This window comes from Triticum aestivum, chromosome 5B, assembly GCF_018294505.1.
Source record: "Triticum aestivum cultivar Chinese Spring chromosome 5B, IWGSC CS RefSeq v2.1, whole genome shotgun sequence".
NCBI lineage: Eukaryota > Viridiplantae > Streptophyta > Magnoliopsida > Poales > Poaceae > Triticum > Triticum aestivum.
Genome location: NC_057807.1, coordinates 281292213 through 281364301, shown reverse-complemented (window position 1 = coordinate 281364301; position 72089 = coordinate 281292213). Strand labels below are relative to the sequence as shown.

Here is a 72089-nt window from a genome sequence, read left to right as displayed (position 1 = left end):
AGGCACTTCCTTGTGTGCGAAGATGTAGCTGGTGGGTCCTAGCAATCAGGGGGCTTATCATTTTTTTTGCCCATAATATGGACGCACTTCCTTGCGTGCGAAGATGTAGCTGGTGGGTCCCAGAAGTCAGGGGGAAATGTTTTTTTCGCGAAATACGGTGGCCCATCCGGTGGGTCCCTGCTGTCAGGTGGAGGAATAATTATTTTGCACGTACTAAGGAGGCACTGCCATGGACCCAGCTGTCAGCCTCTCCGCATACAGTACTCTTCCGATGGAAGTCAGTCGTTGACCACATTGACCACACCGCGCCGAGAGCACCACGGCGGTGGACGACAGCGAGGCCTAGGAAGGGGAAGACGCGGTAGTGGATGCCCACGCAGAGAGGAGTACGAGGGTTCACTGGTTCGGCTGCCGTATGAGGCTGCTATAGCCGCAGAATAACATGGGGTGTGGGTGAGTGTAGGGATGGTCTGGCCAGCGGTGGGAGTAGTAGGGGGCGGTGAGGCCTCCGCGGCAGCACAGCCGACCATGGGAGGCAGGAGCAGGCGGCACGACCGGCACTGCTTTGGGCAGTTGGAGCAAGAAGACCAGAGGTTGAAGAAGCACGACGGCCGTTGGATGGACATCGTATAGTCACTGCAGCTAGAATTGTTTATATTAACTAAGTTGACAAAGCCCTTGGTACGCGTCAACTTAGTAGGCCCACAGGCTAGCTTCTGAAACGGTGCGCCCCAGATGTCAGGGGGAGGAATCATTTTTTGGGCGGGTGAAGCTAGAATATCCGAGTTTAAAGAAGGAGCACGGCATTCGTTGGATGGACATCCAACGGGCACTGCTGCTAGACCCGTGTGTTGACAATAAGTTGACAAAGCCTTGCAGACGCATCAACTCTTTTTTTAGGGACGCGTCAACTTAGTAAGGCCACAAGTGTGTGGCAGAGAACTTATAGCCCATTTGAGATTTGTAAGAATGTGCAACCCATTCAAAATGGAATTTACTACAGCCCATTTACAGTTTGTTAAAAGTACATCCCATTTCAACCAACCGTTCAAAATAGAATTCAATAAAATTTCTCACATTTTGATGGGATCCGAAATATTTTTATCCCGAAATTTCTAGTCAGATTAAATACAATTTAAATATAAATTTATATTACGTAAAAATCCAACGAAACATTACGCTCGCAACAATTAATGAAATTAAAATTTTCAATATCCAAAAATAATATTTTATAAAGTAATTACATGTTTGGTGTATTTTTTTATAGTTACTCCCAGTTTTTATAGTTACATCCCATTTATTATTTGTTAAAGCCCATTTTCTTGTTAAGCCTAATGCATCCCTCCTAGGAAAGATTTGCAACCCAGCAGGGTGGAGAATAACAACTTGACCTTGCATGGGTATTCCTAAAAAAAGTATAGCTGGGCTAGCCATTTTCAGCTTGAAAAAAATTAATATCTGGGCTAAACGGGCCACAGCCCGCCCAGTTAATACCTACAGCAATGTTTTTGTTGTTGTTCAGAGGAGAAAAATTAATATCTGGGCTAAACATCGCTCAAGAAAAACTCTGCAGTGCTCACACCTCAAAAACACAAATACTGCTTGAGCTACTTTGTCCCAGCTGTCAGCCGCTTCTTGTGCAATTCTCTTGTTTATTGACTACATAGGATGACAATAGTGTGGGACCGTGATGTCAGGAAACCAGGAGGAAGCAAAAAAATTATAGTTTTATATAATAAGGAGGCACTTGCGTACGTGAGGCTATGGCCCCGGTGGGTCCCCACTATCATCCTCTCCAAGTAAAGTCATCTCCTCGCCCACGCGCGCTTTCTGCCCAAAACGGTCAGCGCCGCCCGCCCCGCTTCCCGGTGCAGGCGATTGCTCTGCCTTCAAACGACACAAGTGCCATCCGTCCGTCCGTCTGCCGCCCACATTAATGATAAGCGGTTGCCGAGGCGGCTACTCCGGCGCCACACGTCCGTCCCTCCGCCGCCCTATATAAACTGTTGCGCCGGCCATAGCCATAGTCATCCGCATCTGTTCCCTTTCTCCCGTCCACACCACTACTGCCCACCATGGCTTCCTCGCACTCCAGTGTTCTTCGGGACGTGCAGATGATTGACCACAAGGAGTTGGCAACCATTGCTGCCGACTAGCTGGCCGGCAGGCAGCCAGAGGACGACGATGTCCCAATGGAGAACATGGTAGTCGATGATCTGGCGCCAACCCCCTCCACCGCGCCATCCTCGCCTGTGCATTGCACCATGACCATCGATGAGGCATGTGCCCAATATATGGACACGGTGAGGCAGAAGCATGAGGAGCAGTTCCGGGAGGCGCGGGCCGACGCCACCTACAACCACCATCTCCTCGAGGAACACCTGCAGGCAGAGGAGCAGATCGTCGTGGAGCGGGTGGAGCAGGAAGCACTACTCGACTCGTACCACTCCGCCCGCGAGGGACGCCTCGAGCGCTGGCGGTACCGCATGCGGGTGGCGGAGGCTGCGGCCGCCTACAAAGAGGGCGATGAAGCGGGCGAGGCACTTTTTGGCGAGACCGAGGACGAGGCAAAGGATAAGGCCGGCTCCTACGAGTCCTCGCTTCGCTGGCGTCGACGAGGCCCTGCTTCGCCGAGGCCCCGTGGTGCCAACAACGAGGCAGAGGACACCGCCCGCTCAGCCGAGGCCCCGCCCCGCCAACAACAAGGCAGAGGACATCGCCGGCTCAGCCGAGGCCCCACCCTGCCGGCAACGAGGGGGAGGATTTACCCCACTCCGCCGAGGCGCCGCCCATCGGCAACAAGACAGAAGACATCGCCGACTCCGCCGAGGCCCCGCCCCGCTGCCAACGAGGCTGTGCTACACAGAAAACGAGGAAGAGTAGAATACGGTAGGTCGCCGCCGCTCGGGTCCAAGTAAGGCCACCGTTGCTACCCTCCAGTTGAAGCCAAGCTAGGCGGGTTGACCATTAACGGCCGGTTAGCTTCTTGGCGGCGACATGGAGTCAGAGAGCTATGTTGGAGAAAGACGCTGCTTCTACTTAACTGCTGGTGCAGTTGGCTGACTGACACATGGGCCCAACAGGCATCTGGGCCACATGTCAGTTATGCAACTGTACCTGCAGTTAAGTCACTGAAGCTTCTGTTTGGCTCATCGGGACACAAGTGGGTAGCTTCGGTTAATTAATTATACCTCCAGTGCACCCCTTTTTAGTTGAAGAATGTATGAAATGTAATGAAATCCGGCATGTTTATATGAAATTTGACAGTGTATGAATGAATTTATTTTGATTAGTTCGAGTTCTTGTATCGTTGGCATTGGATGAACATGCAAAACAATATGTACTAGCATTATTCCCAGGGTGATCACCTCGTTTGCAGCAGTTTCACATGTACTCCCTCTGGTCCTTTCTAGTCTGCAGTCAAAGTATCTCTACTTTGACCAATCTTATAGAAAAAAGTATGCACTTTCACAATGTGCGAAGTAAAAAGGAACAAAAGGAGTACAAAGAGTTTGAGCAGCTTTTTAGTGTTCCTGTACATTACAATCAAACACACAGGCCTGGCAATTCATAGAGAACATTCAAAACAATCGATGATTATGCATCTTAGCGATTCACATGTCAGAGCCAATATTTACTTCACAACTAAAGAATAAAGAAAAAAATTGATCGACGCTATTGATAGCAAAGGGCGTCTCATTCAAAAATATCAAATGCATGTCTTCTTGCTAAAATCAATGAGCAAAATTTGACAAGGTTGTCCCATTCCAAAATATCAAATGCCTACGATTGTGGAATGGGCAGGGTTTGCCATCAGTTCGGACATTGACATGGCACCTTGTGCTAAATAAACCAGTTGTTCTTTTTGTGCAGTTCCACCAAAATCAACCAAATTCGCGCGTAGCTTGTATGATTTCGCCCTTATATGTTGCAACGCCTTGAACTTATCGGCACCTCCTTTCTTGTGGTGGAAATGAATGATTCAATGTATTCATGAACATTTTGTGCAGTTCCCATTGAAATCAAGCTAAGCACCCCTGTTTGCACAAATACAAAAAAAGTGATTAGTATAAAGCAAACTGTACTATGAATTGACAGTTTAAACAACACCTACATGGTCCATGTATAGCACACTTTTAGAAAAATGGAACTCACCAGAAAGAATCCTAGAACAACATTGTACTCGCGCATCACAACAAGAAAATGGAGATTTGCCAGTCCTTCTGAGCTGAAGTTAGTTTGATCTTGTGGGGAGTAATGTAACCATCCTTCAACTGCTCCTTCTGATGAGAAGATAGACAGGGCTTCTTCATCCTGGCATAATTGGAATTAGTCACTTCACGTACTCCATATTGTTCTTCAGAGGAGGATGATCCTATTGTGCAAAGACAAGAAGACAACTAAATGCTAGCATCCCTGTTTGCTCGAAAAAAGGAAAGGAAATATTTAAAACAGCACAGATGAAGCACTTCTCAAGGACAATACCACTTTTTCATGACAGTATCTAAACAGTAGCATAACACCAATAGAGATGACAAAGCTCAATCATATGGATGAAACCAGTGGGTGAGTACCAACCTTTGTCATGAGGCTTATTGTGTAGATCATACATATGAAGCACTTCTCTGGAACCATCTGTTGTTATCTACTGTGGTGGCCATGCTTACTATATACTCCTCGATTAGTTTAATGTTTCCAACATCTTCTTGTGCAGTTCCACTAAAATATATGGTATCTTCAAAGAAGATCCCTGTTTGCACAAGTAGAGATAATTATGTATTACATTAAGAGTGGCATCAAATCAGTGGCAAAACAATTGCTCGTTCCAGCCATAGCAATAAGTTAAGATGCAAAACTATATCATTACTTGTGTCATCACAGTTCCCGTGCTTCATTACAGCACCGGGAGTTGATTTTTGTTTTTCTTCTGGTTGTTCTTCCCCTTCATCACTTGGTTCAATAATAGACAAGCTTCGCCTTCAATGTAAGATTTGGCATGTCAATTAGGGAGCACAAGTATAGCACTAAACAATGACATTAATTTTCTGATGAAAGTGGCAAAATACAGGCCAACAATTGTGAAATATCCTTATCTTGCCTCAATGGGATATTACGGTGCACATACAGATTGGAAGTCTTGTCTCCATTTGTGTAGTTCACTAAAATCAAGCAACATTACTGTACAAGTAGCACAACATATGAAAGCACACTGCAGAATCATTGGAAAGAAGGCTAGTACTAACCTCTCATGACGCGGAATTCAAACAACTCAAAGAAGAAGATCTGAACCAAATTTGCCAACACGGATAGGAAGTAAGATCTCCTCTTGTGCAGTTCCACTAAGATCAAGCAACCAAGCAACGTTGTCGGTGTGACATTTTGGTTGAACTGCACAAAACACTCTTAAAACAAAAGTGTTTTGTGCAGTGCAACAAAAGGTCACAATGGCAACGAGGTGAAGTAGATAACCCTGTTTACACAGAGGTGAAAAGGAAACAACTAGTGCTCAATAATGGTGGATGACACAGAAGCCAACAAAAGAAGCATCTACCTTATCTAAATGGGAAACATAGCAAGACAGTAGCATTTCTCAAACGGTGGCATTCATTAATATTAACATAGAGATTATATTAACAATAAAATTTGTTAAACATGTAATTTGCTTTTAACTGTGGCATTGCATCAATTTTCCAGTGGCATTATTAGAGGGTGTTTGTTTACAGGACATTTTGGTGTAGGGACTAAAAAAACTCCGTGTCAGTCCCATCTAAACCAAACAGGAGGGACTTTTAGGGACTAAAATGGGAATTTGGAACTAAAGACAGAAGACCCCGAGGGAGAGTCTTTTTGGGACTTTTTCCAATAGTTGCCCCTGCCACGCATTGCACCTTGTCTCTATTAGTTCATTACTAGGGGTAACATGGTCTTTTATCATGTCATTTAATAACCTCTAGTCCATGTTTAGTCCTTGGAACCAAGCAGGTAGGGACTAGGGAGTTTTTAACCAAACATGGCCTTAGATTAACAACAGCTAAAGAGTTGCATGGGACAGTGGACGCACCAGCAACATGTGCATCTACCGATGTACTGGGGTGATGCAGAGTGTGTTGCAACAAAGAACAAACAACCAAAGAGCATATTTGTGTTGGTCCCAATTTTTTTATCTTTAGACACCTTTCCCTATATGAGCGCAGCAAATCTAGTCCTGCTCAAACTCTACAGCCTTGTCCCCCAAAACAAAAGATCATTTTGTTACAGATGTGTGTACTGTGTTTGTCATTGTTTTCCCTTTTCGACCAACGTAGGTGCTGGATAGCTAGTCTGTACTAGTACTTTCCCCCTCCCTTTCCTCTTTGAACCATGTCCTAGATTTATGCTATACAACTTTCGCCACTACTTTCCCCCATTCCTTTCCTCTTTGAACCACATCTTAGAGTCATGCGATACAACTTTCCCCACTACTTTCCCCCTTCCTTTCCTTTTTGAACCACATCCTAGATTCATGATATACAACTTTTCCCACTACTTTCCCCCATTCCTTTCCTCTTTGAACCACGTCCTAGATTCATGGTATACAACTTTCCCTACTACTTTCCTGTTTGATCCAACACCTAGATTCGAGTGCAGAAGTGGAAAAGGCCCACATGCAGCTAGAGCAATGCATGTGGAATAAGTAAATTATACCTTAAGGTTCTTGGGATGTGGTTCGGTGGGCGACCGGAGGCCGTTCGGCCCACACTATGTACGGCAGCGAAGAAGAAGGGGTCGGAGACCCTCCTGCGCCGTGATACGTCTCCAACGTATCTATAATTTATGAAGCATTCATGCTATTTTATTATCTGTTTTGAATGATTATGGGCTTTATTATACACTTTTATATTACTTTTGGGACTAACCTACTAACCGGAGGCCCAGCCCATATAGCTATTTTATTGCCTGTTTCAGTATTTCGAAGAAAAGGAATATCAAACGGAGTCCAAACGGAATGAAACCTTTGGGAGCGTGATTTTTAGGAAGAATATGATCCGTGAGACTTGGAGTTCACGTCAGAAGAGCCTCGAGGAGGCCAGGAGATAGGAGGGCGCCCCCCCCCCCTACTAGGTGCGCCCCTATCTTCTGGGCCCCTCGAGCACCCCCCCGACCGACTTCTTTCGCCTATATAAGTCCACATACCCTAAAAACATCGACAACGAAGATAGATTGGGAGTTCCGCCGCGGCAAGCCTCTGTAGCCACCAAAAACCTCTCGAGAGCCCATTCCGGCACCCTGCCGGAGGGGGGATCCCTCACCGGTGGCCATCTTCATCATCCCAGCGCTATCCATGACGAGGAGGGAGTAGTTCACCCTCGGGGCTGAGGGTATATACCAGTAGCTATGTGTTTGATCTCTCTCTCGTGTTCTCTCTATGGCACGATCTTGATGTATCGCGAGCTTTACTATTATAGTTGGATCTTATGATGTTTCTCCCCCTCTACTCTCTTATGATGAATTGAGTTTTCCTCTTGAAGTTATCTTATCAGATTGAGTCTTTAATGATTTGAGAACACTTGATGTATGTCTTGCCGTGCTTATCTGTGCTGACAATGGGATATCATGTGCCACTTGATGTATGTTTTGGTGACCAACTTGCGGGTTCCGCCCATGAACCTATGCATAGGGGTTGGCACACGTTTTCGTCTTGACTATCCGGTAGAAACTTTGGGGCACTCTTTGAAGTACTTTGTGTTGGTTGAATAGATGAATCTGAGATTGTGTGATGCATATCGTATAATCATGCCCATGGATACTTGAGGTGACAATGGAGTATCTAGGTGACATTAGGGTTTTGGTTGATTTGTGTCTTAAGGTGTTATTCTAGTATGAACTCTATGATAGATTGAGCAGAAAGAATAGCTTCATGTTATTTTACTACGAACTCTTGAATAGATAGATCAAAAAGGATAACTTTGAGGTGGTTTCGTACCCTACCATAATCTTTTCGTTTGCTCTCCGCTATTAGTGTCTTTGGAGTGACTCTTTGTTGCATGTTGAGGGATTGTTATATGATCTATCTATGTTATTATTGTTGAGAGAACTTGCACCAGTGAAAATATGAACCCTATGCCTTGTTTCCTATCATTGCAATACCGTTTACGCTCACTTTTATCACTTGCTACCTTTCTGTTTTTATAATTTCAGATTACAAAAACCTATATCTACTATCCATATTGCACTTGTATCACCAACTCTTCGCCGAACTAGTGCACCTATACAATTTACCATTGTATTGGGTGTATTGGGGACACAAGAGACTCTTTGTTATTTGGTTGCAGGGTTGTTTGAGAGAGACCATCTTCATCCTATGCCTCCCGCGGATTGATAAACCTTAGGTCATCCACTTGAGGGAAATTTGCTACTGTCCTACAAACCTGTGCACTTGCAGGCCCAATAACGTCTACAAGAAGAAGGTTGTGTAGTAGACATCAAGCTCTTTTCTGGCGCCGTTGCCGGGGAGGCGAGTGCTTGAAGGTATATCTTTAGATCTTGCAATCAAATCTTTTTGTTTCTTGTTTTATCACTAGTTTAGTTTATAAAAGAAAACTACAAAAAAATGGAGTTAAGTTTGTCTCATACGCTTTGTCTTTTTAATATCTTTCGTGAGTATGACGAAAAGGAAAATTGTGCTCAAGTGCTAGAAGAAGAAATCTATAGAATGTTTGACACTAAATATTTGAATGATGAGCATGATTGCAATGTTGTTAGAATGAAATCCTTGAATATCCATAGTACTAATGATGATTGTTCTAGTCATGATGAAAATATCTCTTATAAGCATGTCAACTTTTGTGGAGTGCATGTTTGCATGAACACACCAAATAGAGAAGATATATATTGCAAGAGGCATAAGCATTTATAAACTAAATTGTTGCAAGAAAAGTTAAATGGGAGTGCTGAAAAGTTACACTTCCTTTGTCGTACTTGTGAACTATGAAATGAACGTGGTCATCTGCATCTCCTATGCAAATTATTTCATGATCGAATCGTGTCCAAAAATTGTGATGATTTGATTTCCCTTGCACATTACAATGAACTTAGTTTGCTTTTGGGTTATGAAGAATTGAAACGTTTAACTAAGAATCTTCCAGATTTTGCCCTTGAGAAATTCCTTGATATTGATCTAGAGAAGATTTATTTGTATTGTGCGGAGAATTGCATTGAAAATCCTTATATTGCCAATTACATAAAGAAAAGAAAGCAAATAGAAGATGATGAGAATACTAATGAAAGGGAAGAGACTTCCCAATATCCTCCTATTATTTCTTATGATAAATCAGGTGACGAGGAGGAACTTTCTATTGAACCAATCTCATCAATAAGGAGCTCAAAGAAGATGGTTGAACCCACACATAATGTGAAGAAGAAAAGGAAGAGAAGGAGCAGCAAAGGTAAAAAGGTATCCCTCCCAAATGATGTTGCTCCTACTACTCATTGTGATGATGATAATTGCTATACTATTGGTGTTATCCATACTACTAATGATGAGAATGATTATGCTTATGATATGAAAAGGCCCATGCTTGGGGAAGCTATGTTTGATGAGTATGAAATATTTGAGAATATATTTGCTGAAATTAATGTTTGTCCCAAGCTTGGGGATGCTATGTTTAATGAAGATGATATTTTTAGCCTCCCAAGTTTTGATATGCAAAGTTGTTATGATGATAGCATGCCCTGTACCTATGATGATTATATTTATGAAACTGGGTTTGGAAGAGTGTCAACTTTAGGAAGTAGTGATCCCACTATTTTGGAGGATGTTCAATCTTATAATATTTATGAAAGTGGATTTGGAAGAGTGTCAACTTTATTTAGTGATGATTCCACTATCTTGGGAGAGGTTTCAATCGATTATGATGAGAACGAAGTTGCTACTTATGATGATTATTGTGATGAAACTTATGCTATAAAATTTAGTGATGATTATATTTATAAAACTTGTCATGAGTATGATTACCCTTTTTCTGAACATTACTCTTTTAATGTGGAAAAAATTTATATTATTCAAGTCTCTTATGATACTCCCACCATTCTGAACAAGAAGAATTTTGCTTATGTGGAGAGTAGTAAATTTTCTATGTTTGTAGATCATGAAAAGAATACTTTAGGTTCTGGTTATATTGTTGAATTCATTCATGATGCTACTGAAAATTATTATGAGGGAGGAACATATGCTTATAGGAATTGCAATAATATCAAGTTTCCACTCTATGTGTTGAAAATCTTGAAGATTTGCTTGTTTTACCTTCCTATGATAGTTGATTATTGTTCCCATAAGTTGTTTGCTCACAAAATACCTATGAATAGGAAGTGGGTTAGGCTTAAATGTTCTAGTCATATTCTTCATGATGCTCTATTTATGTTTCAATTCTTATCTTTTATGTGAGCATCATTGAAATCATCATGCCTAGCTAGGGGCTTTAAACGATAGCACTTGTTGGGAGACAACCCAATTTATTTTTGATCCTTGCTTTTTGTTCCTATTTAGTAATAAATAATTCATCAGCCTCTGTTTAGATGTGTTTTCATGTTTTAATTAGTGTTTGTGCCAAGTAGAACCTTTGGGAAGACTTGGGTGAAGTCTTTGCTATCTTGCTGTAAAAAACAGAAACTTGAGCACTCACGAGATTAGCTGCCATTTTTTACTGGAGAGTGATTTTACGTTGATTCTTTTTGCAGATGATTAATAGACAAATTCCTCAGGTCCACAAATTTATTTAAGAATTTTTGGTGTTCCAGAAGTATTCGAATGATACAGATTACTACAGACTGTTCTGTCTTTGACAGATTCTTTTTTCTATGTGTTGTTTGCTTATTTTGATGAAACTATGAGTAGTATAGGAGGGTATGAACCATAGATAAGTTAGAATACAGTAGATACTACACCAATATGAATTTAGAATGAGTTCATTACAGTACCTAAGTGGTGGTTTTATTTTCTTATACTAACGGAGCTTACGAGTTTTGTGTGGTTGAAGTTTTCAAGTTTTGGGTAAAGATGCGATGGAATGTGGAATAAGGAGTGTCAAGAGCCTAAGCTTGGGGATGCCCAAGGAACCCCAAGGTAATATTCAAGGACAACCAAGATCCTAATCTTGGGGATGCCCCGGAAGGCATCCCCTCTTTAGTCTTCGTTCATCGGTAACTTTACTTGGAGCTATATTTTTATTCGCCACATGATATGTGTTTTGCTTGGAGTGTCATTTTCTCTCGTTAGTATTTGCTTGATTTTATTTAGAATAATGTTTTGCATATTTATTTTCAATAAAGATGTCAAGGATAGCCTTTTCCATGCTTATTTTGCTAGTATACATGTTGTTGTTTGAAAACAGAAAGTTTACCGCTGTTGCAAAAATTCCCTAGAAAAGTCAGAGAATGGTATAATGTTGAAACTTTTTGCATATTGAGATCTGATAAATTTACTACAGTGGGAATTTTCTCTCATAATTTTTGGAGTTAGGGAAGTATTGACACTCTTGCATTCTTTACAGACTGTACTGTTTTGGCAGATTGCTGTTATGTTTGCATTGTTTGCATATGTTTGCGTGTTTAATGATTCTATTTGAGGATAGGAGTATTAAATATGCAGAGGCATTTAGTATGCAATGTTGAATAATAATTTTAGTGATTTGTTACAGTAGAAAATGATAAGGTTTTGCATTGGTTTATACTAACCTATCTCACGAGTTCCTGTTGAGTTTGTTGTGGCTGAAGCTTTTGACAAAAAGAAGGGAAACCATGATATGAGAGGAATTAAGGAGACACAAAAGTTCAAGCTTGGGGATTCCCAAGGCACCCCAAGATAATATTTCAAGAAGTCTCAAGCATCTAAGCTTGGGGATGCCCCGTTAGGCATCCCACCTTTCTTCTTCAACAACTATCGGTTAGTATCGGTTAAACCTAAGTTTTTTGCTTCTTCACATGAGTTGTGCTATCCTTGCAATGTCATTTTATTTTGCTTTGCTTGCTGTTTGAATAAAATACCAAGATCTGAAATTCTTTAATGAGAGAGAGTCTTCACATAGTTACATAATTATTTAACTACTCATTGATCTTCACTTATATCTTTTTGGAGTAGTTTGTGATTTACTCGTGTGCTTCACTTATATCCTATGAGTAAATGGTTGAATGAGTTGAATGCCACAAATCTGAAATTATATATGTCTCATTTGCTTATCCCATGGGGAGTAATGACTTCACATCTATGAAGTAGAGGTTTATTGAAGGTTAGCAAGCATTGTATTGTTAATTTGAACAATTCATGAAAGAATATTGAAGGAAGACAGATTTCACATATAAATATACTATCCTAGACATCTTTTATAATTGTGAGCACTCATTAAGTATGACATGCTAAAGAGTCGATGTTGAACAAGGAAGACAACGTAATGGGTTATGTTTTCTCACATCTTAGTTAAAGTATATTGTCATGGATCATTCAAACATGTTGAGCTTGCCTTTCCCCCTCATGCTAGCCAAAATTCCTTGCACCAAGTAGAGATACTACTTGTGCTTCCAAAAATCCTTAAACTCAGTGTTTGCCATGAGTGTCCACCATACCTACCTATATGCGGTATTTACCTGTCGTTCCAAGTAAATTTGCATGTGCCAAACTCTAAACCTTCAAATAATAATCTGTTTTGTATGCCCGAATCGCTCATGTAGCGACTGGGGGCTGTCAGTATCTTCCATGCTAGGTGGGTTATTCTCAAGATGAATGGACCCGCTCATCATTCATGAGAAAAATGGCTGGTAACCGGGATGCCTAGTCCCATGATCAAAAGATCAAATCAAATCAAAATTAATTGCAAACAAAACACCCCCAGGTTTGATGTTAGTTGGAGGCACCCGTTGTTTCGGACAAGCCATGGATTGATGATTGTTGGTGGAGGGGAGTAAAAACGTTTACCATTCTGTTTGGAAACCGCCTATAATGTATGTAGTATGGAAGATATTGGGAACTCTTGGTTGTTATGTTGACAATGATATCATACCTCTCAAAATTATTTATCTCTATTTCAAAATTGAGCTCTGGCACCTCTACAAATCCCTGCTTCCCTCTGCGAAGGGCCTATCTTTTACTTTATGTCTTTTACTTTATGCAAGAGTCAAGGTGATCTTCACCTTTCCCTTTTTCATTTTATCCTTTGGCAAGCACCTCGTGTTGGAAAGATCCTGATATATATATCCAATTGGATGTAAGTTAGCATGAACTATTATTGTTGACATCACCCAAAGGTGAATACGCTGGGAGGCAACACTATAAGCCCCTATCTTTCTCAGTGTCCGATTAAAACTCCATAACCATTAGTATTGCGTGAGTGTTAGCAATTATGGAAGACTATATGATAGTTGAGGATGTGGAGTTTGCTAAAACAAAGCTCTGACATAGACCCTTCCTAAAAATGAGATGAATTGCAATTGTTTGATGACTGAGAGTGAAGTTTGCTAGTTTTTGGTCTATGCTTTAACATGTGAATTGCTTGTTACTTGATCGTGAGAAGTTTTATGAGATAAACTATTGTTATGACTTATAATCATGCTAGAAAAGGTGACTGAAATTATCATTGATCAAACTTGTGCACCTGCTGGCATTCACACTTCATAAATTCTTTCTTTTATCATTTACCTACTCGAGGACAAGCAGGAATTAAGCTTGGGGATGCTGATCCAACGTATCTATAATTTATGAAGCATGCATGCTATTTTATTATCTGTTTTGAATGATTATGGGCTTTATTATACACTTTTATATTACTTTTGGGGCTAACCTACTAACCGGAGGCCCAGCCCATATTGTTGTTTTATTGCCTGTTTCAGTATTTTGAAGAAAAGGAATATCAAACGGAGTCCAAACGGAATGAAACCTTCGGGAGCGTGACTTTTAGGAAGAATATGATCCGGGAGACTTGGAGTTCACATCAGAAGAGCCTCTAGGAGGCCAGGAGATAGGAGGGCCCCCCCTACTGGGTGCGCCCCCTGTCTCCTGGGCCCCTCGAGCACCACCCCCCCCCCCCCCGATCGACTTCTTTCGCCTATATAAGTCCACGTACCCTAAAACATCGACAACGAAGATAGATTGGGAGTTCCGCCGCCGCAAGCCTCTGTATCCACCAAAAACCTCTCAGGAGCCCGTTCCAGCACCCTGCCAGAGGGGGGATCCCTCACCAGTGGCCATCTTCATCATCCCGGCGCTATCCATGACGAGAAGGGAGTAGTTCACCCTCGGGGCTGAGGGTATGTACCAGTAGCTATGTGTTTGATCTCTCTCTCTCTCGTGTTCTCTCTATGGCACGATCTTGATGTATCGCGAGCTTTGCTATTATAGTTGGATCTTATGATGTTTCTCCCCCTCTACTCTCTTGTGATGAATTGAGTTTTCCTCTTGAAGTTATCTTATCAGATTGAGTCTTTAATGATTTGAGAACACTTGATGTATGTCTTGCCGTGCTTATCTATGGTGACAATGGGATATCATGTGCCACTTGATGTATGTTTTGGTGACCAACTTGCGGGTTCCGCTCATGAACCTATGCATAGGGGTTGGCACACGTTTTTCATCTTGACTCTCCAGTAGAAACTTTGGGGCACTCTTTGAAGTACTTTGTGTTGGTTGAATAGATGAATCTGATATTGTGTGATGCATATCGTATAATCATGCCCACAGATACTTGAGGTGACAATGGAGTATCTAGGTGACTTTAGGGTTTTGGTTGATTTGTGTCTTAAGTTATTATTCTAGTATGAACTCTATGATAGACTGAGCAGAAAGAATAGCTTCATGTTATTTTACTACGAACTCTTGAATAGATAGATCAAAAAGGATAACTTTGAGGTGGTTTCATACCCTACCATAATCTCTTCGTTTGCTCCCCGCTATTAGTGTCTTTGGAGTGACTCTTTGTTGCATGTTGAGGGATTGTTATATGATCTATCTATGTTATTATTGTTGAGAGAACTTGCACTAGTGAAAATATGAACCCTATGCCTTGTTTCCTATCATTGCAATACCGTTTATGCTCACTTTTATCACTTGCTACCTTGCTGTTTTTATAATTTCAGATTACAAAAACCTATATCTACTATCCATATTGCACTTGTATCACCATCTCTCTGAACTAGTGGACCTATACAATTTACCATTGTATTGGGTGTGTTGGGGACACAAGAGACTCTTTGTTATTTGGTTGCAGGGTTGTTTGAGAGAGACCATCTTCATCCTACGCCTCCCACGGATTGATAAACCTTAGGTCATCCACTTGAGGGAAATTTGCTACTGTCCTACAAACCTATGCACTTGCAGGCCCAACAACGTCTACAAGAAGAAGGTTGTGTAGTAGAAAACACGCTGCCGCTGGGTAAAAGTGAACAGCTGCGCCGGTAGTGGATTCCCTCCCTCGCTGATGGCGACAGCGTTGAGCCTCCTTCCCTTCCCGGCGGACGGATCCTGCCGGCTCTTTGACCAGCAGTGAGGGGAGAGAGAGAGGCTAATGAAGTCTTGTTTAGATCTGGAGAGGGTGAGAGAGTGTGAAGAGAGCAACTACAAACGCTGAGAGAGAGACCAACGAAGTCTTGTTTAGATCTGGAGAGGGTGAGAGAGTGTGAAGAGAGCAACTACAAGCGTTGAGGCTCCAGCATGTATATATATATATTAGAGAGAGAGTGTGAAGAGTGCAAACCCTAGAAATAAAGCGCTGAGGCTGCAGCTTATACGTGATGAGGTGATTATACGGTCACTACGAGATCGTATAGCTCCGTATCCATCCATTTTGACCGGTCAAAGAATCCTCCTGGCACAAATTATGCTCAAGTGTAGTTATCGAACCCGAGACCTCGGGTTTGATGAGCGAACAGGCTAACCAACTACACAACCCTCCCATTATGTTCAACGAGAGGAAAATAACCTTTATTCATTCATGCATTCGTGTGACAAGCATGTTGTGTTTTTTTGTGTGTGGGAGTCATTGGGATTTAAATCATAATAGTGTCATGTGGCTTTGGTGGTAAGACTATCCACAGTGGTGCAGAAATAAATGCAGCCTTAGTCACCTTACCTCTCTCCACATAGTACATTGGGACCCACCAGTCAGAGGGTGAAACAAACAAATTAATAAGAAAAATTAAAAGCGCCAACGGTGTATCTTACCTCACACATCTCGCTACTACTCAAGAACACTGTCCAATTGATCTCTCTGTTCGCTCACATACTATTTTAAGTGAATCCTTATTATAACATGCACACAATTTTGGGCACTTGTATAACCTAAGTCAGTGTGCCACCGTATCTTGTACTACTCCCTCCGTCTAGGTGTAATAAGTCACGTTAGAAGGTGCAGCGGGACCAAGGTGGAAGCAGATTGGAGGAGAAGGAGAAACTTGACCGATCATTCCTCCAATCAAAGCCATGATTTCTGTCTCTAAACGCAACAATTAATCCAAACAACTAAGAGATGCCATTTTAGCTACCATGCAGGGCCACGTATTAACTCACATGCAAGCCGACTTTGATTTCTTGACTGATCAACACGTAGTTGCGCTCCATGCATTGGGTTTCTGGGAGAGATAACAAGGCAGAGTAAGGAGCGTTTTGTTACATTTCTTAGGCTCATCATAGTGGTGAGTAACTTGGACTAGTAACATGCATATGTTACTAGTCTATGTTACTACTATGCGAAGTTTGCCGTCGGAAGCGAGCCGATCTGGCTCTCCTGAGCTAGCAAGGTTTTTCTAGCCCACCCAAGCTAGCTGGCCCACAAAAGCTAACATATTTTAACAGTTCCAAACGCCTAACCTTGCCCGACTATGCTATAAGTTGTTCCTGCTAAGGATCCAAATGCTCCCTAAGTAACAACGCTCACTAGCAACGAGGCCAAGAGGGGATTGAGATGCGAAGTTAATGGATGACGCCTAAACATTTTGGGAATATCTGATTTCCGTAAGATGACTTAACACCTAGACGGAGGGAGTACTACTCCTCAGTCCAGGTTTGATGGAATATTCGTCACCTCTTCTCTTCTTGTACGTACTCCATTTGTATCTCACTTCCTGTGGCTTCGCACTCGCACGATTTTCCTATTCTATGAACCTGTGTGTGCGTGTGCGTGTGTGTGTGTTTAACAGCATGTGTGTGTTAGAGAGAGCGACATATCGACCTACTCCTACAGAGAGATGGTGTGTAGTGTACAATTTTAGCTGTGACAGTCGGTGCATCCTCTCATTTCCGGGTATTCGGTAGGGACAGACGGACAGCTGCCACACCCACTCATGACCAGCCTGGCCCACCCAAAGCCCCTCCATCGCTCGCGCGTGCTTCCTGCCTGAAACGGTCAGCGCCGCTCCAAAGAATCAGTGCCGCATTCATGCCCGGGCAGAGCGAACGCAACCTCTCACTGGCGTCTGCGTTGAAGGGAGAAGCGGATTCAAGAGTGATGGTTGCTTCGTCCGTCCAACTTACTGCTGGGTCTATGTGATTTGACGGCTCATTGGTCATTATTACTGAGGTGGTAGGACTGCTGGATGTCCCACGCTTTCGGCGAAAGGAGGTACTACTAGATTACAATTTTCTCCATTCTTACAGGTTATAGTGCAGGAGTGCAAGAGTAGTGAAAACACGCAGGCTCAATGATTACATGGCCCACCTCACACTATCACCATATTTTCTGGACAACATGCGACACCTAAATCTTTACATAGTACTCCATCTGTTCCTAAATATAAGTCTTTGTAGAGATTCCACTAGGTGAACTACATACGGAACAAAATGAATGAATCTACACTTAAAATGCATCTGTATACATCCGTATGTGGTTCATGGTGAAATCTCTACAAAGACTTATATTTAGGAATGGAGGAAGTACTAGTATAGTACATACTGTAATTTATCACCGAGATAAATTTGTACAATGCTATGAAGCTTCCAGCTTCTGTTACATGTATCTTGCGTCCAAGGTTGGCCGTTGCAACATTTCATCAAATACAAAGGAGACTAACATGCATTCTATTGCATCTCAATGATTGACAGTGTGGCACCCCAGCTCAGAGAAACCGGTTAACCATGCATTGCCAGCCCAGAGACCTTGTCTTCTGGCAACACATAAAAACTTGGTAAAGAAAACAACCGCTTTATTGATGCTAGCGGAGCAGAGTTTATATTACAACAGTTAGCGAGGCCAAGCGGCACACACGGTGCAGCTGAACAATATGTACATTATTTAGTGAACATAAAGGGGCCTCGACCATGGCAACTACATGGCAGCGGAACAACATCGTAGCGGAACTCCATAGCACAGGGACACCGATGTGGACACGATCTAGACTCAGACATCACTCCTTTCCGACGAAACTTTCCTAAAATTTGGCATGACACATCAGGTCAGTACAATGAATGTAATTGCAAGCTCACAACAAGCATAAACATAATGACAAACAATATCATGACAATTAACCAATTAATAATGATGCAACAATATATCCAACATGATGTGGCCATACTCTTGTGATAATCGTCCCTCAGACTTGCTTACCAACCGTGATCGTTCCTGGATCACAAACACGCCAACCCAGAGACATTTCATGATCCTTACGGCGATCACAACCACGACCAATAATTTGGCCCGTGATCCTTACGGCGATCACAACGACGACCAGTATTTGGCCCGTGATCCTTACGACGATCACAACCACGACCAGTATTTGGCCCGTGATCCTTACGGCGATCACAACCACGACCAACATCTGGTCCAAATCAACACGATGGCCTTCCCGCCACCAACACAGTGCAAACTTCATACTTAGTGTGCAAAATTCATTAAATATTGACCCATGGTGTGACCTACTTTCGAGCGTGTCCTTAACCATGGACTCAGCTATCGATAGATTAATACACTCTGCAGAGGTAGCGCACTGGACCCACACCACGGAACCCATGGCCTCGCACTCCCATTCGGGTGGACCAACAGCGTTCCGACGAAACCCTTCCATTGCCATGACACTCTCCCGGCCACTCTGACTCACTCCCCATTGGGCTAGTCCTGGGTGGCCCCGTGTCTACCAAAGACACAACGACCACTGTCGTGGCCACGATCCCACATGGGGACCCGGTACCAAAAACGTATCAACGAGCTCACAAGGTTATGCCTGCTTACCGGGCCAGGGTACAGCATGCCCATAACCTTCCCTAAATGGAAGCACCGACCAGAGGCATGACAATGAAACGAATAAAGGTCGTCCCATACCGGAAAATGTGGTTGCACTGGGAAAGACTCGATTCAGCGGCACCATGACCCGGTCAACAACATATTCAAGTTGAGTTGTTAACAGGTTCAACTTAAAGTGAAAATAACTAGCGTCATAATGCCATGACATGCATCACCAACATATGCATCACATATCAACGGAAATGACTGAGTCAACTATGCTCACACTGAGCATCAGAAACTCATGATACTTTTCTGGTTAAGATCAAACCTTACTTCAACCAGAATCTTTTCTAGCAAATTTATCATTTTTACTCATGCAAGAAAATAATCTCACTATTTATTTATTTCCATAACCATATTATCTGCTCATCACCCATAAACTAAATCCTTGTTAGCTTACCAACTAAGTTCACTTCAAACTTTCTATAAATCAAACATATTTACTATAACAAGCATCTACCAGAATATAATTAACATATTTATAATTTAAATGCATGAATAATCATTTGTTCAAGTAGAAAAACGCAAATATTGTAGTGGCACTATGAAAATTTTGCTGTGGCTTGCCTTAGTGCAGATGAGGTTCACAAACCTCCTGGTGATCCTCAAGACAAGCCTGCTCTTCTGAAAATAAATAAAAACACAAAAAGAAAAAATCAAGAAACCTTCTGAAATTCACCAGAAAATCTAGACAGCAGGGAAAAATCCCAACTTTTGTGAGTTGCTAGATTTTTGCACAAAGAACACAATGCAAAAAGAATCAATGCATTTGGACTTATAGAATAAAAGTTGTGGCCATTTGAAGCTGTCTGGATTTAAATGAAATTTGAAATAAAAATAAACAGACTGGGGGGTGACGTCGAAGGCGTAAACGCCCAGGGCGCCACCACTCGTACCGCTTCACGCGTGTACAGAGTGGCTGACTAGCGGACCCCGCTAGTCTGGTGAGGAGGAGGGGAGAGGGAAACAGAGGCGGCGAGGATTCGCCAGAGCGTACGCTGGCGGCGAGGGCTCTTGGGACAAAACGAGAGGGAGGGATGGAGAGAGAAGACGAAGGTGCACCTGCCCGTACCCGTAGGATGGCTAGGGGTGGTCGTACGGCACCGGAAAAAGCCTTTCCAGCGGAGGCAGAGAGCACCGGTCGCCGGAGACGAACACGACAGCGGCTAGGGGCGACTCCAGGGGCTCCAACCGGGCGGAACGGCACCACCGGAGAGTGGCGGAGGTCCTAGAAGGGTTGCCCTGGCCTGGGAAGGGCTGGAGCTGTGGGGACGACCCGAGGGGATCGCAGGCGAGCTCGAGCTCGGGGACGGCAGCCCGCGGCCTGCCCGACCGGGCTACGGCTTTCTACTAGCTTGTGGGGTGTGTGGGAGTGGAGTGAGATGCTCGAGGAGGCTGGGGGTGGCCGTATTTATAGGCGAGCGGTGAGGGGGGGTTTGGGCTCCGCCGGAGGACATCTGTCCATGGTGCCTGGCGACGAACATCGTCAATGAGAGAGGGGGAAGAAGACGTAGCTCGCGCGGGGACTGTTGGCGAGCGCGGACGAGCACAAGCGCGAGAGAAAGACAACGATCACAGTGCGCCACGCACTGTGGCATTCGCCGGACCGCGCCCGTTCCCGCTGCGGTGAGCTCCAGCGTCGGCATGTGCCAGGGGCAGAGTTAAGTGAGTGGAGACGGTGATGGTGGTGCGATTTGGCACGCTCGGGCAGGCTGGGCAGCGAGCACACGCGCAACAAAGCGCTCAGCGGTACACAGAGCGCGTGTTTTGCATGCCAGCACGCCTGGACGAACGCGGTCACCGCGTGAACTATGACCTCAGGCCAACCTAAGCGCAAACTTCATGGCTGGCGTGTAGTCCGTGGTAGTTTTCAGTGTTACTAGGCTTGGGTTGGGTTTCAGGTGCAGTAGAAATGAGTTTACACTCCAGGTAAGTTTCTGGACAGTAACTTTAAAGGTTTATTGTGGTCAAACCACTGGGAGTTGAGGGCTGGGCTTTTGAGGCTATCCAACACTTACTAACGTGAAGATGCACAAGAAAAAACAGCTACAATGGAGCAGGTAAAATGGTAGTTGCTGAAGAAACTACCATTTCTGTCCAGAAATGAAAATATTTTCTATAGCCAAAATATTCCAAAGAGTGATGAAATATTTTTGCTCAGAAAGGTGCCCTAGGGTTCAAAGAATAATTGGGATTTTTCTGAGGATTTTATGGGCAAGAAAAATTAGGGTTGCTTTGGAGCACATTGAGCTAGCTAGGGTTTTGGAGGGGAAAATGAATATTTTTCATTAAAGAAAAATACTCCAAATGATATTTTGAGATGAGCCAGGGATGGACTGATGGTTTGAGAGGGGATGAAGCACTTGGGTGAAAGTCAAGGGGTACCCAAGTGGTTAAGTCCAAATGAAAGATTCAAAAACTCCAAACTCAAATTCAAACCAACTGAAAACCAGGCAAAAAAGAGAGGGCAAAAACCAGGCTGTCACAAACCTCCCCCACTTAGAATGAATCTCGTCCTCTAGATTCGGTTGCTTGGGAAAACCATTCTGGATAATGTGCCCTTAGAAATTCTTCTGATTCCCATGTTGATTCTGACTCTGTGATGCTTCCATTGGACTTTGTAAAACTTCCTTGCTTTACTGTGGGTGACTCTTTCCATTTGATCCAAAATTTTAACTAGCCTCTCTTTGTAGGTTAAATCCTTTGCCAGCTCTATCTCTGTCATATCAGTCTTTTTCTCAAGCGCGATATGCATCGCCGTAATAGTGAAACATGAAACATGTTGTGCATGTCTGACAATTCAGGGGGTAGCTCCAACTGATATGCAATAGTACCCACTCGTGACATAACGGGAAATGGACCAATAAATATGGGTGCCAACTTTCCACGAGTCTGAAATCTCTTGACTCCTTTGATAGGTGTGACTCGAAGGTATACATGTTCTCCGGGTTCAAAACTGATCTGTCGGAGCTTTGCATCATAATAACTCTTCTGTTGAGATTTGGCCAACTGCAATCTGTCTCTAATTTCCTTAACTTGCTTCTCGGCTTCCAGCATGAGATCTGTTCCGAAAATATGGCTATCTCTGGTTGGAGACCAATTTAGAGGAGTGTGGCACTTACGGCCATACAAAGCTTCATACGGTGACATCTTTAAACTGGTCTGGAAGCTATTGTTATAAGAGAACTCGGCATAAGGCAAACAGTCTTCCCATTTTGGTCCTTGGACTAAAGCACAGGCTCGCAGCATATCTTCGAGTATTTGATTTACCTTCTCTGTCTGTCCATCAGTCTGAGGATGATAAGCGGTACTATATTTCAATGATGTCCCCAAGGCTTGATGGAGATGGGACCAAAAAGCGGAGGTAAAAAGTGAACCTCGGTCAGAAGTGATGGTTCAGGGTACTCCATGCAGACTGACTATTCTGGATACATACAGTTGTGCAAGCTCATCTGCTCGATATGTGGTTCTGATCGGGATAAAGGGGGCTACCTTGGTTAATGTATCCACTATGACCCAGATTGCATCATTGCCCCATCGAGTATTAGGTAGTCCTGTGTTGAAATCCATACAGACATCATCCCATTTCCATTGTGACACTGGCAGCAGTTGGAGAAGTCTGGCTAGTTTCTGATGCTCTGCCTTCACTTTGTTGCATATGTCGCAACAGGCCATGAAATAGGCAATGTCTTTCTTCATCCCATCCCACCAGAATATTTGTTGAAGGTCTTCATACATTTTCGTACCTCCGGGGTGAATTGAATACGAGGATTCGTGGGCTTCTGACAGGATCTTCTGCTTTAAATCCGCTTGATTGGGCACACAAATCCTTACTCGAAATCGGAGGGTACCGAACTGATCCTTTGAGAAATCAGAAGTCTGACTTGCTACCATACGCTTGGCACGTTTCTGCAGATCGGTGTCGTCTAGCTGGGCCTTGCGGATCTCTTCCTCAATTGTGGGGGTGACTTCCAAAATATTAGCAAGGCCAGCCTCAACTATGACCAGGTTGAGCTAAGCAATCTCTTCTTGAAGTTCAGGAGGCAAGGATTCCAATATGACATTTAGGTTGACGGGCTTTCGATTGAGCGCATCCGCAACCACGTTGGCCTTACCCGGGTGGTAATTTATTCCAAGGTCATAATCCTTGACTAACTCAAGACATCTTCGTTGACGGAGATTTAAATCTGGCTGAGTAAATATATACTTGAGACTTTTGTGATCTATAAAAATTTGGCACCTTTTTCCGATGAGATAGTGTCTCCAAATTTTTAAAGCATGAACCACCGCGGCCAACTCCAAATCATGAGTAGGATAATTTCCCTCATGGGGTCATAGCTGTTGTGAGGCATAAGCTACTACCTTGCCGTCTTGCATAAGTACGCATCCCCGTCCTTGCCTGGAAGCGTCGCAATACACATCAAAACTACGGTAGATATCTGGAAGTGTCAATACCGGTGTAGTTGTTAGCCGTTTCTTTAACTCAGTGAAACTTCTCTCACAGTCCTTAGTCCATTCAAACTTCTTATACTTTTTGAGCAGCTCTGTCATGGGTTTAGCGATCTTGGAGAACCCTTCGATGAAACGACGGTAATATCCGGCTAATCCAAGAAAACTCCGGATCTGAGATACGGTTGTGGGTGGCAACCAATCGAATACATCCTTTACTTTGCTCACGTCCACGGCTATACCTTTGGCGGATAGCACATGTCCAAGAAATCCAACTTGCTTGAGCCAGAACTCACATTTACTGAATTTGGCGTATAACTGATGTTCACGGAGTCGTTGTAACACTGCTCGGAGGTGTTCTTTGTGTTCTTCTTCACATCTTGAGTAAATAAGTATATCATCGATGAAGACTACCACGAACTTATCGAGGAAGTCCATGAATACTTTATTCATCATATGCATCAAGAAGGCAGGGGCGTTGGTGAGACCAAAAGACATAACTGTATATTCCAAAAGACCGTATCGAGCGGTGAATGCGGTCTTAGGAATATCCTCCTTTTTAATCTTGAGCTGATAGTATCCAGTCCGTAAATCAATCTTGGAGAATACCTTGGCCCCACTGAGCTGATCAAACAGGTCATCAATCCTTGGCAGTGGATATTTGTTTTTGATTGTGACGTCATTCAGCTGACGGTAATCCACACACATGCAGAGGCTGCTATCCTTTTTGTCCACGAAGATAGCAGGTGATCCCCAGGGTGAAGAGCTGGGACGAATATATCCTTTCTGGAGCATTTCATCAAGCTGTTTCTTTAGCTCCAGTAATTCTGATGAAGGCATTCGGTAATACTTCTTGTGTATTGGTGTGGTCCCAGGCACAAGATCTATTGCAAACTCAAGCTCTCGATCAGGTGGCATGCCTGGCAGTTCTTTAGGGAATACATCAGGAAACTCACTGACCACATGAATTAATTCCAATTCAGCCACTGCTATTAAGACCATTTCCTTTGAGGGTATGCTTCTACGAGCATAGAATTTTGTAGTCTGCCCTTCTTGGCTGGTCAAAGTGACTTCTCGAGTCGCTCCATTTATGCATACTTGATACTGAGTCGGCCAATTCATACCCAAGATAACATCCAACTTATCAGACTCAATAAGTATCAAGGAAGTTGGAAAACAGACTCCATTGACATTGGTTTCCAGATTGCGGCAGACTAGATTGCTTCTGATTAGAGATCCCGAGGTTTGTACCAGTATATTTTTGCCCAAAAGCGAACAAGGAAATTTGTTTTGGGCAATGAAACTCCAAGAAATAAAAGAATGGGAAGCCCCAGAGTCAAATAAAATCACTGCAGGTATGTTATTAACAGAGAACATACCAATGACGACTTCGGGGTTCTCTTGGGCTTCATCAGCAGAGATGTGATGAACGTATCCTGTGATATTGTGCTGGTTTGGGCATGCCTCCATACAATGTACTTGTGGCCTGAATACAGCATTCGTCATGTTGTTCTTGGGACACTGTTTGGCATAATGTCCGGTTTGCCCACAACTGAAACAAGAATTGATGCGCTGACGCTCCTCTTGCACTGGGTTGGTTACCTTGAGTGGTGGTCTTGTTAACATTCTGTTGCCAATTGGGCTTGTATTCCACCTGAGTCTATTGCCACGTATGAGCCTTTTGTACTGGTTGTATTTCCTTTCTTGGCTCAAATTTGCGCTTGTGATTGTTGTTGGCAGACTTATTATCCGATACAAGCTTGTGCTCTCTTTCAGCAATGAAATCCTTGTTCACCAGGGTTTGGAAGTCTGGGAAATCGAACATATTGAGAGTACACCTGAGTTGCGGGTTTAATCCACCAAGAAATCTGTCAATCTTTCTTTATTTAGTGGCCACGTCATATAGGGAGTAATGTGACATATGATTGAATTTTTGCAAATATTCACCCGCAAACTGACTTCCTTGGAGAAGCGCGAGAAATTCACGCTGCTTAGTCTTCATAATTCCCGTAGGGATGTGATATTTCCGGAATTGTTCCTTGAATCTTGACCAGGTGATTTCCTCATCAGCAGAACACATGGCTCTTTCATTTTCCCACCATATGGTAGCAGCGCCTTCAAGATAATGGGTTGCAAACAGAACCTTATCTCCTTCTTTAGTACGAGCAATCTCAAGTTGTTCTCCATAGTTCTCAACCAATCATATGCATCCAAGGGATCAATAGTCTGACTAAAACTGGGAGGCTTGGTCCTCTGAAAATTTGACAGCTTGGAGTGATGACCAGGCTGATTCCCATTCTGTCCAACCACAGCTTGAACACTTCTGAATATTTCAATCAGATCATTATTCCGTCTTTCCTCAAACATACATAGAATTTGCTCGGTGGAGGGCGGATTTGGCGGTGGAGGCGGTGGTGGAACATGCGGCTCGGGTGAGTGTCATGCCTGTCGTGCGGAACGACGAACAGCAGAACCCTCGCGAACATTTCTACTGCAGCCTCCCCGCCTCATCCTATTATGATTTTCCCCAAGGCAACAAAACCGAGATGAGAAACATTTAAAATAAATTGAGGAAAAGCCAGCAACGAAAGCCCGAGAAAAACCGAAACGACGAATAAAAAATGCGGCGAATAAAACAGAGTTCCAACATAATTATACATAGACTCATACATGAAAGATAACAACATGCCAGGTTTAACTACTCTCATACATGAAACAAAACATCATGACTCGTACGACTACATCTGTACACCATCCTAACGACTGCGAATACTCAGAAGCTCTACTGCTCTGCTGGTGCTGTGGGGTCCTCTCCTGAAGAGAACTCGGATCCTGAACTGACGGGGTTAACTGAGACCTCCCGGTTAAAGGTGACACGACGATGCTACCTTGAGGGCTCTCCCTCCAGGGCAGGTGTAGGGTGAAGCATAGGGGCTACAGGAGTGGCGAGAAGTGAAACCCACTCATCAGGAGCACTAAGTGGACTCACGGTCGCGGTGCCCGAGCTACTCGGAGGAGTAACCGGTGGAACGGGGGAAGTAGAACTGGCTAGAATATGGGGAGTAAATCCTACAGATGCTGGAGTAGTGACTCATCTAGCAGAGGCTAAAGTGGTACGGGCACGACTTAGCTCTCGAGCCAGCTCGTAAATCATAAAATAGCTAGCAGTGATATAACAAGAAAGGTGGCCAGCAACAATATCGGACTCCGGATCAATGATAGGGAAACGGACACGACCATTATCGTGCAGAGAAGGATAGTAGTAGAAACCTGGGTGGTTCTGCATCCGGACCTCATTGTAGCGAAGCTCAACAAGTACCTCAAATGCAGCAAACTGGACAGCCTAAGAAGCAGTAGAAGCGTAACCTCTCCAAGAGGTACGAGTGTAAGTGCTGGAATCAGAACTGGTGTGCAGAGTAACCACGGCGTGATACTCATACACTGAGTCAGCTAGACGCTCCTGGTACACACGATAGGCTGGGTCGTCACCGAGGGGGTACAACCGATGCCACATGTTACGAAGGAGATGTGGTGACGTGTACGGCATCAGCTGCAACTGGCACGGATACGGCACCGGAGCCATCTACACTCACAACCATTAGCAGGTTAGCATAAAAATAAAAATCAGTGCATGCAATGCAACAACCAGCTACAAATGCTACCGGCACTCAACTACAACTCGTATCTAGCGTCCAGTTAACTCGTATTAGCCTAGTGTGGCCTACAGTCAGCGCGGCTCTGATACCAAGCGTTGTGGCACCCCGGCTCAGAGCAACCGGTTTACCATGCATTGCCAGCCCAGAGACCTTGTCTTCTGGCAACACACAACAACTTGCTACAGAAAAAACTGCTTTATTGATGCTAGCGGAGCAAAGTCTATATTACAACAGTTAGCGAGGCCAAGCGGCACACACGATGCGGCTGAACAATATGTACATTATTTAGTGAACATAAAGGAGCCTCGATCATGGCAACTACGCGGCAGCAGAACAACGTCGTAGCGGAACTCCATAGCACAGGGACACTGATGTGGACACGATCTAGACTCGAACAACACTCCTTTCCGATGGAACTTTCCTAAAATCTGGCATGACACGTCAGGTCAGTACATTGAGTGTACCTGCAAGCTCACAACAAGCATAAACATAATGACAAACAATATCATGACAATTAACCAATTAATAATGATGCAACAATATATCCAACATGTTGTGGCCATACTCTTGTGATAATTGTTCCTTGGACTGGCTTACCAACCATGATCATTCCTGGATCACAAACACGCCAACCCAGAGACATCTCGTGATCCTTACGGCGATCACAACCACGACCAATAATTTGGCCCGTGATCCTTACGGCGATCACAACCACGACCAGTATTTGGCCCGTGATCCTTACGGCGATCACAACCATGACCAGTATTTGGCCGTGATCCTTACGGCGATCACAACCACAACCAATATTTGGCCCGTGATCCTTACGGCAATCACAACCACGACCAACATCTGGTCCAAATCAACATGGCCTTCCCGCCACCAACACAGTGCAAACTTCATACTTAGTGTGCAAACTTCATACTTAGTGTGCAAAATTTATTAAATGTTAACCCATGGTGTGACCTACTTTCGAGCGTGTCCTTAACCATGGACTCGGCTATCGATAGATTAATACACTCTGCAGAGGTAGCGCACTGGACCCACACACACCACGGAACCCATGGCCTCGCACTCCTATTTCAGTGGACCAACGGCATTCCGACAAAACCCTTCCATTGTCATGACACTCTCCCGGCCACTTTGACTCACTCCCCATCAGGCTAGTCCTGGGTGGCCCCATGTCTACCAAAGACACAATGACCACCGTCGTGGCCACGATCCCACACGGGGACCCGGTACCAAAAACTTATCAACGGGCTCAAAAGGTTATGCCTGCTTACCGGGCTAGGATATAGCACACCCATAACCTTCCCTAAATGGAGGCACCGACCAGAGGCATGACAATGAAACGAATAAAGGTCGTCCCATACCGACAAATGTGGTTGCACTGGGAAAGACTCGATTTAGCGGCACCATGACCCGGTCAACAACATATTCAAGTTGAGTTATTAACAGGTTCAACTTAAAGTGAAAATAACCGGCGTCATAATGCCATGACATGCATCACCAACATATGCATCACATATCAACGGAAATGACTGAGTCAACTATGCTCACACTGAGCATCCGCAACTCATGATACTTCTCTGGTTAAGATCAAACCTTACTTCAACCAGAATCTTTTCTCGCAAATTTATCATTTTTACTCATGCAAGAAAATAATCTCACTATTTATTTATTTCCATAACCATATTATCTTCCCATCACCCATAAACTAAATCCTTGTTAGCTTACCAACTAAGTTCACTTCAAACTTTCTGTAAATCAAGCATATTTACTATAACAAGCATCTAACAGAATATAATTAACATATTAATAATTTAAATGCATGAATAATCATTTGTTCAAGTAGAAAATCACAAATATTGTAGTGGCACTATGAAAATGTTGTTGTGGCTTGCCTTAGTGCAGATGAGGTTCACAAACCTCCTGGTGATCCTCAAGACAAGCCTGCTCTTCTGGAAATAAATAAAAACATGAAAAGAAAACATCAAGAAACCTTCTGAAATTCACCAAAAAATCTAGACAACGGGGGAAAATCCCAACTTTTGTGAGCTGCTAGATTTTTGGACAAAGAAATTAATGCAAAAAGAATCAATGCATTTGGACTTATAGAATAAAAGTTGTGGCCATTTGAAGCTCTCTGGATTTAAATGAAATTTGAAATAAAAATAAACAGACTTGGGGGGTGACGTCGAAGGCGTAAACACCCGGGGTGCCACCACTCGTACCGCTTCGCGCGCGTAAAGAGTGGCTGACTAGCAGGCCCCGCTAGCCAGGTGAGGAGGAGGGGGAGAGGGAAACAGAGGGCGGCGAGGATTCGCCGGAGCGCACGCCGGCGACGAGGGATCTTGGGCCAAAACAAGAGGGAGGGATGGAGAGAGAAGACAAAGGCACACCTGCCCATACCCGTAGGATGGCTAGGGGTGGTCGGACGATGCCGGAAACAAACTCTCCAGCGGAGGCAAAGAGCAGTGGTCACCGGAGACGAAGACGACGGCAGCTAGGGGCGACTCCAGGGGCTCCAACCGGGCGGAACGGCACCATCGGAGAGTGGCGGAGGTCCTGGAAGAGTTGCCCTGGCCTAGGAAGGGCTGGAGCTACGGGGACGACTGAAGAGGATCGCCGGCGAGCTCGAGCTCGGGGACGGCAGCCCGCGGCCTGCCCGGCCGGGCTACGGCTTTTTACTAGCTTGTGGGTTGTGTGGGAGTGGAGTGAGGTGCTCGAGGAGGCTGGGGGTGGCCGTATTTATAGGCGGGCCGTGAGGGGGGGTTCGGGCTCCGCCGGAGGACACCTGTCCATGGCGCCCAGCGATGAACGGCGTCAGTGAGAGAGGGGGAAGAAGACGTAGCTCACGCGGGGACTGTTGGTGAGTGCGGACGAGCACAGGGCCGAGAGGAAGACAACGAGCATAGTGAATCGCGCACTATGGCGTTGGCCGGACCGCGCCCGTGCCCGCTGCGGCGTGCTCCAGCATCGGCGAGTGCCAGGGCAGAGTTAAGTGAGTGGAGATGGTGATGGTGGCACGGTTTGGCATGCTCGGGCAGGCTAGGCAGTGAGCACACGCGCAACAGAGTGCTCAGCGGCACTCAGAGCGCGTGTTTTGCATGCCAGCACACCTGGACAAACACGGTCACCGCGTGAACTATGACCTCAGGCCAACCTAAGCGCAAACTTCATGGCTGGCGTGTAGTCCGTGGTAGTTTTGAGTGTTACCAGGCTTGGGTTGGGTTTCAGGTGCAGTAGAAATGAGTTTACACTCCATGTAAGTTTCTGGACAGTAACTTTGAAGGTTTACTTTTGTCAAACCCCTGGGAGTTGAGGACTGGGATTTGGAGGCTAGCCAACACTTACTAAGGTGAAGATGCACAAGAAAAACCAGCTACAATGGAGCAGGTAAAATGGTAGTTGCTGAGGAAACTATCATTTCTGTCCAGAAATGAAAATATTTTCTGTAGCCAAAATATTCCAAAGAGTGATGAAATATTTTTGCTCAGAAAGGTGCCCTAGGGTTCAAAGAATAATTGGGATTTTTCTTAGGATTTTATGGGCAAGAAAAATTAGGGTTGCTTTGGAGCACATTGAGCTAGCTAGGGTTTTGGAGGGGAAAATGAATATTTTTCATTAAATAAAAATATTCCAAATGATAATTTGAGATCAGCCAGGGATGGAGTGATGGTTTGAGAGGGGATGAAGCACTTGGGTGAAAGTCAAGGGGTACCCAAGTGGTTAAGTCCAAATGAAAGATTCAAAAACTCCAAACTCAAATTCAAACCAACTGAAAACCAGGCAAAGAAGAGAGGGCAAAAACCAGGCTGTCACAGACAGATCATAGCAAATATGTACTCCCTCTGTTCCAAAATAAGTGTCTCAACTTTATGCAAACTTTAGTACAAAGTTGTACTACTACTAAAGTTGACGCTTATTTTGGAATAGAGGCAGCTAAAGAAAAAATGATCCATGCAGTCCCTAGCCCGTGAACCGTAAACCCTAACCAGGCTTCAATTTGCTGGCAACGTTCAAGCTTCCTAAGAAATGAAGTTTGCAACCTTTTGACCATCAGATCATTTTGTGCAGTTTCACCAAAATCGAGATGAGCATCCCTGTGGCAAAGAAATTGAAGAAGCGTGATTAGAATAAGATTACTGGGACTAGTTGATGAGACATAAAATCATCACAAATATAGTACGTAGAAGCCAGTAGAGGTATGTGCAGGGCAAAGAAGTAGAGAAATATCCAGATGGAGTGATGTGGGCAGCTGGAGCAGTGGTGCAAGCCGGCTGTAAAGGGAGTTGTACCTGAGGGATGTCGGGACGTAGCTCAACCTTGAGGAGGGCAGCAGGAGGCGGCAACTGCCCACGTCGTGGCAGTGAGAAAGGGACGAAGGCAACCTCACCGGCTTTGTGAAAGAGAATGGCGGGGAGCCCTGATCGGGACGTGCCGACAGTGGGTTTTCACCGTCGGCGACGGCGACCGCATCTACACTAAGCATCCACCCCTTCCCCCGGCGGACGTGATCCGTCGGGATGTTAGAGATGTGGCCACAGTCGTTTTGTGCGAGAGAGTGTGAAGAGAGCAACCCCAGCAAGCAACCATCTAGGCTGGCCCGTCCTGACTATGTATATAGTGGAGCGGTTTCCTTTTCTCTCCATATGAACCTATCATATTGCTTACATGCCACTGAAGAAAAAAACTTTATTTATATATGACGTGGCACCTACTACTCGTCCTATAACCTTGTGCTTGCATCTCCAAAATATTAACCTTGCGATTGGCTCTTCGCCTCTTCGGGAAGTCGAGCAATAAGTGTACTGCAGTATATGTCGTTCTGGCTATATGAGACCGAATGAATCGCTGCACGTCCACCATGTGGGCGAGGGTCTAGGGGCGAGGGAGAGTGCGTACTATTACGTCCGTTTCAGGGGTTGTTTGTTTCCAGGGACTTTTTAGTGTAGGGACTAGAAAAAGTCCCTCTTAGAGACTTTTTAACCAAACAGGAGGGACTACTAGGGACTAAAACTTGCTTTCTGGGACTTAATGAAGAAGACTCTCAAGGAGAGTCTTTTTTGGGACTTTTCCAACAATGCCCCTCCTTGCACCCATTGCCCCGTCGCCCCATGGTGTTGTTTGGTTGTTATTTTTCTGTATAGTAGGGGTAACATGGTCATTCCATAACCTCTAGGGAGGGACTAGAGACTTTTTAGTCCCTGAAAACAAACAGGGAGGGACTTTTTAAGGAGTAGGGACTTTTAGTTGGGACTAGAAAAAGTCCTAGGACTTATGAACCAAACAGGGCCTCAATATGGACTACATACGGAGCAAAATGAGTGAATCTACACTCTAAAATACGTCTATATGCATCAGTGTTTTGAGTATGTACTAGTAGTTCATATTGAAATCTACTAAAGGACATATATATTCCAAACAATATGATAATCTCTCTAAACAAGGTACTAGTAGGGACGAGGAGTAAAAGGGGGGAGTAGTAAAATTTTCTCCTCGTACTGCGAGCCACCGCGTGCGTGGGCGAGGGAGAGGGCGTAAGGCGTACAGTACTACTACTAGTAAGCAAGCTTCACCTCATCCTGCGAGCCACCGCGCCCGTGGGCGGGGGAGACGACGTACTAAGCAAGCTTCTCCTTGTTCTGTGAGTTGATGGGACACATCAAAAGTACTCCAATATATAGAGCCTTGCCTCTAAGGTAGGCCCCACATGGTTTGCCTCTTTTTTAACATAACGCGTCAAGTCGCAATTTGTTTGTTCACCCGTGGTAGACGATCCTCCCTCCATCAAGTGGACAACCAGTACACATGTCAAATTACCACGTGGGCTGCCTTTTCGTATAGAAATAAGCTCCACCGTGTACCCGCGCGGGTGTGGTTGGGAAAGAGACGGGAGTACGTGCGCCGTGCGTGCACCTCTTCTCTCCGTGCACGTCCCCCACCTACGTGGGTGTGTGTGAGAGATACAAACCTAGACAGATGGTGTGTGCGTTCGTGAGTGATTTCGTGAATGTATTTGTGGGGATATGTGTTGATGACATCTCAAACAAATTTTTGCATGCAATGTGTGTGAAATGGAGGCCTATCCATATCATATATAGAGGGTCGGGCGATCCACGAGAAGAGAGGGAGGGGTCATAGATATCGATAGAGTCGAAGAGAGGATCAAGTGGGTGGGTGCAAGATCGATGAAGAGAGCCATTGAAATTGTGTGTGTGTGTGTGCAAGTCAAAGATATAGGGCGACTGACCTACCGGAACGTCTGAGGGCACAGGTCAAGTTTGTGTGTGGCAGGGAGACATGACTAGAGCACTCAATGTATTGGTGTGTGGGGGGGGAGGGGGTGGGGGAGGGGTAGGTAGAGGCCTAACTATAGAGGTAGAACGACTCATATATGTGTTGAGAAGGAGAGACCCAGCTATGTCTTGAGGGAGATCGGTCGACATCCATACATAACTGAAGGACGGGAAATAGGATGGGACAGAGAGAGAGAGAGAGGAGAAAGAGAGGGAGGGAGAGGGGTAGAGTGCTGGATGGGTGATGGAGTTGCTTCTCGAAGATGGTGGGAGAGGCCTACTAGACAAACTGAGGGTGGAACTGCAATATTATCAATAAGAGTGGGGATGTGTTTCTGTGTGTGCCTGTGCATGATAGATCTATCGGGACACATCCATGGATGATGAAGGGGAACCATGTGTTTGGTAAGCAAATCTAACTAGATCGGTAGATCAATTGTTGTTTGTCGGAGGAAGGGAGAGACATAACTAATGAGGTAGATCGATCGACGCGTGGGGAAAACGAGTTATAAGGACCTAGCTAGCTATATGTATAGCGGGAGATCGGTCGGTGTACGTCCATCTGTTAGAGGCAAATAAGGCCCAACGAGACGGATAGACAGAGAGAATGGATCTAGGAGGTGGTGCGAGAGGCCCAGCTACTAGCTAGATAGGGGGAGGAGTGTGCGGTTGTGAGATTGATGAAAAGAGGGGTGAGAGTTTATATGTGTGTGGGACCGTATGAGAGACACGAGGCAAGGACACATAAAGGAGGAGATTGAAGGTGTGTGTGTATGTTGTAGGCAGACATCGCTGGAGGTTTATCGATCGGTGTGTGTCGGAAAGGAGCTGTGTGGGTGTAAGAGCCTAACAAAGATCATAATTTGATATGAAAGTGGATTCATATATTTGAATAGGAGATCATAGTGTTTTAAACATATGCATGCATGAATATACCGGTGATACGCGTGCTGTGGTTTTGCACATGTTATACCATAATGTGATAATGCATGGTGTTTGCAACTCACAGCTAAATGTCGAACAATCTAAACCATACTATACATCGAACAATCTCACATTTTATTTGAATTTGTGATAATGTGTGGCGTTTGCATCTTACAACTAAATATCGAACAATCTAAATAATACTATATATCGAACATTCTCACATTTTATTTGAATTTTTGGTATTGTGTGGTGTTTGCAACTCACATCTAAATACTTGCAGGCGTAGGGGGCGGGGCACCATACATAATGTGATAAACACATTATACATATGAGACATGGTTTAGATTATGAAGATCTAGCTAGAGCTTGAAATGTAATGTGATTTGAAATCAACATAAAGTGGATTCAAAAAATCGAGTTCGAGTTCATATAGTACACATAGTTCATATGTAACTCGAGACTAATCATGTGGTGTGCTGTGAAGATAATACACAAACAATGGTTTAACTTGACAATAATGATGATTGTAGATCTTATTAAAACAGAGAAACGAATTCAAATGCTTTGACTTCACAACAATCATTATTGTAGATCTTATTCAAATAAATAAATGAATTCAAATTTAGTTCATATTGAAGCGGTAGTATATACGTTTGGAATGCACTAAAACGTTCATTTGAGTAGTAGGTTGCATGCATTATACACGTAGCAAAATATTTTAATTGAACATAACATGAATTCAAAGTTTTGAATGACATTTGTAGTGCGAATTGATTTGGTATAGTACACGTTAGGCTTGTCGGGAAATTTCAACCCGCGCCTTGTTAGCCCGAAATATTTAAGATATATCTTTGTCTCGTTGTGCTCCGACAACACCCTCTCCATCTCAACCCGCACCTTGCTATTCCAAAATTACAACGCGCGTGAAAACTCCCACCTCATGTGAAATCCCGACACGTGAAATGCCCGTGATACCCCTGAACCGAAAGAACCGCCTCAAATCGGTGGGGGGTACTTTTGTAACTTACCCCATATTTCAGACAAGCGCGTCCCCAAGCCATGGTTCCCCACTCCCATCCCATCTGTCCACCCATTCGTACACCGAGGCCGGGAAAACCCGCGAAGCCCCACACCCTCCTCCGTACGCCACCCAGCCGGAGCCTCTTCCCCGACGATGTCGTCCACAACAACACCTCGACGTCCCTCATCCATCGTACAGGATGAGGATCCGTCATCGATCTGGTCGTCCCGCCGATTCAGCCACCCCGTCCTCCACCTCCAAGAAGTTGCCCTGACGTTCCCCTCGTCTTTCGCGCCACCTCTGTTTCCACACCGTCGTCTTCACCTACACCACCGGAATAGCATCATCATCACCGTGATGATAATTTTGGTAATGTCATGGAACACTTCTACGATAGCACAGGTATGACTATCTTGATTCTGTCATAAAATTGTCATGGATGTACATGCATGACAGAAAACGTGACCTACTGTGACAAACACGTATCATCACGGAAGTGTATTTTTTGTAGTGTGACTAGATGATTCCCAAACCCACACGGTCACACGCTTAATGTTCGTTGACGCTAAAGTAGTATTGGGATATTTGATGATTGATAATCGAATGTTGCTCAGAGTCCCGGATGAGATCCCGGACATCACGAGGAGTCTCGGAATGGTCGGGAGCTAGATATTTGTATATGGAAAGTTGTTTTCAGGGTTCTAGAAAAAGTTTCAGTTTTTTCGGTATTGTACCGGGAAGCTTCCTGAAGGTTCCGAAAACTTCCAGAGGAGTCCGGAAGTCCACCGAGGGTTCCACCACGTCCCAAGGGTCATCATGGGATGAGGGGAGGCACCATGGCCTTATTGGGCCAGGCGCACACAAGTCCATCAAGGCCCATGCAGATGGGAAAGGTGGAAAGTCCATCTTTGTATGGAAGGGAAGGAGGAGGACTAGGATTCCACGTCCTCCCCCCTTGGTTGCGCCCTAGGGTTTGGAGGGTTGTTCCCCACGCCCCTCCACCTATATATAGAGGGGAGGAGGCGCCCCAAGAGGACACACAAAGCCCTAGGTGCCCCTCTCCCTCTCGTTACTCCGTAGTTCCACCGCCTCGTCCCAGCGACGCTTAGCTAAGCATTGTCGGTGCTCCATCACCACCACACTGTCGTGTTGGTTGTGATACCATCTACTTCTCCTCTCCCTCTTGTTGGATCAAGAAGGGGGAGACGTCATCGAGCCGCACATGTGCTAAACTCGGAGGTGCCTTTTGTTCGGCACTAGATCGGTTGGATCGTGAAGAGTACGTACGACTACATCAATCGCGTTATATATGCTTCTGCTTAGTGATTTAAAAAGGTATGTAGATGCTCTCCTCCTCTTGTAGCTATGCATCTGCATGGATAGATCTTGCGTGTGCGTAGAATTTTTTGTTTTCCATGCAACGTTACCCAACAGAGGAGGCTATCGCAATCTCGCCCGGGAGGCACTGCGTCGGCCTGAGGTGGAGAGACGGATCAGGTGGCTCGTAAATGAGGGTCGTCAACTTCCCGCGCGTGACGGCTACCAGCAACCCACGCGGCGACGACCTTGATCTCCATGAATCCGGCTCTGGCGACCTCGATCTGGCAGTCGTCGAGCAAGGGGGCAAGCCGACATTGTCCTCATAACCTGGGCTCCGATGCATGCGGATGGGAGACGGTCAAGTGGAGTATATGAGGTGGGAGATGGATTCATGCATATAGCTTTGGAAAAATCTGCAAGGCTGGCTTAATTCTTTTCAAAAATATTGGCCGGGCTAGTGATTTCCTTCCATAAAAATCGGCAGGGTTGGCGACTTCCTTACTTTGTAAAAAAATCGGTGGGACTGACAATTACCTTCGTTTGGTGGATGTAACGAACAAATGAACGACGTACATACTCCGTATAATATTCCATTACAAATTAAGTAAGTACATAAATGCTTTAATAATGAGATTTTTTATGATTTACACATTAATTTTCTTAAAATTGGTTATTTGTTTCCTAATTAATGTGATTGAGCCATTTAAGATAATGTTAATTAATTTAGATCTAATCTTTAGAGATTGATCATGATTGATTCTTTTACATAAAGACATTACTAAATGCGCCATCATGTAAAGTTCTGATCCGTACAGATTTTTTTTCATTGTGTGAGAGAGTGACGCGAAAATAAACCGATGAGTTGGTGGGAGGGGAGACAAAAAAATTAAACAAAAGTGGGAGATGGAAAGAAAACCATGAAAGCTATCCTACCAAGTGAAACATTAGAAGTAGAAATTATCACTAGCATGATTATCAAAGTAATGAAGATTAGTACATTTTCAGTCGCGCGGACATACGCGAACGGCGCAAGCGTGTCTGCTTCCATCCCTAGACCCCAAGCATCTAGGAACTTCCTCGTCTCCGAGGAGACTCAGTTAGAGCATCTTCAATAGATGATGTAGATATAAAAATAACTAACTTTTGCATCTCTAGGTTTTAAAACCCCTCTTCAAGGTACCGGAACGCCCTCCCCCCCCCCCCCCGCGTCGCCTCCTCTCGCGACACAGGGGGCAACCCTAGCCGCGCCGTCGGGCTCCCCCACCTCTCCTCCCTCGCTGCGCCGCTGCCGGAGGGGATGCCGGCGAAGCCCGCGCGTGCCCCAGGGAAGGCGGTGGCGGGGCGGTTTCTTCAGTCCGCGTCTCGTGGCTCTCGGGGGACTGGTGGCGTGCGTCAGGCCGGCGGCGGGTAGCCGACGCGTGCTGCTCGAGGGGCGGCGTCCCTCTCGACGGCGAGGCCACCCCTGGTCGGCGCTCGGTGATGGCTGCCATCAGTGTTTGGGGGGATCTAGATTTGGGCCATCGGGCCGCGTCCACCCCTGGTTAGGACAGCTCCTCTTCTCTCCTCGGCCGTGAGGGCGTGATCCCAGCGGGCCCAACGCTGATGGTGCCAGCCAGGGCTCTCGCTGGAGGCACCCTGCTGAGTCTCGGGTGAGCTCCTGGTCCCGGCGAGCGAAGCAGCGTGAGTGGATCTGCTGGTGGTGCTTTGGTGGAGGCAAGAGTGCTCATGTGTCCGCGGATCTACAAGTGGGAGGTCGCCGAAGCGGAGGCTCCGGGGCGAGGGGGTGTCGGGCAGTGTGTTGGCCGTGTAGATGGTGGTACACGACCGGTGGTGCATGCGAGGGTGGCTGCGGCTGATGCATGGGGTGTCGGATCTGACCAGTCATGGTTGGATCTGGCTCCTGTGGTGGTGGTCTGGCTCGGGCTGGTGGTTGGAGGTGCAGCGCCAGGTGAAGACCTTGCTGTCGGTTTTTTGGCCGGGGCAGGCGACGGTGACGCCTGTGGGCGCTGCTTGCTTCTTGAAGGCGTCGCTGAGGCGTTCCTGTTCGCTCCACTACGCAAGGATGCTCGGGGAAACCCATGATCCCCTGGGATCGGACGATGATGGCGATGCGTGTCACACCTCCTGGAGCATCGTTCCAGGAGCTCCTTACCGGCCAGAGGGACTAGTGGTAGATGGGGGTGTCGGTCGTGCTGCTTGGTCATGTCCGACTGGCAATGAGGGTGGTTTGGCTCCGTGGCAACGATGACGGTGGTGAGCATCGTCGGAGGTGTGGCATTGGTAGTGGTAGTCGGCTCTTCTCCGACATGTTCGTAAGATTACCTCGGTTGCTTTTTGCTGTGAAGTCGAAGCTGCGGTGCTAGGCACCGGTGGTGTACGATGACGGGTGGCAGGCGGTTCATTCGGTGATCTTCTATGACGCCAACCTTGCTTTGTTCTTCATAGTTCGCCGTCGGAGTCGGAGCCGCGTTGTCTTGCTGTGGGTGGATGGCGTTCCGCCTTGTAAGAGTAGTGTTGTTCTGCAGCCAATAGGGTTGCTTTTTTTCTTTGATCTTCGGATCCTCCTCATGTTGTTCTTCCGCTGCTTTCTGCTAAATCTAATCAAAGCCAGCAATTTGCTGAATCTTTCAAAAAAAACCTCTTCAACAGATAATGCAGAAGCAAAACAAATTACATCTCCGCTTCTAAAATACAACACCTCGAGATGCAAATATACATCTCCACCTACAGGAGATGTAAAGCCGGTGGCCGAGCGCCAACTGCCCAACCTTTTCATTTTCCTTCCGACCGCCGCCCGGGCCATGGCCAACCTCACCATCTCCTCCGCCGCAGCCGCCTACCCGACCGGGGCCTTCGCCGGTGCGACCACTGTCCCCAATCCCGCCTTCGCCTCCATGTCGCTGCCATGTCATCGCCTCGGTTTTGCCCCACCCTAGTCGATCGTCGTCACGGCAGCTACCCACTGTCAGATCCAATCGCTCCACCGCCCCCGCCTCTGGTTCCGCCTTTGCTTCACTGCTGCCCGCCTCCAAATCGATCGAATTAGCCGCTGAATCACCGATGTGCCATCGTATGATTTGAGCTCCCTCCGCTGCCCCGCCGTCGCCAGATTCGAGCTGCACACCCGCCACCACGCTGTTGTCGTTTTTTCGCCACGAGACTCGACCTTCTCGCACCGCACGGCCGTCACCCTGTCGTCCCGTCGTGACCAATTCTCCGCTCGATTCACAACCACGTCACTGATTCTAGCTCCCGGTTCTCGCCACTCGACCGCCGGCACACCTCCTGCCGCCGCTCGGTCCGCCGGCGCTCCTCCCTACTCTCGGCGCTCTTCTGTTGGCGGTCATGCCGACTAGTTTTACATCTTCATTTGTATCATCTATTGGAGTTGCACTTGTACATCACCAATTTACATCATCTGTTGGAGTTGCCTCTTTTTTGGAGATGTAAAATGCACTTTTTGGAGATGTAAATTTTTACATATATTATTTTACATCTCCAAAGTTGCATCTTCTATTGAAGATGCTATTATCATATATTTTCCTTGTTAACCTAGATATTACATATAGTTCTGCTAGTTTTCCCTGTCATCCATTGACCAGCAGCTCAACACTAAGCACTCGAGTTATATATTATGCCCAGTTTTACTGGAATAAAAGAGCTGGAATAAATCATATTTTTAGAGATGCAATGAGACCTCGAGGGTCATCCTGCCCAACATTTTTTCTAAATTGTCATCGGGGGAGGAAAAGACTCCCCGCCTGAATATATTGCTTTCCTTTTTTTGTTTCACACGAGTCAAGATAGGCGAGCAAACAAGAAATCGAGCCACATACCAGCATGTTTTTTTAGGTTGGCTTGCCTTTGGCAATGTGGCTAGAGTGTGAGGTCGTAAATGTTTTTTTAAAGGAGGCAAAAGATTTACCTCATCTCATTAATTAAGAAGAATGACAAGGTTTAGGAGTTTCAAGAGCGCAAAGGTTAATACACAAAGGGATCACTCTCCCGGAATTAAATTTCCCAAATATTCAGCCTCGACAATGACCCAAATCTTCGCCTCAATCTTGATCGACGAAACCACATGGGTGGATAAAGATGCCTTGTTTCGAAAAACTCCCGCATTTCTTTCATTCCATAATGTCCAACAGACAAGCATCTTCATAAAATTGAATGGCTTCCTGCTCGTTCATGGCTGGCTGGCGCTAGAGTTCCACCAATCTCTTACCAAATGTAGGTCAATGACTCTAAATACCTTAGAGTTTCTTGCATCCCAAATTTTTGAGAGAATTGGGAGAAGAATAGAAGGTCAAGATGACACATTGAGTCCATTGGGCAGCGAACAAGACCAAATGGAGCTGATTGGTGAGAATATTGGATGCACCCCAAGAGCAGCTCTAATCCATGTGTGAGCTAGGCAAGTGAAGAACAAGTGAGTCATATCCTCGTCGTTCGATGCACAAACCTCGCATGTGGCAGAGCTGAGAGGTGTTTTCCCGTGTAGATTTGCTCAGGTATTTAGCCTGTTAAGGTAGAATAACCACCCAAACATACGAACCCTGCTAGGCACGTGCAATTCCCTAATGAATGGCATGTTTGCGTTGGAAAGTTGTGATCCCAAGGCCTCGTAAGCTCCTTTGGTGGTGAAGGTCAGTCCATTTAATAAAGTGCGGATATCTAGAACATCAACCTATTTCACACCCTAAAACAAAGTCTCAAGGAAGCAAGTTCATCGGAGGCAGTTAAGGTTATCCGGCTACACAAGCCCAGGTTAAGCCTATGGGTTTTGTATGGTGGGTAAACAAGGTTGGTTTAGCAATGTAGAGGGTCTCAGGAAGAACCCATCTATCTAGCTAGCCAGAAGAAGATAGAAGAACCATCTCCAATTTTCACTTGGGAAATTTCTCTAAGAGCATTTACGTGTTTGAAAATTTCCTTGCCAAGGAAGGACGCATTGTTTCCTAGACCTATGTGGAGTGTAGAGTGGTTAAGTATCCAATCCTTCCATGGAAATCTTTTGACTCTAGGATTTTGAAAGAAAATTTCAACATAAGGCAACAAAATTGAGCTTGTAAGTTTTAAACTGCAAGGCCAGCACCTATTTTAGGCATGCACACACTATCCCACACTACCATGCATTTAGCTCTTGAGAAAGAGTCATCATTTGACCAGAAAAAATTCACGTTTGTTTGTCTATTTGTTTCCTCGAGAATACTTTTTGGAAGTGTGAATCACAACATGAAGTAGGTAGGGAAGCTATCAAGAATGGCATAGAGGAGGAGGAGACGTTCACCGCATGATAGTAACAGAGCGCACCAATCTGCGAGAAACGTTTGTAAAGAGTAGAAGCGAGGGTGAAATAAGAGGAGGAGAGAGCGGACAAGGAACTCGATACTCTCATGATACTTCATGGTCTAAGGATTATGCATATGTTTAACTTCTCTGTGTTATATACGATTAACTTGTGACGAAAAGATCTCGTATTATAAGATTAAACTGGGTCTATTCAACACAAGTGTTCTTCCAACACGTCCTCAAAATTGTCAGACATCCTTGTTACACTAACTTATGCCCATGATTAGGAAAACAGAATCATTAAGGAACACTTGAGGCAGTCTTGGAGGCAAGACTAGAAATCTATTTTACTATTTATTATTCCACACGTGCATATGAGTTTTCCTCTAAGCCTCTTGGGTATAAAGACTCGAGTACCGTTGCAATTATAGCATGGAACATAAACATTAATAACAAATTTAGAAATACAGAATAACATTTATTATTCCACACATGCATAAGAGCTTTTCCTTTGCTCCCTCCGTCCTTAAAAGAGTGTACTTCCAACTTTGTTGGAGGGTCAAACCATCTCAAAGTTTGACTGAATTTGTGCAAAAATATATCAATGTTTGTAAAACCAAATAGGTATATGATGAAAATATAATTTATCATGAATCTAATGCTACTAATTTTATGGCATAAATGTTGATGTATTATTATATAAATATGGTCAAACGTAATAAAGTTTGACTTTCCAACAAAGTTGGAAGTACACTCTTTCAAAAATGGAGGAAATAAGCCTCTTGGGTATACAGACTCGTGTACCGTTGCAATTATAGCATAGAACATAAACATTAGTTACAAATTTAGAAATATATAATAACATTTACTATTGTCTCTAGGACATATTTCCAACACTATTAGCCCGAGAGGCAATAGAAAGATATAGGGGAGACCAGCTGGGTAAAGAAACTCTCCATGGCGAGCGCTGGAGGACAACCCAACCCTATTTTCTTTTTTTTTGCTAGGGGAGATCATAAAAAAAAGATGAAACTCATGGGCACTAGCACCCATGGTTTATTGATATAGGAGAAGCATCCCTTGTGAGAAACCAGAAATTCGTCCCCGACGTGGCTCGAATCCTGGTTGCTGGAGACGCCACTACGATCCCTTGCCACTAGGCTACATCCTAGTTTTCCTAGGGGAGATCATACATCGTATGGTTTCAATAACCCACGATGACTAAGCGATGGCCATCCAGATCGAGCCATGCCCGTTGACCGTAGAAACGGATGGTGGGGCGTCATAGGTCGGCCGGTTTACACATAGTAGTATGTTAGTTTTTTTAGTAACACACTATAAAACTTTGAGCGTCACATGTACGCCCTATCTCTATAAGTATTTTTGAGAGACTGAAACGACATATCTTATTCTCATATGAGCTATGCTCAATTCATACAATTAATATTTAGTAACCAAATGAAATGCTTAATCAGTATAATATTATTTGTCTCATGGTCCATGATCACTTGAGTTGTCGAGCCAACAACATTCACATGCTTACGTATAAACAAGGAATTAAGAGGGGGGGGGGAGGAAATGTTGGTTCACTGAGTCATCGATGATTTGACCATTGATTAAAATAGCAGCCTAGCTAAGCGAGAACGAACATCATCGTTCTCATGCACAAGTATATATAGGGAGAGGGGAAAAGGCAGGGAGAGGAGAGGAGAGGAAGGAAGGAGGAGAAGCATCATGTCCTATCCCTATCTGTCGTGGGGAGAGGGGGAAGGGGTCGGTCCATTCGATGTACGGCCGTTTCAATCGCCAGACTAACAATCATAGCGGCTAAAAGAATGTAATCCCAATGGTATATATATAACTAAAAAAGTTAGAACAAAACAAGGATTATGTGTGAGATGGCATAATATGTCGTACCGCAGTAAAGGCATGACATAAAGAGTTGACGAATTTGCAATCCGAAGTACCATGGGATTTGCAATGCGGCAGAACATGAAGACGAAGATAGTTGAACGGGCAATGCTACACTTACGTAAAGGAACTACTTAAGTTTACGTACCAACCAACGTGGAAGAATACGATTGGTGTTTAGGGGAGTGAGGGGCCCACCCCCCGAAAATCAAGGGGAGCGGGGTGTTTAGATTAGTTTGAAACATTTCGTAACCTTACATATACTCTTTCGTAGGTTTAGCATTTTCGCAATTGAATGAATGTATAAGGAATTAAGAAAGAAGACGATCAAATGAGCGGAAGAAATAAAACATATAACATGACATGAAAGAGAAGAGTGGTGCAGCTTACACTGCAGCAGATCAACCAAGGAAGAAAATATACATGAACAATGGATAGAAACCGGATTGAAAAGAGGCACCGGTTGAGAACAACAAAGGAAGACAGACAAAGGACAGAGAAAAGAGATGTGGAAGAACGGTTGGACGAAATATTACTACTACAAGTATACTTTTTTTAAAACAGCTTGAACTTTATTAATTAGAAATAATGGTTACACATATACTATGATGTATTGTTTTTTTTGAACCGGGCATAACCCCTTTCCATTACTGCGATATAACGGAAATACAAATCAAGTCCACAGAATGAGACGGGAGAGGGGAGAGCGGGTTCAAGCATCGCCGGGAAACCTACAGTGAGCACTCGCCATCGAGATAACCCACTGCAGGGAAAAAACCCGGCGACACCAAGTCAATTAGAGTTTCAGATGGGGCAACCACCCAGACAGCTCACAAGCGAGCACTAAAATGACCGTCCCGCACAGGGGAGGAACTTCAGGAATGAAACATAAAACCAAGGCAAAAGACGACCATCGGAAGCATGCATCTTCTAGTGATGAAGCATCACCATTCCCTCCAGCAGTTCTTCAGCGAGCTTCTCAATCCTCAGTCGCAGCGCAGATGCGCATTAGCCTTGACGCACTGTTCTTCAGCATGTCCACACCAGTTCGCAGGTCCACTGCATCCTCTTGCTTCAATAGTCCTGCCCAGTAACCAAGAAAGGCACACATAGAGAAGCAGCATTCAAAAGGTGTTTGCAAACGTTTAGATTCGAACGTAACACCATTACGACATGTCCAAATAGCCCAGCACAAGGCAGCAATGCCAACTATGTAGAAAATCTCCCCATTTGGAAAGTAAGCATAACACCAGGAGTAAGCCTGCCATAAACTGTTCGGACATAGATCAGTGACGAGCATGTAGGCAACACTTCTCCATGTCGCCCTAGCTATAGGACAGGTAAAGAAGAGATGCTGAGATGTCTCATTCTCTCCACAGAATGAACACTTCAAGTTTCCTTTCCACCCTCTTTTTTTCATCACCTCCCGAGTAAGGATATCATCCTGGAATAGCTGCCACATAAAAATCTTAATCTTTAATGGAATGCTAGCTTTCCAAATCCACCCAAAATTGCATCCTGTGATGTTCCTTTTCAAGAAAGAATAAACCGATTTAGTTGTAAAGACTTTTTTGGGACCCAGGCCCCATTTAACGCAATCTGATTCATCAGATACACAACTGCCTCTAGCAGCGACAGTCACCTGCTACCATTGCTCTTTGAGCTCATTGCTTAATCTCCTCCGAAAGAACGTTACAGGATCTGCCTCCTGGCATTTTTCCACAGTGCATTCAGGGAAATTGCAAATTGAGAATAGCTGAGGGAACTGGTCCTTAAATGGTTTCTGATCACCAATGGGATCGACCCACACCCTCGCTATATTCCCAGATCGAATAATGATTCTTCAACCAACCATATAAAGGTTTTTCACCTTCATAATGGCTTTCCAGCAAGGCGAATCATTCACCTTTGTTTTGACAGAAGCTACCATGTCTCTACCAAGATATTTAGCTTTAATAATCTCCTGCCAAAGACCAGTTTTGGTCTCCAACTTCCACCACCACTTAGTTAGAAGGCTTAGGTTTTGCTTATGTAAGTCTTTCACACCCAAACCACCTTTCTCCTTCAATCTACAGATACGAGTCCATCGCACTAGATAGTAGCGTTTTCTCTTTTTAGACACTTGCCAAAAAAATCTTCTATGGTGTTTATCCAACCTGTCAATAATGGTCTTCGACGGCAGGAACATAGACATGTAATAATAAGTGATACTGGATATATTGGCATTCAGCAGCGTCGGTCTACCCCCCGAGGATGCATTACATCCTAGTCCAGAATCACATCTACTAATATATTTGGCTTCCAAAAAGTCCCAATCCACCCCTCGAATGGATGAATAACTGATTGGCACCCCCAAATATTTCATCGGGAAGTGGCCAATCTGACAGTTGAAAATATCAGCATAAGTTTGCAGGATATTATCATCCCCTCCAACACAGAGAATCTCACTCTTCTGGAAGTTTATTTTCAAACCCGACATGAGTTCGAACATATAAAGAAGGAGCTTCAGATTCACAGCTTTACCAGGGTCGTGCTCAATACAAAGGACTGTATCATCTGCATATTGCAGAATTGCTACCCCATTCTCGACCAGGTCCGCGGCCAACCCAACAAAGAGATTATTTTTTTGTGCTTGCAGCACCATTTTACATAAGCACTCAGCAGCAATATTAAACAGGAACGGGGAAACAGGATCTCCCTGTCTGACCCCTTTATGGCTTTGGAAGTATGGACCCATTATATTGTTTAACTTGACACAAACTGTACCATTATGCAGGATCTTTCTCATCCACTCACACCAAGTCTTCCCAAAGCCTCTATCCTCGAGACACTTCAAAAGGAAGTCCCAGTTAACCTTGTCATATGCTTTCTCAAAATCGAGCTTAATGACAATACCACATTTTTTCTTAACATAGGTATGATGAAGAACCTCGTGCAAAGATAGAACCCCATCCATAATGTCCCTGCCTTTGGTAAAGGCATTTTGATGTTTGCTAAACAAAACATCAGCGAAAAGGGCCACTCTATTGTCTAGAACTTTTGTAATCAGTTTATAAGGGCATCTCAACAGACATATTGGCCTGAATTGTTGAATCTTATCTGCTCCAGAAATCTTAGGAAGAAGGGTAATGATGCCATAGTTCAACCTATAAACATCCAGCCTCCCCTCATGAAAAGCATGAAACAGACTCATGATGTCATTCTTTACTATCTCCCAGCAATGTTGGTAAAACTCGGCCGGAATGCTATCCGAACCAGGAGCCCTATTACTATTCATAGAAAATAGAGCTTTTTTCACTTCCTCTTCAGAGAAAGGTCTAGTTAGCATCATATTATCATCCTCACTAATCCTCTCTCCTTCATCCCAAACCTCAGGGTCCATTTGGAATAAATTTCCAGGGGCAGGCCCAAATAACTCTTTGTAAAATTCAGTTGCATGTTTAAGAAGGTTCTCAGTTCCTTCAATGACCTGATCACCAACCTTCAAAGAGTGAATGGTATTTTTCCTCTTATTGCCACTAGCAATCTTCTGATAGTAAGCTGTGTTACTATCTCCTTTAAGCAACCATCTCTCCTTAGATTGTTGCAGTAGGTATAGTTCCTCGTTAACAAGGATTTCATTGAGCTCCACCAACAGACTTTGCTTTTTACACATCAACTCAGGGTTGAGATTGTCATTTTCTTCCAACTCCTCAATCTTCTCCAATTCTTCCTTGATACTATTCTTCCTAATTCTCTCATTCCCAAACTTATTAGACCCCCATCATTTAAAGAATTTTTTTAGCCTCTTCAACTTGATGTTCAAGACATCAATAGGGTCAGTTGCCTCGACATTCTTAGTCCAGATCTTATCAACCAAAGGAAGGAACTCCTCAGACTTGAGCCAGCTCAACTCGAACCTAAACTCTCTTGTGTGTGGGACTCGTACAACATTATTGTCCGAGGACACCAAGAGAGCATTATGGTCTGAGATATCTCTAACCAACTTTCTATCATTAACAAGAGGGAACATATTCTCCCAATCATTACTCATCAACACGCGATCTAACTTTTCTAGGGTCAGGTGTGCTTGATTGTTAGTCCATGTGTACATACCCCCATGCATATGGATCTCGCTCAAGCACATAGAGTTAATCACTAAATTGAACATGTCAGTATAAGTGGAGTGGTGCCAGTTCTGGTTTTTCTCTCCACAATGTCTGAGAATATTGAAATCCCCTCCAATAAGGAAAGGGGTTTGAATGTGACTACAGAAATCTGCTAACTCCACTAAGAAATCATTTTTGTCACATTCATGGGCAGCACCATACACTGTACACAGTGTCCAAACTTTCTGGATTTTGACATCAAAGAAACATACTTGAAGAATGAATCTCCCTTTTCTCCAAGAAATAATTTCAAACCTCTCCTTTTTCATTCCACAAAGGATGCCTCCTGATTTCCCAATGGCTGGGATCCAATCCCATTCAAACATACTATGAGGATCTATCTTTCTGAAGTAACTATCCAATTTTTTTTTCTTATGGGTCTCTTGCAGGCAAACAAAGTCAAGGGAATGATCTCTGATCATATGGGATAGGCAGGAACTCATCCCCTTTTTTCCTGCCCCCTACAATTCCAAAAAATACCTATCATTTAATATGACTTCCCCCCCCCCCTCTCTGGTGGCCCTGTGATGATGGACAGGACTGCCAGTTTTGGCCTTATCTTTTCCTATAGCAGGTTTTTGGCTCCTGGTCACAGGTCTAGATATATCTATCTTAACTTTGGGACTTTTCTTTTTCCTGGATTTCACAAGAATAAAATTGGTCTCAAGATCATCCCCCTCTTCTCCCCATTCAGTACAAAAAGGGGTTTGATCACCCTTCCCATTAGTGATGTACATCACACACACCCCTTCCTGATTATCAAAGGAGGGAGCCTGTACATCATTATTATTCCCTTCACTTTCTCTAATTCTCTAAGAATATCCACACTAGAGAAATTAGAATCAGGAATAATCACTCCCATATTAGATGCCCTAAGCATAAGGTCATGATTTGTAAGCACATCAAAAGAATTGTGGCATGAGGAAGTACCTTCAAGGTTTCTCTTCTTAGATAAAACCACAGGATTATCCTGTATTTTGCCAGCCATGTTCTGCAAGTTCCTCATGCTGAATCTAATCACATCTTCAGATATAAGTGGAGGAGTAGGTATCACCTCCCCCATATCATCAGGTGAGGCAGGATACTGTACCATATACTCCACTTTTTCCTGCATCTTGTCTTCCAGATCACCCTCAATCTCTTCCACCTGGACACATGAGTTGTCCTTCTTTGCATGAGGTACTTTTTCACTGGGGATATCAACAACAGGATTAGATGAAACAACATTGCATACCTGGATCTCATCAGCAGATGTCCTATTGTTATTAACAACCAGGAGTGCCTGAGATCTCAATTCCCCTTCCTTGTTACAAGCCTCAATAGCAATAGTCTCAATAAGTAGAGTGTTATCCTCCTCTGACTTATCTGATTCCTCATGTTCTCTCTCAACAGAGTCTGTAGGAGCAGATTTTCCAGGCAAGTTACATTTGCTGGACTCCCAACCTCTCTCCTTTTCTGAAGTATTGGGGGTAGCTCTACTTGGAGTTTGTTTCCACATAGGCATGTTCTTTTTGGCAGAATCCACTTGAGATGTGCCAGTCTGTCTTTCAGGGTCACGAACCAAGACCTTTTCTATCTCATAAAAGAAATCAAAAAAGTGCGTTCCAAGCACAGCTTCTGCCACCTCAGGAAGTTCATCAACATTGCGACATCCAAGCCGGACCCGTACATATTCAGGTTTATGTAGGGTGGCCATGTCGATCTCCAAAGGAACACCAACCAATGAGGAAACATATGCCAAGTTTCTCTCATTTCTTCTCTCCAGAGGAACATTAATCACTTTAACCCAAGCAGTTTCCATCACACCCTTGGCCCCAATATTGGCTGTCCATGGGACAATTTTCACTACCACACCACAAGATCTAAGAGTCATTCTGTCATTGTAGCACGCTTTCTTAACGTCTCTCTGATTCGGAAAGCGCATCACATAGGTTTGGGGACCAATAGGACGAGCAGTACAGTGCCATTTAGTTCCTATGTAATCAGAAAAAGCATCTTCTAACTCCTTAACAGTAGCACTTCCTTCAATCACAGTAATGACCACACTCGTAGCTCTCTCTTTGAGCTGTTTAGTTGTGCACGAATCAGGAATGTAAAAGAAGCCCTGCCCTTTGGCTTGGAAAGCACACATGGGTGCCACACATTCCCAAGGTAAAAAAGCAGTGCAAACAGAAGCTAAGTGACCCATCTTACTGCACCTCTCACAGAATGCTTGCGGACAACTATGCTGTATTGAATTCCTAGTTTTCACCTCTTTTTCATCCAATTTCAGTGTAAAAAGGTTTCCAGGCTGCGGAGGTACGTGGCGCACACCTGCGTGCCCCTGCCAATTTTCGGCATAAAATGCATATGCTCCGCGCGCGCTGGTTTGTCCCGCTGTGGTTTGCGCTTTGCACCTGCGCCTTGTTTGTTGGTTTGGCACGATCGTAACCAGACGAAATCCTTGATTAAGTATGAGTTTTCTAAATGTCCTACCTAGTACAACGATGACACACATCATGTATGCATACTGGCGTGGCATAGATTAATCATGAGTTTGCACCTGCGCTGGCTTTCAGTCACCCACGACGACCACACACATGCACGCATCACGACCGCTCGCTGGCCAGCCAGATGGAGCCACGCCCACAGGGATGGGCCAAGATGGATGGTAGAGCGTCACAGAGGTCGGCAGATTTATACTATACATAGTAGTACAATATATACACCCCCTCCATGGTTTCCTTTTGGTCTGGTTGCATATGCGCTAGGCAGTACGTATGCATGATTAGTACGTTAGTAAGGAAAACTGAATCTTCAATCAGCGAGTATTATTAGTGCCATGGTCCATGAGCAGCCGGGCCAGGAGCACCCACGGTTTCGCGTTTGCTTACGTGTATACACAGTGGAATTGAGGGGGACACGAATTGTTTTGTTTCTGGAGTCATCCGTGATTTGACCATTGATTAACGTAGCAGCCTGGGCTAGCTAAGCTAAGCGAGGACGAACATAAATCGTTCTCCTGCCTGTGCACGGCGCAGGTATATATAGGGAGCGAGAGGGGAAAAGGCCGGGAGAGTAGAGGAAGGACCAAGGACGGAGGAAGAAGCCCCTATCCGTCGAGGTCGAGGGGAGAGAGGGAAAGGCCGGTTGATTCGATGGACAGCAGCTTCGGCCGCCGGAGCAACAGCCATGGCGGCGTGGACGGCGAGTGGCGGCGCTGGGCGGTGCTGGTGGCGACGGTGTGGGTGCAGGCGCTGACGGGGACCAACTTCGACTTCTCGGCCTACTCGTCGGCGCTCAAGGCCTCCATGGGCGTCTCCCAGCAGTCCCTCAACTACCTGGCCACCGCCTCCGACCTCGGCAAGGCGTTCGGCTGGTCCTCGGGGCTGGCGCTGCTCTACATGCCGCTGCCGGCGGTGCTGCTCCTGTCCGCCGTGCTCGGCCTCGCCTCCTACGCCCTCCAGTACGGCATCCTCCTCCCCTCCTCCACGCTCGCCGCCAGCCTCCCCTACCCCGCGGTTCGTCCTCTCCCCATCTCCGGCGGTCCGGCCGACCATGCATCTCATCTCCATGCCCATTGATTTTTTTTCATGCATGTAGCTATCTTGTTGATTAAGTGAACACCATACGCTGTCACAAAAGTTACACGTAGCCATCATCCATTGGAGAACCGATCCCCGGTGCTGCTGCCGTCGCTAGCAGCACATCTATGGCAAAGGCATCCATCGTAGTACTACATGATGCATGATGTACGCACCCGGCCGTCGCCGTCGGCCACCCACGGCCACACACGCGAGGCGGAAGGATGTAGAGGGAAAGGCTGGAGCCAAGGGAGTGGCTGCCGTCGACCATCGTCCGGGGCCGCAGGTTTATTTTGAGGACCTACAGCTGCCACCCTCGCCTGCCAGCCTCAAATGGCTTCCCGGCCGGCCATTCTCGCTTATTTGTCCCATGTGATTGTGTGGCTGGTAACTGAATTACTCCCACTTCACTCGTCTGCAAGTCTGCAACTGCAAGCAACTTGTACTGAGCTTACTCTTTGGAGTATACTGCCTGCCCTTTGACTTTGTGGCTGAGATGTGGGCCGGCGTGCTAGACAGCCAAGGTTAGAGGGCGATGTAGGTGACAGGAATCGTTGACATTCTAGACTAGCTACCTAGATTATGCCAAGTAGTAATTTTAATACTCCCTGTTAACCAACTCGGCGTCCAGGGCGGCATCAATCATGCGTGACTCACTGAACCACCAGGATGCTGCTGCCCTTCTTTGTTTACCCAAAAGACTAGTATAGCAACCGTGAATTATTACGGAACCCAAAAAGAAAGATAATCAGTACTCCCTCCGTAAACTAATATAAGAGCGTTTAAAATACTAAAGTAGTGATCTAAACATTTTTATATTAGTTTACAGAGGGAATAGTATATAACAGCCAATGCACGTGGAACACCCAATAGAAGAAACTCAATTTTATTGCAAGATATGTTTTCTTTAATTGAAGGGGTTTGGTTGGTTCTAGATGGACGAGGGAGATTGGGATGAACCGGTGAAGTGGGGGAGGAAACTCACCACCACCAACGACAGTTATAATGCACGTGCAATGGTAGTACCATTTATCAGTTTTGCCAAGACATATTTAGATGTGTCATAAGTATTGCACATCTAAATTCTACGTTATTGATCTTACGTGAAGATTCATGTGAGTGTTTTCTTTATTTTATTTTTTATGTTTAATTAAGTCACTTAGATGTGCAATAACTAGAGCACATCTAGACCCATAATTTATATAAAACAAAAATAAATAGAGAGGAAGAAAACGATGGATAAAACAGAAAGAAAAGATTATGGCATCCATGCATGCCAAGTCGTCATGCCCATCCTGCCTCCATCTTTTTCGTCCAACTTAACTTCATGCTTGTCTCCTCTTCTCTTCCAACCTACCAGCACGCACACCTGCCATTCTTCTACACCACGCCCTCATCTTACAAAATACTCCCTCAGTCTCTAAATATTTGTCTTTTTAGATATTTCAACAAGTGAATGTATACGAAGCAAAATAAATAAATCTACACTTTAAAATATGTCTACATACACCCGTATATGATAGTCAATTTGAAATGTCTAAAAGACAAATATTTAGGAACGGAGAAAGTATATGACGTACTATTCCCGAAAATGCATGAGTGCAAATGGTGCCACGCTAGGATAGTATCATCCCCGGCCATTGCCACGTGATTCGTGCAGTTTGTGTACAAGGGCCGCACATATCAATTTATCCACACCACATCAACGTTACTAATATATTTCCTGTATTGATTATGCTGACCAAAGCATTAAAACAAAACATTGAATAGCACTTGTCAATCCATGTGAACTAACGATAGGAGGCAGCATATTTAAAACGCGTGCCCCGCGCGCAAAGCCAACTACCAGAAGCTCCTTCAGGCTGCCCCCATACGTTTGATGGGCTGCAAATTTTGTTGCAAAAATGGTTGGCAGGATATCAAGGCTTCCAACATCTTTTAAGTGCAACATGCAGACCATCCCTTATCCAGCCCACAACTCCTCTCTCATCCATCCTGCTTCTTTAGTTCTTGCGCTTTGTTTATGTGCATAGCTAGCTAGAACTCAGCTCACCTGCTCCTCCAACACCAGTACTTTATGTTTCATGTCCCAGGTTCGTTTATGAAAGGGATTATCACGCTCAAGCAAAGCAGGAAAAAATGATGCCTAGTCCATTAATTTGCCAAATTAACCAACGGTATCATTTGGTAAATTCGCTCTAGTATCAAGTGCTAATCTCATAGCACAGATGGACTGCCCAGATTCCATCCTCTTGTGGCACCATGTCTGCAAAAGTTCACGTCCGTACCACTATCTCGATTCTCAATATGTAAAGTGTGCTATTTTATTTCGTTAGACGAAGATTTGACAAACAATTTATTGGTGTGTGACATGGTTGGTGTCACTAGATTAGTTATCCAAAAGTATTTACTTATACTACTTGTTGAATTATACTTCCCCAGCAATATCTAGTATAGGAGGGAGCACTCAGTACTAGGACAGCATCAATCTAATTAGCGTGCTGTATCATCAATTTTGAGGGTGACATGACATCCAAGGGAGTGTGATGGTGTTAAAGCATCAATTTAATTGACCGCAGAATGGTACGTCAATCTGCTTTTTCCCGGATCCGATGCCCGCACTAAGAAGTCATAGGATCCAAATTCTCAAGAAAGCAACAGCAAAAAGTCGAGATCAGCCAAGACAAGGACCTCACACGGCAAAAGTCACTCAGAACCGCATCGCCCAGACCTGATACCTTAAGATCAGAGCAGAATCGCACACGCATGCTGCGTTGCATCCCCAGAACAGTACCATCCACCTGCTTCTTATCTTCTCCTCTTCACCGTATCCCGCAACAAAAAATAACTTTTTTTCGATAAAGGGTGCTTTATTATTTAAAAGGTTTAAGCATTACACCCGGCCTCTGCATACCAAGATGCACACAGCCAAAAGAAGTCCACACACAGAACAAAAACACAAAAAAGGGCGAAATACTAAGAAACATCTAGTGTTTGTATAACGCCTAAGACGTAGGAGGGCCAATCCTGAGAAAATGCTGCCACCCATATTTGGTAAAAGTATCTCTCACCGTAGCCTCCAATAGTGTACAGACCTCCATAAAGAGGCCGCGATTCTCCATACGCTGTAGAGACGACCATAAACGAAGCGTCCCGGTATATCTGTAGATAACCTGCATAAGAGATGTACTTTTCTCGTTAAAAACCTTATCATTTCTACATAGCCAAAGCGACCAAATAACGGCGAGCGCTCCCACCCTGAGAAGAGTTCTAAACTTGTGTTCGATCCCATGTAACCAGTTGCCAAATATATTAGCAACACTACAAGGAGGGTACAAGCCAGAAGCTATTTGGATGACTGACCATATAGAACGAGCCAATTTACATTGAAAGAACAAATGTTTTATTGTTTCATCATGCTGACAAAAGACGCATTGCGTACTTCCATGCCAATTCCTCTTAACAAGGTTATCTTTAGTAAGAATGACTCCGCGACGAAGATACCATGCAAAGATTTTATTCTTAAGAGGTATTTTCATCTTCCAAATCTTCTTATTATTATCAACTGGCACATCGGATTGGAGCAAGGCTCTGTACATGGACTCCACTGAGAATTGATCATTCCCTTGTAGGTTCCAGCGAAATTCATCGAACCCTTGTGACAATTGCACGGTGGATAACCGCTGGAGCAGGGTGTTCCACGATTGGAGTCTAGGTCCAATTAAATCTCTTCTGAACGACACGTTTGGCGGAAATGATTCCATAACCGTGACGATAGTATCACCCTTGTGGCGCACAATATTATACAGAGCTGGGTATTGTTCCCCGAGTGAAGCATTGCCTAGCCACTTATCCTCCCAGAATCTAATTTCCGAGCCATCCTTAATCGAGAAAGAGCCATAGCGGAAGAAATATTTCTTCGTCGCCATTAAGCCAGCCCAAAAGTGAGAGTCCCCAGGCTTCCAGTACACCTGGGATATCGTCTTTGAACCCACATATTTTCTCTTTAGGAGAGTTTGCCATACACCATCTTCCGTCAATAACTTAAACAACCATTTGCCGAGGAGGGCCCTATTCTTAACCTCAAGGTCATGAATGCCCAACCCGCCTTGGTCTTTGGGACGGCAAAACACACTCCATTTAGCCATTCTATATTTCTTTCTCTCGCTATCTCCTTGCCAAAAGAATCTTGATCGAAAGTAATCAAATCTGTGTAAAATTCCTTTTGGCAATTGGAAGAAGGAAATCATATATAGTACTCCCTCCGTTCCAAAATAGATGACCCAACTTTATACTAAACTTAGTATAAAGTTGAATCATCTATTTTGGAACGGAGGGAGTATCATATTGCTTAGTACTGAATTAATGAGTACCAATCTTCCACCCAGAGATAGCAATTTGCCTTTCCCACTGCTTAGTTTTTTTTGTAGTCTCTCCTCGACATGCAAGATACACAGCGAATAAGATGCCAAATTTTTTAGTAAATTTTCTAACAGTTTATTATTTTCCAGCAACCGTCCATGACAGAGGCTGTCTGTACCTTCAGTGTTTTACCTGAGCGATTCTGTCGTAACTAGTCATCACTGTGCAACACTCACATAGATGTTCACTTCGAGTTCCAGGCACAGCTTGAACAAGCACATCAGTGTTGCCACTCCACCTTCTGTACCCATGCATTGCATATCACATAGCATTCCCCCAAAAATAACCAGAGCAGCTTACATTCGACTGATCATTGCTTGAAGACTTTCCTGGACTGGCAAACTGTTTCTGAGCTGAATTTAATCAAATGATCGAGCAATTCTGATTAACTTGTTGCATCGTTCGCAGGTGTTCTTGATCTGCCTGGCAGCAGGGTGCAGCATCTGCTGGTTCAACACGGTCTGCTTCGTGGTCTGCATACGCAGCTTCTCCGCAGCCAACCGCCCCCTGGCCCTCTCCCTCTCCATAAGCTTCAACGGGCTCAGCGCTGCCTTCTACACCCTCTTCGCCAACGCTCTCTCCCCTTACTCACCATCCGTCTACCTCCTCCTCAATGCCATCCTACCCCTCGCCGCCTCCATCATTGCGCTCCCAGCGATCCTCCTCTGCCACCCACATGATCACAGCAGCCTCCGCACTTTGCCAAAGCATGACAGGCGTGTCTTCCTCTGCTTCTACACCATCGCATTTGTCACCGGCATATATTTAGTGACCTTCGGTTCTGTCACTACAACCAGCTCTGCTGCAAGGGCCGTCCTCATGGGCGCCATGGCCCTCCTCACACTTCCTCTCATCATCCCTGCCGCCTCGAGTTGTTCTAGTGTGGGCACACATGATCCTGACACTGAATTGACATTCAACCACAACGATCCACAGAAGCCGCTCCTTCTCAACCATGATGACCACACGGAGACCAACGGCAGCATGGCACATAAAACAGTGGAATGGCAGCCCAAGGGCTGTTGCTGTGGGACGATACTGGACAAGGGCTGTGTGTTAGTTCTTGGTGAGGAGCATAGTGCAAAGAAGCTCATCCGGTGTGTCGATTTTTGGCTCTACTACACAGCGTACTTCTGTGGTGCCACTGTTGGGCTGGTGTACAGCAACAACTTGGGGCAGATTGCCCAATCGTTGCAATGTCAACCACAGCTCACCATGCTTCTTGCAGTTTACTCCTCTTGCTCCTTCTTCGGTCGCCTTCTCTCTGCACTCCCTGACTTCCTTCACAGGTATGTCTGTCTTAATCTAGATACGTACAGATAACTAAACTCTCATCAACTAGCATCCTAGCTAACTATACCATATATGCAATTTGCATGCAGGAGGGTGTCATTTGCTCGGACAGGGTGGCTTGCGGTGGCGTTGGTGCCCATGCCAGTGGCTTTCTTCTTAATGTGGAAATTGCACGATGTAAACACTCTGATAGCAGGAACGGCGTTAATTGGCCTAAGCTCAGGTTTCATCTTCGCTGCGGCAGTGTCCGTGACATCCGAGCTCTTTGGACCAAATAGCATCGGTGTGAACCACAACATCCTCATCACCAATATCCCTCTTGGCTCACTCCTCTACGGACAGATTGCCGCCCTGGTATATGATGCAAATGGACTAAAGAGTACGGTACTGGACAACCTCACTGGCACGGTTGATACCATGATAGTGTGCATGGGTGCGAAGTGCTACTCAAACACATTCTTTGTGTGGGGTTGCATCACAGTGCTGGGCTTGGCATCAAGCATAGCCCTATTCTTGAGAACAAGACAGGCTTACGCTACTGCTGCTGGTCAATCTAGTTGTAAGCACCATAGCCAAGTTTTGAGTTGAGAAAGGAACTCCTTGTTTGTTCCCCACTGTTCTGAAGTCATGGGTAAGCTTGTACAAGTTTTGGTTTGGTTCTGGGTGGACTGTGTTAGATGCAATACATGTAATTACTACCATCACGAGATTCAACAAGGGGCAGCAAATTATGAGATTAGCAGCCCTATGTAAAAGGTAGAACCATAGTTCTGTTTACAGGGCACTAATGTCAACTTGAAGGCGCAAGGCGGTTGCCTTAACTTACTACTGATGTTTCTTTCTGACCTCACATGAACTCATCAATTTGTCCATGTTTGCTACTTTGAGTATGGTGGAGTTGGAATTGGATCTGTCTAAAATGCCAGGCTTGAGGAATACTCCCTCCATTCACAAATATAGGATGTTTTGGATATTTAAATATGGACTGTATATGGACTGAAATGAGTGAACAAACACAGTAAAACGTGTCTATATACATCTGATTCAGAAAAAAGTACCTACATGACACAGCAAACAAGAGAAAAAAAAATTTAAACAATATGCCATGAGAAATAAACGTCTAGAATTTGAATTAATGGAGCAGCAGGGGTACCCCAGATATCTTTGATTACAAAATTTAGCATCGACTCACATAAAAGACGGTCCTCACTAAATGAATGGAAGACGTAGATTGGTTTGACCTCTGCAAGTCTAAAATTCTTTGTTACATTGCTAAACATAGCAGATACTGAGTTTGAATGACGTTCAAAATGGACGCATATGCGTGGAAACAGTAAAAGAATCCTTGTTAGGAAGAAGACATATGGATATGATATGGGCATAACTCCTTTAGAACATTGCTGGAAGCTATCATCCAGCAACCCCAGAGAGACAGGTTCGAACAACTACAAAAACGCCACATCCCTATTACCTTGTTCAAGGGGTTACGATACAATGGAAGGGTGGAAATGCAATTACTTGAAAGGAGGACCGATGAGTCTATCATTGCCTATTTTTTCTCCTTCTCATCACGCTTGTGCCATGGATTCAAGGCTTCTCTCATAGCTTGTGCTTCTGGACTGCTTTCCCAAGCTCGTTTTTCTGACTCCAGTACCGTCACCTTCTCATCTGTAGTAAACAGAAAGCATCATTAACGCTGTTATGCACCAAACAAGCCAAAGAACTTGACAAAATGAATGACATGGTACAATGTAAATTTCTATGGGCACCTAAAAAGTAGAAGTTTGTGATGTTACTGATGGAAGATTTCCTCGCCAATCCAGTTTAATTACTTCAGGAGGGGATGCTGGGGTGCTTGGTTAATGATGTCTAGAGGCCCCATGGATTTCACAGCAACAACTGACAACTTAATGCTAGAGCTAGGTGTAGAATTTTGAGGAGACTTGACACGCGCAGAGATGAAATTTGTCTAGAGTGCATCTACCCTAACGATTTCAACCAGCTGATTACAAAGGGTTGGATGTTGAATGGAGGATGGAGGGACGCACAGAAGCCGGTGTGGATCATGAAAAGCTCCATGGCGGCGCCTATGGCCGCGCCGCCGACGGCGATCTTCAGGTACCACCCCGCGAACCTCATACGGCACTGCTGGCCGCAAGCTGCTGCATCCACAAAGTCCGATCAACCGTACATCAATTGAATGGAAGGGGAGAGATAGCCGGTACCTGTCAGGAGTCAGAGGAGCGGTCGCCGGAGCGAGGAGGCGGCGGCGGCGGAGGAGGATCGTGGCACGAGCTGACGGACCGAGGCGAGGGCGAAGAAGAGGTAGCGGGTTGTTACGGCCCAGTCCCCAAAGGCCCAACAAAAACAGAAAATCTGTCTCCCACTGAAGACTGAACCCACGTGCCGTACTCCCACCCACACGCTCGGCTCGCGCGCGCGCGCAGACTCATGGCGGCGACCTCGCCGGCGCCGACGAGGGCCGCCGCGGCGCTCACCCTGGCCCCGCATCGAAGGGTCCACCATGTCCACATGCCTTCCGGCCGCCCCTGCCCCTGCCGTTCTTCTGCCGCTCCTCGGCGGCGCACTCCGCGGTGCCGCGCGAAGCCGACAGTCAAGGGCGTGGTCGACGACGACGAGGACGCTTCCCGGGAGTCAGAGCCTGAAAGGAAGGAGGGGGAGGAAGATATGACTGCGATGGGTACGCTGCCGGGATGGCTCAGGCTTGACACCGTTGGGATGGATATCCTGAGCATCGCCGCGCCCGCTGTGCTCGCGCTCGCCGCTGACCCCATCGCTGCGCTCGTCGACACCGCCTTCGTCGGCCATATAGGTATATAGGTTCTTTCTTGACATCCTGCACACACACCGGATGCTTCTGGACTATGGTACAAGGCCGATACATCATCCATGTTAAGATGGTGTTTGAGTTTGAGCTAACCAACAATATTCACAACCAAATTATGCTACACTAGTACTTATTATTTTGCAGCATTGCAAAACTAAAGATTTTGTGCTAGAAATTCCGAGCCTTTGTCATTCATGTGTAGTCAATCTGCAGAAGTTTCTCGAATGTAGGATTACCATTTTTCAAATACTAGTAATCTGTATACTTAGCTATCTCATGAATAAGTAAATATGTTGGTATTCTAAATTTACATTTTGAAATGGAAAGTTTGTTGATTTCTTGATCAATTTTTACCTGTATCATCAGGTCCAACGGAACTTGCTGCCGTGGGTGTATCGATTTCGGTCTTCAATTTGGTGTCCAAGTTATTTAATGTTCCACTGCTTAACGTGACCACATCTTTTGTTGCTGAGCAGCAAGCAGTAGATGATAGTTATAGAGGAACAGGAGAAAGTAAGCTAATAAAGAGCTCAAAGATTTGTGGAAATTATTGCCATATTTTGTGTTACACTAATTATCTCACTTAAAAGATGAATTTCGAAGATCCCCAGATAATAAGTTCAGTGAAGAAAGGAAGTTTCTTCCGGCAGTCACGACATCTTTGGCTCTAGCTTCTGGTATTGGGTTGATGGAAACTCTGGCGCTTATTTTTGGATCTGGAACATTGATGGATGTCATTGGTATACCAGTGGTATGTACGACTACTTTATCGATAGTCACCAGGCTTAAACATTTATTATATCTACGTTTTGGCACTCAATTTGTTATGTGTTTAGCTGCTAATGTTCAGATAAATGTCTTTTTTGTGTTCCTGACAAATGAACCAAGTTAGGATGAGATTGAAGCAAATAAGCAATTATACTACCTGGAAAAGTGAGTTAGAATATGATCATATTTAGTCGTCAATCATGCTTTCTCATCTCTTGAATTAACTGTAGTCTAGAACTAAATCGCCCCTGGAACACAAGCTTTGATTCGGTTGTAGTCATTTCAAGCCAAGTATTTTTATATTGTATTGTTCTTATGTCAGATTACTCTTGAGTATAAGTTGTTCTTTGTTACATATAAACAGGATTCCCCGGTGCGTATACCAGCCGAGCAATTTCTTACTTTTAGGGCATATGGTGCTCCACCTATCATAGTAGCACTTGCAGCACAGGGTGCATTTCGTGGGTTGATGGATACAAAGACACCTTTGTACGCTATTGGTAAGATATTGCAATTTCTTGTCGCTAAATTGCATAAATTTAATCATGTGATTTTTTTTATCATTTTGAGTATCTGTAACAAGCAAGTCTCCGGAACACATATGCCCTATATGCACTTCAGATATTATTTTTACCCCGAAACAGTAGGAGAGGCTCCTGCTGCAATATGTACATGAGATATTATCTTCTTGATTTGGATGTTTTGCATGCAGGTGTTGGTAACCTAGTAAATGCAATACTTGATGCCATATTTGTCTTTCCGCTTGGTTTAGGAGTAAGAGGTGCTGCGTTGGCGACTGTAACATCTGAGTATGTTAACGCTATCATGAAAATCTAATGTACTTTCCTCATTGGTGTCCCTCAGCTCTTACTTTTAGTCATCTGCATCCATGGGGCTCTAATTATCTGCAAAAAATTTGCCTGCTGTCAGGTACGTGATAGCTTGCATCCTCCTTTGGAAGTTGAATAGTAAAGTAGTAATCTTCTCAGGAAAGATCATTGGTGGTGGAATGATACGCTACCTGAAATCAGGTTGGAAGATATTCATGTTGTTTATTTCCAAGGACTTAAGAACATTGGTTTTGCCTACCTTATCCATGGATGTGATGTGACCTCGGTAGTAGTTGTTCTCTTAAACACGTCAAATTGTGAACTGCTCTGCAGGCGGACTGCTGATCGGTAGGACCATAGCAGTGCTCCTCACCATGACACTGTCGACGTCTCTTGCTGCAAGGGAAGGGCCTGTTCCAATGGCTGGCCATCAGTTATGCTTGCAAGTATGGTTAACAATCTCTTTACTCAATGATGCATTAGCCCTTGCTGGACAGGTATGTACATTTATACAGCGGGGCATTTCATTTCTACCCTGTTAGCTTGGTATGTGTTCTTAAAGTATCCATAAAATGATGCAGGCTCTGCTTGCAACTGAATATACGAAAAGAAATTACAAGCAGGCGCGCATGGTTCTCTACAGAGTTCTGCAGGTTAGATATACATTTCATGGAAAAAGAAGTTCATAAATGCTGCTGAGGTTCTCTTTTTCCCTTACCTCCAGGTGTAAAATGTTTGTTCACATATTCTGTTACGCAGATTGGAGGGGCGACTGGTACGGCACTCGCTATAATCTTGTTTTTTGGGTTTGGGTCTTTCTCCTCGCTGTTCACAGACGATCCAGCAGTTCTGGGTATTGCCAAATCTGGTGTCTGGGTAATGAGATATTTAGGACTGTTGAAATAAACACCTAATGTGACAAGTGAAGTTTTGATGCCATGGTACTCACTGCTCCAATATTAAATCTTGCAGTTCGTCGCCATCTCCCAGCCAATAAATGCTGCTGCTTTTGTGGTCGATGGGCTCTACTATGGTGTATCTGACTTTGCATATGCTGCCTACTCCATGGTCTGAACTGGATCTCTGTTTGCACTCTATTTTCCGTCTTGCTGTCAATACTAAATGAGCTGAAAAATAACTAACAATATTTAAGTATCTGGTTTGCTCAGTTCTTTGCAGGAGCCATATCGTCGGCTTTCCTTCTTGTTGCCGCTCCTGAATTTGGTCTTGGTGGCGTCTGGGCCGGTCTCATTCTTTTTATGAGTTTGCGAGCAGTTGCTGGGTTGTGGAGGTAGTGTAGACTATATAGGTTTCCATTGCCCTTCTCATGGAAGTTGGAATGGAAACGACCTTGATGACTTCAGGTAATTTTCTGATATGCAGGTTAGGGAGCAAAGGTGGACCCTGGAACTCGATCTTGTCAGACACTGACTTAAGCGACAAATTGTGATCCCTAGATAATTTGATGAGAAGATGAAAAGATAGAAAAATAAGACATATCTTGGTTTTCTTGTACAGTTACTTGGCAAATACATGTACAGATCCAGTGGAAGTTGCAAACTTCATTTACTGTCAAGGCGTTGTCACTAGAGTTGTAGCCGTAGAAGCACCTCTTACTTTGTTGTGGCATTTGGTGCAAATGCTACAGGTAGTTGGTTTGGCTGTTTTGTACACCTTCAGATATACCATAGATAATTATGAATCCTGTGAAATGTAGTTCTTACATAGATGATGTGTAACCGTAGAAGCATTCTCCACTTGGTTGTAGCCATTATTGCAAGTGCTACAAAATGTTGGTTTTAGCTGTTTTGTACACCATGTGCAAGAAAAATATAGTTTGCTAGCCCAACATGTGCATGGAGTATTGCAACTTCTACTGTAAATGAGCTATGCTGTGCGCGCTTTTATGCTCATTTTGGCTTTCTCTTTGTGTAAATAGGTTGTTTCTTACTTCATGTATTAGTTCAAAGCTTTAGCCTTTTGGGGGGGAATGTTTCCTTTATTCCTCTAAAGAAACCACCTGGTGATGATGGTCCTCTCACCTTGGATCATATCAATCTGCTACCAGTGGCTGGGACTGAGAATCGATTGCTCACCACCCGCTTAAATTTATTTCTGTAAAAACACCTTCATCTTCCTTGAATTGTCTAATACACCGAGCATCATCTCAAATCAATTCAAATAATTGGTCTTGTAAACATGTATTCTTTCCTGTCCATGAAATGTATTGCTTTGGACTTTAAAAAATTAGAATTGTTGTTGTTTTAAAATATTTAGATCGGAAACTTGAAACTTATATGTGTTAAAATGTGGCAGAAAAGTAATCCAGAAAAATACTACAGTTTTGCTTCGTTTTATGCATATACTATAAAGGAAAATACTCTCATCCGATTCGTTTTCTTAGGCCCATCTCAAAAAAAATTCTTAGGCCCATCTCAAAAAAATTGCATACGTATGTAGAATTTTTCATAATCCACAAAAAAAAGTGAGTTTTTCATAAATCCTGAACCAACAGATGCAGTTGTTAGGACGACATGCTAGCTGACTGAGCTGACAAGTCAGATGCATGCTCATTAGGGGCATATCAAATGATGCCGTTGTTTAGTTTTTACATCAGATTCAGCCAAATTCTATGAATTATGCTAGTATTTAATGAACAACTATGGCTAGATGCACCACACTAATCTGAGGGCCTCTTTGATTTAAAGGATACACATATGAATTTTACAGGATTGGAATCCTCGGGATTTTTATCTACGTTGGTCGTTTCATTTGTAGGATGGATCATATATGATTTATTTCCAGGAATCATTTGTATATATTCCATAGAATTTTATCATCCACTCAAAACTCTGGGGAAGAATCCATTATTTTTCGTGTGATGCAGTCAAGCAAACCAAAATCATTTAGGATTAAAAAAGTCATGCCATTCGTAGTCCTATTGTGCTTCCTGTTCATGCGTTCCTTAAATCATGTGAATCTTTTTTTAGTGTTTTTTTAGCAGGAAATCATGTGAATCAAAGAAACCCTTGCAATCATATGAGATATAAACCCAACGAACATAAGTCTAAGTTGGCCCTCTACTTAGTTTTTTTGTCCGAACGAATGGGTTTGCCTTGTCAATTTTAGCACAAATGGTCATACACAAGGGGTAAGATGTGAATTCACAAATAAAATAAGAGGGAAAACATGGCAATCTTTTTAAAATAGTATAAAGCGCTGGCACGAGATTTTCGCTATGAGGTAAAAAGATGGATTTTACTCTTACAGTAATTTTGAATATTATACACATACTATAAAAACAACACGATGGTTTTAGCCAAATATTGAAGACAGTGTGACATGTTAAAAGCATCACTCTTTTAACCAGGGAGCAGTGTGGTTTCTTACTTTGTCTGTAGCGACACACGTGTACTATGATTGCTCTTTGTAGTTTGACATTAGGACATTTTTCTCTTTTTGGGAAAAGATCCTTAGGACTTAGTTTTACCCAAAAAGGCTTTCTCCCCGCCTTATATATAAAGCACCGACCAATCACAACTCAGTTACAAACGCACGCCAGCACAAGACAAGCACACACTCAAGGCAGGATACAAGGCGCTGAGCGCAGCAACACTACCCCTAGTACTACAAGAGCAACCGGAGTCCTCAACCGTGAGCATGCCACCACCAAGAGATGAAGCCGCCTATGACGAACCATGTGCTTCAAGGCGGCGCCCTCAGGAAGGTTACGACATCAGAGCGCCACCACCGCCCGACCCACCTCGAGCGGGACTTTGACAGACTTGCCCGATGATCGGCGAGCGATAGAAAATAAATGGATCTTTAAGAAGAAGACAGACGTGGATGATAATGTTACCATCTATAAAGCTCGACTTGTCGCTAAGGGTTATCGGCAAGTTCAAGGGGTTGACTATGATGAGACTTTCTCTCCCGTAGCGAAGCTGAAGTCCGTTTGAATCATGTTAGCAATTGCCGCATACTATGATTTTGAGATATGGCAAATGGACGTCAAAACGGCATTCCTTAACGGCTATCTTAAGGAAGAATTGTATATGATGCAGCCAGAAGGTTTTGTCGATCCTCAGAATGCTAACAAGGTATGTAAGCTCCAGCGATCCATTTATGGGCTGGTGCAAGCATCTCGGAGTTGGAACATTCGCTTTGATGAGATGATCAAAGCGTTTGGGTTTATGCAGACTTATGGAGAAGCCTGCGTTTACAAGAAAGTGAGTGGGAATTCTGTAGCATTTCTCATATTATATGTAGATGACATACTTTTGATGGGAAATGATATAGAACTTTTGAACAGCATTAAGGCCTACTTGAATAAGTGTTTTTCAATGAAGGACCTTGGAGAAGCTGCTTACATACTAGGCATCAAGATCTATAGGGATAGATCAAGACGCCTCATAGGTCTTTCACAGAGCACATACCTTGATAAGATATTGAAGAAGTTCAATATGGATCAGTGCAAGAAAGGGTTCTTGCCTGTATTGCAAGGTGTGAGATTGAGCTCGGCTCAATGCCCGACCACGGCAGAAGATATAGAAGAGATGAGCGTCATCCCCTATGCCTCAGCCATAGGGTCTATTATGTATGTCATGCTGTGTATCAGACCTGATGTAAGCCTTGCCGTAAGTTTGGTAGGAAAGTACCAAAGTAATCCCGGCAAGGAACACTGGACAGCGGTCAAGAATATCCTGAAGCACCTGAAGAGGACTAAGGATATGTTTCTCGTTTTTGGAGGTGACGAAGAGCTCGTCGTAAAGGGTTACGTCGACGCTAGCTTCGACACAATCTGGATGACTCGAAGTCACAAACCGGATACGTGTATATTTTGAATGGTGGGGCAGTAAGCTGGTGCAGTTGCAAGCAAAGCATCGTGGCGGGATCTACATGTGAAGCATAGTACATGGCAGCCTCGGAGGCAGCGCATGAAGCAATCTGGGTGAAGGAGTTCATCACCGACCTAGGAGTCATACCCAATGCGTCGGGGCCGATCGCACTCTTCTGTGACAACACTGGAGCTATTGCACTTGCCAAGGAGCCCAGGTTTCACAAGAAGACCAGGCACATCGAGCGTCGCTTCAACTCCATTCGTGAAAATGTTCAAGATGTAGACATAGATATTTGTAAAGTACATACGGACCTGATGTAGCAGATCCGTTGACTAAACCTCTCCCTAGAGTAAAACATGATCAACACCGGAACTCTATGGATGTTCGATTCATCACAATGTAACTAGACTATTGACTCTAGTGCAAGTGGGAGACTGTTGGAAATATGCCCTAGAGGCAATAATAAAATGGTTATTATTATATTTCTTTATTCATGATAATTGTCTGTTATTCATGCTATAATTGTGTTATCCGGAAATCGTAATACACGTGTGAATACATAGACCACAACATGTCCCTAGTGAGCCTCTAGTTGACTAGCTCGTTGATCAACAGATAGTCGTGGTTTCCTGACTATGGACATTGGATGTCACTGATAACGGGATCACATCATTAGGAGAATGATGTGATGGACAAGACCCAATCCTAAGCGTAGCGCAAAGATCGTGTAGTTCATTTTGCTAGAGCTTTTCCAAATGTCAAGTATCATTTCCTTAGACCATGAGATTGTGCAACTCCCGGATACCGTAGGAGTGCTTTGGGTGTGGCAAACGTCACAAGTAACTGGGTGACTATAAAGGTGCACTACGGGTATCTTCGAAAGTGTCTGTTGGGTTGGCACGAATCGAGACTGGGATTTGTCACTCCGTATGACGGAGAGGTATCTCTGGGCCCACTCTGTAATGATCATCATAATGAGCTCAATGTGACCAAGTGTTTGGTCACGGGATCATCCATTACGGTACGAGTAAAGTGACTTGCCGGTAACGAGATTAAACGAGGTATTGTGATACCGACGATCGGGTGTCGGGCAAGTAACATACCGATTGACAAAGGGAAATGTATACGGGATTGATTGAATCCTCGACATCGTGGTTCATCCAATGAGATCATCGAGGAGCATGTGTGAGCCAACATGGGTATCCAAATCCTGCTGTTGGTTATTGACTGGAGAGGCGTCTCGGTCATGTCTGCATGTCTCCCGAACCCGTAGGGTCTACACACTTAAGGTTCGGTGAAGCTAGGGTTGTAGAAATATGAGTATGAAGTAACCCAAAAGTTGTTTGGAGTCCCGGATGAGATCCCGGATGTCATGAGGAGTTCCGGAATGGTCCGTAGGTAAAGAATTATATATAGGAAGTCAAGTTTCGGCCATCGGGAAAGTTTCGGGGGTTACCGGTATTGTACCGGGACCACCGGAAGGGTCTCGGGGGGTCCATCGGGTGGGGCTACCTATCCCGTAGGGCCCCATGGGCTGAAGTGGGAAGGGAACCAGCGCCTGGTGGGCTGGTGCGCCCCCCCTTGGGCCCCCCCTGCGCCTAGGGTTGGAAACTCTAGGGGTGGGGGCGCCTCCACTTGGTTTGGGGGCAAGCCACCCCCCTTGGCCGCCGCCCCCCTTGGAGATTGCATCTCCTAGGGCTGGCGCCCCCCCTAGGGGGCCTATATAAAGGGGGGGAGGGAGGGAAGCCGCACCCATGCTCTTGGCGCCTCCCTCTCCCCCTGCTACACCTCTCCCTCTCGCAGAAGCTTGGCGAAGCCCTGCCGAGATCGCTGCTGCATCCACCACCACGCCGTCTTACTGCTGGATCTTCATCAACCTCTCCTTCCCCCTTGCTGGATCAAGAAGGAGGAGACGTCTTTCCAATCGTACGTGTGTTGAACGCGGAGGTGCTGTCCGTTCAGCACTAGGATCATCGGTGATTTGGATCACGACGAGTACGACTCCCTCAACCCCGTTCTCTTGAATGCTTCCGCGTGCGATCTACAAGGGTATGTAGATGCACTCCTCTCTCTTGTTGCTAGATGAACTCATAGATTGATCTTGGTGAAACGTAGGAAAAATTTTATTTTCTGCAACGTTCCCCTACAAGTGATATCAGAGCCAGGTCTATGCGTAGTTCTCTTTGCACGAGTAGAACACAAATTTGTTGTGGGCGTAGATGTTGTCAACTTTCTTGCCACTACTAGTCTTATTTTGCTTCAGCGGTATCGTGGGATGAAGCGGCCCAGACCGATCTTACACGTACGCTTACGTGAGACAGGTTCCACCGACTGACATGCACTAGTTGCATAAGGTGGCTAGCGGGTGTCTGTCTCTCCCACTTTAGTTGGAGCGGATTCGATGAAAAGGTCCTTATGAAGGGTAAATAGAAGTTGGCAAATCACGTTGTGGCTTTTACGTAGGTAAGAAAACCTTCTTGCTAGAACCCTATTGCAGCCACGTAAAACATGCAACAACAATTAGAGGACGTCTAACTTGTTTTTGCAACATATGATTTGTGATGTGATATGGCCAAAAGTTGTGATGAATGATGAATGATATATATATGTGATGTATGAGATCATGTTCTTGTAATAGGAATCACGACTTGCATGTCGATGAGTATGACAACCGGCAGGAGCCATAGGAGTTGTCTTAATTATTGTATGACCTGCGTGTCAATGATTTAACGCCATGTAATTACTTTACTTTATTGCTAAACCGTTTGCCATAGTAGTAAAAGTAATAGTTGGTGAGCAACTTCATGGAGACACGATGATGGAGACCATGGTGTCATGCCGGTGATGAAGATGATCATGGAGCCCCGAAGATGGAGATCAAAGGAGCTATATGATATTGGCCATATCATGTCACTATTTGATTGCATGTGATGTTTATCATGATTTTGCATCTTGTTTACTTAGAACGACAGTAGTAAATAAGATGATCCCTCATAATAATTTCAAGAAAGTGTTCCCCCTAACCATGCGCCGTTGCGAAAGTTCGTTGTTTCGAAGCACCATGTGATGATCGGGTGTGATAGATTCTAACGTTCACATACAACGGGTGTAAAACAGATTTACACATGCATAAACACTTAGGTTAACTTGACGAGCCTAGCATGTACAGACATGGCCTCGGAACACAAGAGACCGAAAGGTCGGACATGATTCGTATGGAAGATACGATCAACATGGAGATGTTCACCGATGATGACTAGTTTGTCTCACGTGATGATCGGACACGGCCTAGTCAACTCGGATCATGTATCACTTAGATGACTAGAGGGATGTCTGATCTGAGTGGGAGTTCATTAAATAATTTGATTAGATGAACTTAATTATCATGAACTTAGTCTAAAAACCTTTGCAAATATGTCTTGTAGATCAAATGGCCAACGCTCATGTCCACCTCAACTTCAACGCGTTCCTAGAGAAAACCAAGCTGAAAGATGATGGCAGCAACTATACGGACTGGGTCCGGAACCTGAGGATCATCCTCATAGCTGCAAAGAAAGATTATGTCTTAGAAGCACCGCTAGGTGAAGCTCCCATCCCAGAGAACCAAGACGTTATGAGCGCTTGGCAGTCTCGTGCTGATGATTACTCCCTCGTTCAGTGCGGCATGCTTTACAGCTTAGAACTGGGGCTCCAAAAGCGTTTTGAGCAACACGGAGCATATGAGATGTTCGAAGAGCTGAAAATGGTTTTCCAAGCTCATGCCCGGGTCGAGAGATATGAAGTCTCCGACAAGTTCTTCAGTTGTAAGATGGAGGAAAATAGTTCTGTCATTGAGCACATACTCAAAATGTCTGGGTTGCACAACCGCTTGACTCAGCTGGGAGTTAATCTCCCGGATGACGCGGTCATTGACAGAATCCTTCAGTCGCTTCCACCGAGCTACAAGAGCTTTGTGATGAACTTCAATATGCAGGGGATGGAAAAGACCATTCCTGAAGTATATTCAATGCTGAAATCAGCAGAGGTAGAGATCAAAAAGGAACATCAAGTGTTGATGGTGAATAAAACCACTAAGTTCAAGAAAGGCAAGGGTAAGAAGATCTTCAAGAAGGACGGCAAGGAAGTTGCCGCGCCCGGTAAGCCAGCTGCCGGGCAGAAGTCAAAGAATGGACCCAAGCCTGAGACTGAGTGCTTTTAATGCAAAGGGAAGGGTCACTGGAAGCGGAACTGCCCCAAATACTTAGCAGACAAGAAGGCCGGCAACACTAAAGGTATATGTGATATACATGTAATTGATGTGTACCTTACCAGTGCTCGTAGTAGCTCCTGGGTATTTGATACCGGTGCGGTTGCTCATATTTGTAACTCAAAACAGGAGCTACGGAATAACCGGAGACTGGCGAAGGACGAGGTGACGATGCGCGTCGGGAATGGTTCCAAGGTTGATGTGATCGTCGTCGGCACGCTACCTCTACATTTACCTATGAGATTAGTTTTAAACCTCAATAATTGTTATTTAGTGCCAGCTTTGAGCATGAACATTGTATCTGGATCTCGTTTAATACGAGATGGCTACTCATTTAAATCCGAGAATAATGGTTGTTCTATTTATATGAGAGATATGTTTTATGGTCATGCCCTGATGGTCAATGGTTTATTCTTAATGAATCTCGAACGTGATGTTACACACATTCATAGTGTGAATACCAAAGGATATAAAGTTGATAATGATAGTCCCACATACTTGTGGCACTGCCGCCTTGGTCACAATGGTGTCAAGCGCATGAAGAAGCTCCATGGTGATGGACTTTTAGAGTCTCTTGATTATGAATCATTTGACACATGCGAACCATGCCTCATGGGCAAAATCACCAAGACTCCGTTCTCCGGAACAATGGAGCGAGCAACCAACTTATTGGAAATCATACATACTGATGTGTGCGGTCCAATGAGCGTTGAGGCTCGCAGAGGATATCGTTATGTTCTCACTCTCACTGACGACTTGAGTAGATATGGGTATGTCTACTTGATGAAACACAAGCCTGAGACCTTTGAAAAGTTCAAAGAATTTCAGAATGAGGTAGAGAATCAACGTGACCGAAAGATAAAGTTCTTACGATCAGATCGTGGAGGAGAATATTTAAGTCACGAATTTGGTACGCACTTAAGGAAATGTGGAATTGTTTCACAACTCACGCCGCCTGGAACACCTCAGTGTAACGGTGTGTCCGAACGTCGTAATCGCACTTTATTGGATATGGTGCGA

The 72089-nt window shown here is 44.6% G+C and overlaps 3 protein-coding genes across 6 annotated transcripts; 2 read left to right on the top strand and 1 right to left on the bottom strand.

Annotated features, from left to right (window-relative positions):
* The first annotated feature begins 51257 nt into the window (after nt 1-51257).
* LOC123111399 (protein NUCLEAR FUSION DEFECTIVE 4) lies at nt 51258-58386 on the top strand. Its single transcript, XM_044532188.1, has 3 exons — nt 51258-51758; nt 56652-57532; nt 57626-58386. The coding sequence occupies exons 1-3, from the start codon at nt 51396-51398 to the stop codon at nt 58122-58124; spliced, it is 1743 nt and encodes a 580-aa protein (XP_044388123.1). The 5' UTR covers nt 51258-51395; the 3' UTR covers nt 58125-58386.
* Nucleotides 54671-59888, bottom strand: LOC123111401 (uncharacterized). Of its 2 annotated transcripts, XM_044532192.1 has the most exons (4): nt 59762-59888; nt 59585-59698; nt 59055-59204; nt 54671-54994 (listed from the first exon to the last, which is right to left on the bottom strand). In XM_044532192.1, exons 2-3 carry the CDS (start codon nt 59673-59675, stop codon nt 59086-59088), a joined length of 210 nt encoding a protein of 69 aa, XP_044388127.1. In that variant the 5' UTR covers nt 59676-59698; nt 59762-59888; the 3' UTR covers nt 54671-54994; nt 59055-59085. The 2 variants fall into 2 exon arrangements, with proteins under 2 accessions (XP_044388127.1, XP_044388128.1); XM_044532193.1 differs by lacking the exon at nt 54671-54994 and having other exon boundaries at nt 58543-59204; nt 59585-59695.
* On the top strand, nt 59877-63831 carry LOC123111400 (protein DETOXIFICATION 44, chloroplastic). 3 transcript variants are annotated; one of them, XM_044532190.1, is made up of 12 exons: nt 59877-60369; nt 60751-60897; nt 60996-61135; nt 61517-61652; nt 61865-61961; nt 62083-62183; nt 62316-62479; nt 62564-62635; nt 62742-62858; nt 62955-63050; nt 63152-63273; nt 63366-63831. In XM_044532190.1, the coding sequence occupies exons 1-12, from the start codon at nt 59988-59990 to the stop codon at nt 63430-63432; spliced, it is 1641 nt and encodes a 546-aa protein (XP_044388125.1). In that variant the 5' UTR covers nt 59877-59987; the 3' UTR covers nt 63433-63831. The 3 variants fall into 3 exon arrangements, with proteins under 3 accessions (XP_044388125.1, XP_044388126.1, XP_044388124.1); XM_044532191.1 differs by having other exon boundaries at nt 60975-61135; nt 63347-63831; XM_044532189.1 differs by having other exon boundaries at nt 59879-60369; nt 60975-61135.
* Nucleotides 63832-72089: the final 8258 nt, after the last annotated feature.

Bases quoted from the DNA above. Each gene is read 5' to 3' on its own strand.
- LOC123111399 (XM_044532188.1), top strand. From the start codon at position 51,396: ATGGACAGCAGCTTCGGCCGCCGGAGCAACAGCCATGGCGGCGTGGAC. The intron at 51,759-56,651 runs GTTCGTCCTCTC...CATCGTTCGCAG, and splicing joins CCAGCCTCCCCTACCCCGCG to GTGTTCTTGATCTGCCTGGC. The intron at 57,533-57,625 runs GTATGTCTGTCT...ATTTGCATGCAG, and splicing joins CTCCCTGACTTCCTTCACAG to GAGGGTGTCATTTGCTCGGA.
- LOC123111401 (XM_044532192.1), bottom strand. From the start codon at position 59,675: ATGAGGTTCGCGGGGTGGTACCTGAAGATCGCCGTCGGCGGCGCGGCC. The intron at 59,205-59,584 runs GTGCGTCCCTCC...TGTTTACTACAG, and splicing joins CATGATCCACACCGGCTTCT to ATGAGAAGGTGACGGTACTG.
- LOC123111400 (XM_044532189.1), top strand. From the start codon at position 59,988: ATGGCGGCGACCTCGCCGGCGCCGACGAGGGCCGCCGCGGCGCTCACC. The intron at 61,653-61,864 runs GTAAGATATTGC...TTTTGCATGCAG, and splicing joins GACACCTTTGTACGCTATTG to GTGTTGGTAACCTAGTAAAT. The intron at 62,480-62,563 runs GTATGTACATTT...AAAATGATGCAG, and splicing joins CATTAGCCCTTGCTGGACAG to GCTCTGCTTGCAACTGAATA.